General features: G+C 32.6%; 1 protein-coding gene and 1 long non-coding RNA gene across 3 annotated transcripts; both read left to right on the top strand.

Moving 5' to 3' along the window:
• The first annotated feature begins 21,978 nt into the window (after positions 1-21,978).
• LOC102666503 (uncharacterized) lies at positions 21,979-26,703 on the top strand. The gene is made up of 3 exons (XR_419444.3): positions 21,979-22,534; positions 22,990-23,080; positions 23,281-26,703. It is a non-coding gene; the product is annotated as an uncharacterized lncRNA (long non-coding RNA).
• Positions 26,704-54,135: 27,432 nt separating this feature from the next.
• Positions 54,136-57,960, top strand: LOC102666595 (rhamnogalacturonan I rhamnosyltransferase 1). Of its 2 annotated transcripts, XR_003265394.2 has the most exons (11): positions 54,136-54,519; positions 54,617-54,906; positions 55,584-55,614; positions 55,735-55,827; positions 56,115-56,187; positions 56,262-56,285; positions 56,381-56,442; positions 56,785-56,926; positions 57,315-57,348; positions 57,458-57,597; positions 57,666-57,960. XR_003265394.2 is itself a non-coding variant. In XM_026126658.2 (4 exons), the coding sequence occupies exons 1-3, from the start codon at positions 54,475-54,477 to the stop codon at positions 55,591-55,593; spliced, it is 345 nt and encodes a 114-aa protein (XP_025982443.2). In that variant the 5' UTR covers positions 54,142-54,474; the 3' UTR covers positions 55,594-55,614; positions 55,735-56,083. The 2 variants fall into 2 exon arrangements, 1 of the variants encoding a protein (XP_025982443.2); XM_026126658.2 differs by lacking the exons at positions 56,115-56,187; positions 56,262-56,285; positions 56,381-56,442; ... (2 more) ...; positions 57,458-57,597; positions 57,666-57,960 and having other exon boundaries at positions 54,142-54,519; positions 55,735-56,083.
• Positions 57,961-72,089: the final 14,129 nt, after the last annotated feature.

A 72,089-nucleotide genomic window follows, 5' to 3' on the forward strand; every position in this document is an offset into this window, starting at 1 on the left:
ACAAAAGAAAATTGGTTTTAAAAATACAATGGTTCACTCCCACAACTTCATTGTTAACTTTTGGTTCAAAATTCCGAGTTGTCCATCACGGGTTTGTGACTTATGACTTATGACACTATTCTCCTCCTCTTTCTTCACATGTCCTCCAAATCTAAATATGTTAAAAATTATATATCTTTCTTGTTAAAAGGCTGTATAATTCTAATGTCAACAAAAACATATCAAAATTTGTAAGATTGATTTGATAGTTAAAGAAATAAAAAAAATAAAAAAGAAAAAAATTGTGAGTTTAATTATTTCTCACTAACATTTTAATAAAATTAACAATTAATAATAAAAAATTGATAAATTTATAAGGACTAAAATAAAAATTAACAAATTTGTAGAAACTAAAATAAATAAAAATATAGGAACTAAAAACAAAAAAAAAATTATATTTATAAGGATTAGAACAAAAAAATATAAAAACTAGAGTAAAAAAAACACATTTACAAAAAATATATTTAAACATTAAATTAAATTTGATTGATAAATAAAGATAAATCACCGAATAAAGATATTTTTTATCAGAAACCTAGAGTCATCATGTTTTTATTTTTGCTACTTTATAAAGTTCAATTGACACCAATAAACCATATGAAAAATGGCTGCATCAATCATCCTTAGCAATAAAAAAACTTATTCCATTTTTTAGTTGGGTATTAAAACTCAATGTATGCTGCATATCACAAAGCTAACCCTATAGTATGATAGCATTTTTTTAGCATTATCAAAATATCTTTTGCCTTACTCGAGAACAAAGATTACTCTCTGAGTCATTAACTACTAATCATTGGACATTAGTCACCAATTTTTAGTTGTTGAGTATCACTTATGGGATATTTGTCATCAACAACGGGCTATCAACTAATTGTTAGCTTAATGCTCAAATATTTTTTTGCGGGTACGCTATTACTTGTGAAATTCTCAAATGATGAACTACCGAAAAGTATATGTTTCTTGTTGGTATAGGTAGAACAAATTAATTTCTTTAAGTGATCCTCAACAGTATAGTTTCATACATGCATAACCTTTAGATCCCTTTCATTCGGATGTGTATTCAATTCATTAATGTATTCCTCTAGCTTGAAGCCTTCTAGGAAATGCTCCTTGTTCGTGCCTCATCTCTTTTTGCATTGCGGTGATTTGCCCTCGTCAGTGCCTTGGATCTTACAATTTGACCTCTCTCTCTCTCTCTCTCTCTCTCTCTCTCTCTCTCTCACTCTCTCTCTCTCTCTATATATATATATATATATATATATATATATATATTGAAAAATGTTAGCAACACATTATTTAATATTAATTGAAATTTATTGAAAATCACAATATTTTGTAGGTCCTATTACTAATTGAATGAGTTTCTTTCTTAATTTTGTATGTAGTTTTCAATAAATTACAACCAATAATAAAGTGTGTATTATAAGGAGTATGTTGTTAGCACTTTTTATATGTGTATGTAGATACATACATATATAGGTGATATATCACATGAGATTGACTTTCTTTTGCTAGACTGAGAATAATCAGTTTTGATCATTAAATTCAAATAGAATGTCAAGATTGAAAAACTTACTAAAAATTAACTTATTTGGTCACCACCAATGTTGCCAACATTGTTATTATTGTTGTCGTTGTTGCCAACATCATCATTGTCATTACCATCATTACTATCATTATTGTTAACACCACCATCGTTTTCATCAATGTTGTCACCACCACTAAGGATGTTGTCACCATTATTACCACTATCATGTTAGATTCCAACAAAGTAAATAGCGAGGATAAAACGTAATAAAAAGAAGGATTAAGTTACTAAAAAAAACTCTAAAAAAATTACTCTTCATCTTTATCATTCATAACTAATAGTGCAATAACAATAATACACTAACATAGTTGATTATAAGATTCATTTAAGTATATTTTTCTTCTCATAAGTATTTCTCTTCTAAAGGATCATATCTTGTTATTTATGAAAATTGAAGGGACTTTCTATATAGACCAACATAAATGATTATAAGATTCATTTAAGTATATTTTTCTTTTCTTAGGTATGAAAATTGAAGGGACTTTCTATTTATCCAATGACCTATTAACACCTCTTGTGGTTCTTGCATCATAATGGGGTAATTTTTTTAAAAAATTACCATAATGGGTATATTTTAAAAAATTATGAAAAATGTGTAAATCGTGCTTTGAAGTACGATTTCACTATGAAGAAATCATGCTTCAAAGCATGATTTTGTTTTTCAGAAAATTGTTACACTGAAATCATATATGCACATACGATTTCAATTTTTTAATTTTTTTATTATTAAAAGTTAAAATCGTATATGCACATACGATTTCAACATTTTTTAATTATTTTAGAAATCGTGTATTTGAACACAATTTTGTTTTTTTTTAATTACTTAAGAAATCATGCATTTGAACACAATTTTGTTTTTTTAATAGAAATTGTGTTAAGTAGGTAACACTTGTTAACTGTGTTCTGCTTGTGGCTGATCATGCTACAAAAAATTATAAATAATTAGATACAATATTTAAATAATAAATATAAAGTTATATCATATCAAATTGTATACTTACTTCCTCACTAGGTAACAACTCATAGATGATATGTAGCGTATAGTTCTTGATATATATAATTACATATATTGTGAATTTTCACACAAATGTCCCTATCCTTGATACTGCTAACCTTGAACTATATGACTGTGACAATCATTCTACATAACAATCCATTCTTGGTGGTATTGGAGCCAATTATATCTATCGGTTTTTCCTCTCATGTCTTCTTTGTGGAGTTTATATAGATTTAATGGGTCAAGTGGAATATGTTGACGAAAGTCAAATTATCTCATGACCCGGTCTGCTTGATTTAATTTCACAGTGACGACGAATGAGAGGTACAAAAGCACGAGTTATGGGAGAAACCTCAACATCTATTAAACAACTTAGTTCAACTTTGCAATAAAGAATTCATAAAAATTGCAATTAAAATTATATTAGCATATCATAATGATTTGAAAAAATATTACAATAAAGGTCTTATTAATCAAATTACCTCCTTTAAACGAAATCAATCAAACATGTAATGTTTAATATATTATTTTTCTTTTTTAAAAAATCATAAATTTTAACGTAAAATTAAAACCCATTTAATAAAACATAACTGAAATTGTGCACTACAATACGATTTCAATTTTTTAAAAATAAAAATTATAAAAATCCTGCCCTACCATACAATTTTCAGTCGAAAAAAGAAAACAGAAACTAAAATCATATTTTAACATACAACTTTAGTTCTTAGAGAAATATTTTTTTAAAATAAATGAAAAGTGAAATCGGGTTTTGATATACAATTTTTTCATTGTGAAATCGTATATCAAAGTACAATTTACCTATTTTTGTAATTTTAAAAAAAATACCCATTATAATAATTTTTTTTAAATCTGCCTATTTCGGTAATTAACCCCACCTCTTATACATGCGTATAATTATGAAACCAAAATGGGGCTAGACTATTGGTCCAGAATAATATCACAGTTCGAATCAGATTCATATTCTGCTAGGAATAGAATTGTTTTGTGATTGACAACAAACATGTTGCAAATGCCAAATACCAAACGTTTAAAAGAATAAACTTTTCATTCAGTGGCATCGATGGCAAAAATTTGATCACAGAAACAATCTTTAAAACTTGGCACATATGCCTTTTATAAATAGAAGAAATTCTGTATATATATGTGCTTGAAAAGAATTTGGTTTAGGTTTCGATTTGCCCACTTGAACTGGAATATTCTAAACCATTGTATCTTGAACTTCGACGGAGATAAAGGGAACCGTATAAGGTATATTAGTGTCTTCTCACGTGTTTAGCGAAAATTTGACGTTTAAGTAATTATTGTACGCAGTGCTTTTTATTTTTTCTACACTTAGAAAAAATGCTTTCTCTCGTGAATACTAATAAGTATAGTTTCATAATGAAATCTGGAAAGGCAATGACACCTATTCTATGATCATTTGTAAACAGAAACATTTCTTATTTATCATATTTGTGTGGAAACGTTGTACCTATATATGTGCATGTGTCTCATTATGTGCCTAAAATTTAGTCTAGGCCAATAAAGTAAAGGGAAGTACTTATATAATTTGCCTTTTGCTTTTAAGAATCTTATCTATAATAATCTTTTTTTGAAGAGATCTATAATAATCTTGTTAGTGAAGAGAAAAGTTTTCTTTTTCGAAAATACAGCTAAGAGAGTTCATCAAGAGTATTAACTCTTAATTAACATTGTTGCTTTTTCTTAAAAAAAAACATTGTTGGTTTTAGTTTACCATCGTAGAGTTTTTTTTGGGATATATATATATATATATATATATATATATATATATATATATATATATATATATATATATATAAAAGATCAGATTTATTTAAAAAAAATGAGTTTCTTATTTGAACAAGAATGAGCAAAAAATGCAGCAAAAATGATGAACAAAAGAACTTCAAAGAATCGTGATTTGACTAGAGAAAAAAAATCAATTCTAAATTTCCTCACAGCAACCACTTGCATTTAATCTCTGAATAATCTCTCCTCTGGATACAATCTCTCTACTGATCTGGACTATACAGAAAAAAAAAATAAAAGCACTATTTCAAGTCTAGTTAACTTAACCAACTTAAAACTACCTAACTTTTAATTGTTATAACAAAATAACAGAAAACCAGAAAAATAGCTAAGTTGATAAAGTCTAAGAGAGACTAACTAATGGTTGTTAATGAACCAACATACAACAATTATCCACTTTGATTCAATAACAAAACATTAACAAGAACAAAATAGTGGCAGTAGAAACATGATTCAATCACCTTTCAGCTGAATTAAGTCCAAACAATGAAAAAAATTTCTACTTGGAAGAGCCTTTGTGATCATATGAGAAGGATTGTGATCAGTTGAAATCTTCTTGACTATAACTGATCCCTGACCAATAACTTCTCTGACAAAATACAGTTTGATATCAATGTGCTTTGTCCTCTCATGATGCACATAATTTTTGGATAAATCAATGGCACTTTGGCTATCACAGTGTACTGTGATCACTTCATCTTGTATCTTCAACTCCTTTGCAATGCCTTCAAGCCACAAAGATTCTTTCACATCTTTTGTAAGAGCAATATACTCAGTTTCTGTGGTTGATAAAGCCACTACCTTTTGAAGGCTAGCTTTCCAACTAATTGTAGTGCCAAAAGTAGTGAACACAAATCCTGTGAGGGATTTCCTTGAATCTAAACGGCTAGCATAATTAGAATCTACAAAACCTTCAATAGCAGTTATTCTTCTGCTATTCCTAGCTCCACCATAAACCAAAACTCTTCCAAGTGATCCTCTGATATATCTGAGTATCCATTTCATGGCTTGCCAATGTTCTTTGCCTGGATTTGCCATGAACCTACTTACTAGGCTCACTGCATGTGCTATGTCAGGGCGAGTACATACCATAGCATACATTAGTGACCATACATCATTAGCATATGGAATACCTTCCATGTAAATTATATCATCATGTGTCTTAGGTGCTTGACTTGTATTGAACTTAAACTATTGAGACATAGGAGTAGTTACAAGTTTGGAATTTGACATTCCAAACCTTTCAAGAACTTTTCTGAGATATAACTCCTCGGACAGATACAACAATTTCTTTTTTCTGTCCCGTTTGATTTCTATTCCCAATATCCTCTTGGCTGCTCCCAAATCCTTCATTTCAAATTCCCTACTCAGCTCAGATTTCAATTTTTCAACCTTACTCTTGTTATTACTTGCTATCAAAATATCATCAACATATAATAGCAATATCACAAACTCAGCTTTAGAAGGAAATTTGAAGTAAGCACAGTTATCATAGTGACTTCTATGAAACTTTATGTGAGCCATAAATTCATCAAATCTCCTATTCCATTGCCTGGGGGATTGCTTTAAACCATACAGGGATTTGTTTAATTTGCAAACATAATCCTCTTTACCTTTGCCTTCAAACCCCTCAGGTTGTTTCATTAATATCACCTCATCAAGCTTTCCATACAAAAATGTTGTCTTCACATCCATTTGTTCTAACACAAGATAAAATTTTGCCACCATAGCCACAAGTATTCTTATTGACCTGTGTTTCACTACAGGAGAGAAAACTTCATTGAAGTCAATTCCTTCCTTTTGAGTGAATCCTCGAGCAACAAGTCTAGCTTTAAATCTATCTAGTTCAACTCCTTGGATGCCTTCTTTCTTCTTGAAGATCCACTTGCAGTTGACCACTCTAGAACTAGGGGTTTTTTTAATCATTTACCATGTATGGTTGTCATGGAGAGACTTAATCTCTTCATTCATGGAACTTAGCCATTTTTCTTTCTCTTTACTAGCTAAGACAGCTTTAAGAGTTTTGGATCTTCCTCTAAAACTTCACTGGCAGCTACCAGAGCAAATGCTATTAGATCAGCATATCCATACCTCTCAGGTTGTTTGATTTCCCTTCTGCTTCTATCTTGAGCTAGCATATAACCAGCTCCTTCTTGTTGTTTTTCTTCAGATTTCTCTTCATCAAGAGGCCAATTAACAACTTGTGTTTCAGCATGCTTGTCCTCAGTCTCCACCTTAAAATTTAATTTTTCAGAACCGGTTTCCTTACTTTGATGAGTGTTGGACTGAACCATGTTGGGCTTGGTCTTGTAGGCCATCTCAACTTCATTGAAGACAACATCGCGACTCATTAAACACCTCTTAAAACTAGCCTCCAAACACTACATCTTATACCCTTTCGCTCCCTCAGGATATCCTAGAAAGATGCACTTGACAGCTCTAGGTTCCAATTTGTCTTGCCTAATGTGAGCATAGGGAACACAGCCAAATACCTTTTGCTGTTTTAGACTCGGTGGATGGCCAGACCAAATCTCCTCAGGGGTTTTAAAATTCAGAGCTATTGAAGGACACTTGTTGATGAGATATACAACAGTCATTGCTGCTTCAGCCCAAAAAATCTTGGGCAATTCTGCACTCAACAACATACATCTCACTCTCTCCAAAATGGTCTTGTTGAATCTTTCAGCTAAACCATTTTGTTGAGGGGTGCCCGCAACTGTCCTGTGCCTTGCAATGCCATTCTCTTTGCAGAAAGCATTGAAAGGTTCAGAGCAGAACTCAAGACCATTATTAGTATGAAACCTCTTGATCTTTCTGCCTGTTTGGTTTTCCACAAGTGTCTTCCAGCTTTTGAAGTTATCAAAAGCCTCATCTTTTGTTTTCTGAATGTAGATCCACAACTTCCTTGAGTAGTCATCCACAATGCTCAAGAAGTACCTTGCTCAAGAATGAGAGGGGGTCTTGGTTGGTCACCAAAGATCAACATAAACATAATCAAGGGTACCTTTTGTTCTCTGCTATCCAGCATTGAATTTGGCTCTGCAAGCTTTGCCATAGACACTGTAGAAGCAAAGCTTCAAGAAGATTTTGATGATGCCAATAGTCAAGCATATCCAAGACCAACTCAAGAAGATTTTGATTTCAAGAAAGATTTGTCTTCATGGATAATTCAAGTAAACATCAAGCAATCCAAGATATTCAAGTAAGATTGACTAGATAGATTCTTAAGTTAGATTTATAAGTTAGATTTGAAAGCACAAAGAGTTGGCCAAGTTATTTTTCTTTCAAAACAAAGGATTTTAAAGTTTTCTCTCTCGTAATCGATTACCAGAGACTGTAATCAATTACCAGAAGCACAAAAGCTTTCTGAAAATCATTTCAAACTTTTTTCAAAGGTTTTCAAAATGTGTAATCAATTACCAACATATTGTAATTGATTACCAGAGACTCTGAACGTTGGAAATTAAAATTTTAAATTAAGAGTCACAACTGTTCAAGAAAAATAATTGTGTAATTGATGCAATCCTCCCTAGGAAAGGAAAAGTTACCAGAGCCATGAGCAAGAGGCACCAAGAGGATTGGGCTAGAGTTGATAAAGAAGGCCTTAGGGTTCTCATGAACCTTAGGGTAGATTTTTGAGCCCATGGGCCAAGGTTGGGTCCACTCTTCTTTGTAAATAGTAGAATAGGTTGTTTTCTTCTTTTGGGCCTTGTATTTTGGCCATTCTAGTAGTATAGGGTTTTAGCCTTGTATTTCAGGGCATTTTGAGTAGTCTTTGTAGTAGGATTTTTTTTTTTGTATTTTCATGTTTTTTTTTGTCATGGGGGTGAGCTTAGCTATTATAGGGGTGTGTAGCTAAGCTCTAGCTTCTCAAGGAAGCTTCTCAAGGAGGTGAGCTTAGTTTTTAGATGGGTGTTTGTAGCTAAACTCTAGCTTCTCACGGAAGTTTTCTCAAAGAAGCTTCTCAAGGAAGTTTTCTTAAGAAAGCTTCTCAAGGAAGTTTTTTTAAGAAAGCTTCTCAAGGAAGCTACCTAGTCTATAAATAGAAGCATGTGTAACACTTGTTGTAACTTTGATGAATGAAAGTCTTATGAGATACACTTCAAAGTTCCACTTCTTTCCCTCTTTTATTCCTTCAATTTTGTGCTCCCCCCTTCTCTCTTTCTTTTCCTCCATTAAAGCATCCTCTTCAAGCTTCTTATCCAAGGCAATTCTTGGTGGTGAAGCTCCTTATTCCTTGGCTTATTCCCTAGTGGATGGTGTCTCCCCTCTCCTCTTCTCCTTTGCCTTCCGCTGCATCTCCATGGTGAAAAATCACCATTGAAGGACCTCATTGAAGCTCAAAGATCCAGCCTCCATAGAAGCTCCACAAGCAAGCTTCCATCAAGTGGTATCAGAGCACAAGAGCTTCAAGTAGGTGCTCCTTAAACCTCCATTAATTTTTTGCTTTACCTTCTCTTCCATTGTTTTTTTCTTCATTTTTCTCCATGTATCTCCTCACATGTCTTGTTCTAAATGTTTTTAACATGATTCTTTAGAGTTTGCACCGATTAAACTTGCTATAGAAGTTAGATTTGATTTTCTATGGTTCAAATTTCTTGTTCTTGTTCTTGAACCATGAATTGTGTTGAGTTTAGGTTCCTTTGAGTTTTGTCTTGTTATTTTTTGTGGCTGAAACCAAAACCATAAAATTCTTACAAAAATATTAAAGTAGAAGAAAACCTCAAAAATCTAGAGTGACTTGTTCACCTATTGTAGTTTTGTCATAGAAGTCATGTCTAGTCATGAAACCTGTCACATAAGATTTCTTATGTTGTGCTGAATTTTATTTTCTTGTTTCTTTGTCTAACTCATTTGTTCATGAGTGTATGAAATTATTTTAGCCTATTATTTGATTTGAGTCAAATCTTTCATGTTAATTAGTCCTTAACATGTTCATGCAAAATTCTTAGAGAGTCTTTGATTGTGAACCTTTTCTTGAACTTTTAGGTTTCCTTATGATTGTGTCTATTGTGAATTTGAGTTTTGGTGATTGAATTGCTGGCTGAAATGTTGATCCTAAGTGAATATTGAACTCCTAAAACTGTGGTAAACAATCCTAGTGAGTTCAACATACATAGGAAGGTTGAAAGTAAGCCCAAGGCAATCAATATACCATGCTTAAAGAAACAAATCGCTGGTGCTGGCAGCTTGGACATACAAACTTGTAAACATTACTGAGAATTGGTTACTTCGAATTTTGAGCTGAAATTTTTACTGAAGTTTCTAGACATCTGGAAAAAAGTTATAAAAAAAGAAACAAGTGATTTGGATAAAAGGAAAAAAAACTAAAAATCACACAAGTTGGCAGGAAAATCAGTATCCAGAAAAAAAAGGTGAAAGGGAAGGGTGCTTGTTGTTTTGGCTCAAAATTTATTCTATAATTGGAAATTTCAATTCAAAATTAGTGTGAAGACAAGTGCCAAAGCTAGAGTTTTGTTGAGTCTTTTTTTCAGTTTTTTTTACTCTACTCTAGAGCCATTCTAAGTTTCTCTTTGAGTCCTAACTTGCTTCTATGTCCTTTTCATTGCTTTAATTGTTGAATAATCCTTGAAAAATTGTCTTGTTAAAACTCCATTGGTTTAGCTTTCATTTCATTTTTTTTGGTCTTTGGTTATTGCTTGTCTCTTTGTTTCCTTGTTTGTGGGTTGCCATATAGGAAATTGGAAGGAGGATTGGTGCCATCCCTTGAAGAATTTGAGTCCAGAAGCAAGGGGCCAACCACCTTAAGAGCTATTGGACTAAGAAGCACTCCAAATTGAGTGAATCACCAAAGAGAGAACAACCACCAAAATTGAGGACCGTTTTTTAATTTTGTAATTTGCAATTTACTTACCTTCATTTCTTTCAAGTTTTTGTAACAAAAAGGCCTTTCATTGGAAGTGTGTTGGGAGCCTCCAATAGGTTACCAAACTTCCATTTGTGTGTAATAATTTTAGGCAATTTTTACTTAGGATAGTGAGTGTTTTGTTGGGAACCTTGAATGTGGTCATCCAAACACTCTTAGGATTCACCTAGTTTACATTTCTTGCTTACTTTCATAGCTTATTTCTTTTACCTTCCATTGTCAAACCGCCTAGATAGCTTGCATTTTACCAATTAGTTTTTTTTACCTTATCTTTCACACCTCTTTTAGTGTTTATTTTGGCTAGTTTCAACCATAGTTTCTTTTACCTTTTGTTTTCAAACCTCCAACAAGAAAGAACCACAACTTAGAAACCAACATGAGTCATCATTCAACTAGTGTTAATGCTGAGGGTACTAGTCATAAGGACCCTCTATCTAGAATCTTAGATGAGTTGAGTTCTCTCAAGTTATGGAAAGAAAAACAAGAGAGAAAAGAAAAAGGAAAAAAAAAAGAGTGGAAGAAATTAGTCAAGATGAAAGAGAGAAAATAAGAGAGGAAGAAAGAAGAAAAATAATAAAAGAAATGAAAAGAGAAAAACATGCCTCCTATAGTAGTCATGACTCTTGCAAGAGTTTAAGTGAAGAACTTAGCGACTATTATAGAGGGCGCCATAGTTCACATACTAAACATCACTCCCAAAGAAGGGAAAGGGATAGAAGGCCTCAAGAGGTTAACATTAGTCTTCCATATTTCCATGGAAAAGATAATGTTGAGGCCTACTTAGATTGGGAAATGAAGGTTGAACAACTCTTTGCTTGCCATCATATTAGCGAAGAGAGAAAAGTTCCATTGGCTACCCTTAGCTTTCAAGGGTATGCCCTCTATTGGTGGACTTCCCTTGTTAGGGAACGAAGGATTCATGGGGATCCTCTAGTAGAGTATTGGAATGATCTTAAGAGTGCCCTTAGGAAGAGGCACATTCCTCCCTACTATGAAAGGGAGCTTATGGACAAGCTCCAAAGGCTTAAACAAGGGAGTATGAGTGTTGAAGAATACAGACAACAAATGGAACTACTCTTTTTAAGAGATGGACTTAGGGAGGAGGAAAGGACAAGCATAGCGAGGTTCCTTAGTGGGCTTAATATGGAAGTAAGGGACAAGGTTGAACTCCTTCCATATAGGGACCTAGATGAACTAGTCCAACTTTGTATAAGAGTGGAACAACAACTAAAAAGAAAGCCTTCTTCAAAATCTTATGGCTTTCACTCTTATCCAAGGAAGGACCAAGCCCAAGGAATTTTGGGGGCTACACCTTCAAAACCCAAGGAAGAAAAGGGTAAGACCATAGAGAAATACACCCCTAAGACTAGTTCCCAAGAAAGGACTAGCAACATTAAATGCTTCAAATGTCTTGGGAGAGGTCACATTGCCTCTCAATGCCCCACAAAGAAAACCATGATTATGAGGGGTCAAGACATTTATAGTAGTCAAGAGGAAACTACTTCTTGCCCTTCCTCTAGTGGAAGTGAAGATGAAGTAAGGCGTGAAGAGTCTAGTGAGGAAGTCTACCCCCATGAAGAAGGTGACCTCTTAATGGTTAGAAGGCTCCTTAGAGGTCAATCTTGTGATCTATCTCAATCCCAAAGAGAGAACATATTTCATACAAGATGCAAAATTTTAGATAAAACTTGTTCTCTCATTGTGGATAGTGGATCTTGTTGCAATTGTTGTAGCATAAGATTAGTTTCCAAGTTGAACCTCACTATTATTCCCCACCCAAAACCTTATAAACTTCAATGGCTCAATGAGCAAGGGGAAATGATAGTTAACCAACAAGTGAAGGTACCTTTCTCCATTGGGACATATAAGGATGAAGTTAATTGTGATATAGTTCCCATGGAGGCAGGACATATTCTTTTAGGAAGGCCGTGGTAATTTGATAGGAAGATCATTTACAATGGCCTAACTAATGAGATTACCCTCACCCATCTTGGCACTAAATTTGTGTTGCATCCTCAAACACCTTTACAGGTGGCCAGAGATCAACTAACTATGAAAGATAAGAGGGATGAGGAAGAAAAACTAGAAAAACAAAAGAAAAAGAAGGATAGTAAGGCCTTGTCTTCAAAGGCCAAGGGGAAGGAAAAAGAGGAAAAGGATTCCTCCAAGAAGATTGTTAAGAAGGAAAATCATTTTGCAACAAAAGGTGATATTAAAAGAGCACTCCTTCTTAAACAATCTTTCTACCTTCTCCTATCAAGGGAAACATCCCTTAGCACTGCCACAATTCCTACATTTGAGACCTTACCCCCAAAGGTCCAAGAACTCTTACATGAATTTGGTGATATATTTCCCAAAGAAATACCCCCTGGGCTACCTCCTTTAAGGGGAATAGAACACCAAATAGATTTAGTCCCAGGAGCAAGCCTTCCTAATAGGCCAGCCTATAGGACTAATCCTCAGGAGACTAAGGAGATAGAGTCTCAGGTAAAAGAATTGTTGAAGAAGGGCAGGGTCCAAGAGAGCCTAAGCCCATGTGCTGTGCCAGTGTTGTTGGTGCCCAAAAAGGATGGTACGTGGAGAATGTGTATAGATTGCAGGGCCATCAACAACATCACTGTAAAGTATAGGCACCCCATTCCTAGACTTGATGATTTGCTTGATGAGTTGCATGGTGCCAATATCTTTTCAAAAATTGATCTTAAAAGTGGATATCACCAAATCAGGATGAAAAAGGGTGATGAGTGGAAAACCGCTTTCAAGACCAAGTTTGGTTTGTATGAATGGCTAGTGATGCCTTTTGGGCTCACTAATGCACCAAGCACCTTTATGAGGCTTATGCATCATGTCTTAAGGGATTTCATAGGTAGATTTGTAGTTGTTTATTTTGATGATATTTTAGTGTACAGTAGGAGCCTAGATGATCACTTAGGACATCTCAGGCAAGTTCTTTCAGTCCTTAGGAAAAACACCCTCTATGCAAATATAGAGAAGTGTACTTTTTGTGTAGATAATATAGTTTTCTTAGGGTTTGTAGTTGGTAGAAATGGGGTCCAAGTGGACCCTGAGAAAATCAAGGCCATCCAAGAATGGCCCACCCCAAAAAGTGTGGGAGATATTAGGAGCTTCCATGGGTTGGCAAGCTTCTATAGAAGGTTCGTTCCTAATTTCTCTACAATTGCATCACCTCTCAATGAGCTAGTGAAGAAGAATGTGGCATTTACCTGGGGTGAAAAACAAGAGCAAGCCTTTGCTTTGCTCAAAGAAAAGCTTACTAAGGCACCTGTTCTAGCTCTTCCTGACTTTTCTAAAACTTTTGAGCTAGAATGTGATGCCTCTGGAGTGGGAGTTGAAGCTGTTTTGTTGCAAGGTGGGCACCCTATTGCTTATTTTAGTGAAAAACTTCATGGTGCCACCCTTAACTACCCCACCTATGATAAAGAGCTTTATGCCTTAATAAGAGCACTCCGAACTTGGGAACATTACCTTGTTTCCAAGGAATTTGTCATTCATAGTGATCATCAATCACTTAAGTTCATTAGAGGGCAAAGCAAGTTAAACAAAAGGCATGCAAAATGGGTAGAGTACCTAGAGCAATTTCCATATGTTATCAAATACAAAAAGGGAAAAACAAATGTGGTAGCTGATGCCCTCTCTAGGAGACACACATTGTTTTGCTCCCTAGGAGCTCAAATTTTAGGATTTGATAACATTAGGGACTTGTATGCTTTAGATGAACATTTCTCTCCCATTTACAAGAGTTGTGGGAAAAAGGCCCAAGATGGATACTATTTGGCTGAGGGGTATTTGTTCAAAGAGGGAAAGCTTTGCATACCCCAAGGAACCATCAAGAAATTACTTGTGAAGGAGAGCCATGAGGGTGGGCTCATGGGCCACTTTGGGATAGACAAGACCCTTGTCTTACTCAAAGAAAAGTTCTATTGGCCTCATATGAAGAAAGATGTCCATAAGCATTGCACTAGGTGTGTGGCTTGTTTACAAGCCAAGTCTAGGGTGATGCCTCATGGGCTATACACACCCTTACCCATTCCATCTGCACCTTGGGTAGACATTAGTATGGACTTTGTCCTTGGGCTCCCTAGAACCCAAAGAGGTGTAGACTCTATCTTTGTAGTGGTGGATAGGTTTAGCAAGATGGCACACTTTATACCATGCCACAAGGTGGATGATGCTTCCCATATCTCAAAACTCTTTTTTAGGGAAGTTGTGAGACTCCATGGTTTGCCTAGGACCATTGTGTCAGATAGAGATGCTAAGTTCCTTAGCCACTTCTGGAAAACCTTATGGGCTAAGCTAGGAACTAAGCTTCTTTTCTTTACCACTTGTCATCCACAAACTGATGGGCAAACAGAGGTAGTGAATAGGTCTTTATCCACTCTTTTAAGGGCTCTTCTAAAAGGCAACCATAAGTCTTGGGATCAGTATCTTCCTCATGTAGAATTTGCCTACAATAGGGGGGTTCATAGAACCACCAAGCAATCCCCTTTTGAGGTTGTCTATGGGTTCAATCCCTTAACACCCTTAGACCTCATTCCCCTCCCACTTGACACTTCTTTTATACATAAAGAAGGGGAATCTAGGTCAGAGTTTGTAAAGAAGTTGCATGAGAGGATTAAGACCCAAATAGAGAACCAAACAAAGGTGTATTCAACTAAGGGCAATAGAGGAAGAAATAAGCTAGTTCTTAATGAGGGGGACTAGGTTTGGCTCCATCTTAGGAAGGAAAGATTCCCTACAAAAAGGAAATCCAAGCTTAGCCCAAGAGGGGATGGACCTTTTCAGGTCTTGGAAAGGATCAATAATAATGCCTATAGGTTGGACCTCCCAAGAGAGTATGGAGTTAGCACCACTTTTAATATTTCTGATTTAATTCCTTTTACAGGTGGAGCTGATATAGAGGAGGAGGAACCAACAGATTTGAGGTCAAATCCTCTTCAAGGGGGAGGGGATGATGCAATCCTCCCTAGGAAAGGACCAGTTACCAGAGCCATGAGCAAGAGGCTCCAAGACGATTGGGCTAGAGTTGATAAAGAAGGCCTTAGGGTTCTCATGAACCTTAGGGTAGATTTTTGAGCCCATGGGCCAAGGTTGGGTCCACTCTTCTTTGTAAATAGTAGAATATGTTGTTTTCTTCTTTTGGGCCTTGTATTTTGGCCATTCTAGTAGTATAGGGTTTTAGCCTTGTATTTCAGGGCATTTTGAGTAGTCTTTGTAGTAGGATTTTTTTTGTATTTTCATGTTTTTTTTTGTCATGGGGTGAGCTTAGCTATTATAGGGGTGTGTAGCTAAGCTCTAGCTTCTCAAGGAAGCTTCTCAAGGAGGTGAGCTTAGTTTTTAGATGGGTGTGTGTAGCTAAACTCTAGCTTCTCAAGGAAGTTTTCTCAAAGAAGCTTCTCATGGAAGTTTTCTTAAGAAAGCTTCTCAAGGAAGTTTTCTTAAGAAAGCTTCTCAAGGAAGCTACCTAGTCTATAAATAGAAGCATGTGTAACACTTGTTGTAACTTTGATGAATGAAAGTCTTATGAGATACACTTCAAAGTTCCACTTCTTTCCCTCTTTTATTCCTTCAATTTCGTGCTCCCCCCTTCTCTCTTTCTTTTCCTCCATTAAAGCATCCTCTTCAAGCTTTTTATCCAAGGCAATTCTTGGTGGTGAAGCTCCTTATTCCTTGGCTTATTCCCTAGTGGATGGTGCCTCCCCTCTCCTCTTCTCCTTTGCCTTCCGCTGCATCTCTATGGTGAAAAATCACCTTTGAAGGACCTCATTGAAGCTCAAAGATCCAGCCTCCATAGAAGCTCCACAAGCAAGCTTCCATCAGTAATCGATTACACCGAGATTGTAATCCATTACCAGTGAGTAGTTTCGAAAAATATTCCCAACAGTCACAACTTTTCATTTGAATTTTGAAAGGCTGTCAAAGGCCTATAAATTAGTGACTTGGGAACGAAATTGGTTAAGATTTTTGCTTGTTCAAAAAGGTCTTAGCCTCTCAAAAGTTTATGAGAGTTTTGTTTGTCCAAAATGTCTTATCCTCTCAAAGGATGATGAGAGTTTTTCATTGCCCAAAATGTCTTATCCTCTCAAAAGATTAAGAGAGTTTTTGATTGTCCAAAAAGTCTTATCCTCTCAAATGATTAAGAGAGTTTTTCACTGAGTTCAAAGTTCTTATCCTTTCAAAAAATACAAATCATCTTATCTTCAAAAATTCCTTGGCCAAACACTTGTGAGATTCAATAAGGAATTGAGTGCTTCATTGTAAACATCTATCTTTTTCAAGAGAGATTATCTTCTTCTTCCTCTCTTTCTAATCAAAGGGCTAAGAGACTGAGAGTCTCTTATTATAAGGCATCTGAACACAAAGGAAGGGATGTCCTTATGTGTTTCAGAAATTGTAAAGGATTTACAAGATAGTGGAACTCCCAAGCGGGTTTCTTAGGGACTGGACATAGGCAACGGACTTTGCCGAACCAGTATAAAACTGAGTTTGCATTCTCTCTTCCCTCAAACTCTTTTATTTATTGTTGCTTATTATTTCTTTTCAGTAAGTTTAATTTGAATTATTATTTAGAAATTCATTTTAAAAGGAATCTTGGGACTTGGGTTAAAATCTGTATAGAAATTTTAATTGGGGAATAGTTTGTAAAATCTTAATTCAACCCCCCATTCTTAAGATTTCTGAGGCCACTTATTCAATAGACACAATGTTCGTAGAACTTCAATTTCTCCACTTTGTCCCCATATAGCAGCTCCTGTTTTGCCAATTCAATCAACCCTTTCTCACTTATATGGCCCAACCTCATGTGCCATAACTCAATTTTTGATAAAAACTCTTCCTGTTGCAGTGGCTGCAGAGCCAATTACAACTTCGCCATCCACATAATAGAGGCCATTCTTCATAATTCCCCTCATGACAATGATGGAGTCTTTAACTACATTCAATATTCCTTTTTCACCCTTGAACACATACCCTGTTTTATCAAATTCACCAAGAGAGATTAAATTTCTCTTCAGCTCAGGTACATATCTGACGTCTGTGAAAATTCTCTCAGCCCCATCATGAAACTTGAACCTTATAGACCCAATACCTTCAATTTTGCAAGGCTTGTTATCTCCAAGGAGTACCAACCCATCTGCTTGATCAGTTGGTGTCATATGCCATGAACACCCTGAATCCATTATCCATTTAGTTTTTGGATTCTTTTCAGACACCACCAGTGCCTCTGCAAATTCATAACCATCATCTTGAACAATGGCAGCATTCCCTGAGTCCTTCTTCCTATTGTTACTGCCACCATTTTTCTGCCTTTCAAGACAAACTTTCCTTGTATGGCCCTTCTTTTCATAATGATAACATCTGATTTTGAAGATATTTCCTTCACCATTCTTCTGGTTTTCTGGCTTTTGCTTCTTCTTATCAGATTTACTATCTTTCTTAAAGGTCTTGCTTCTTGCTATCAGCCCTTCACCACTTGTAGAGGACTTTTTTTCCTTTCTTTCATTCAATTCCTTTTAATTCAGAGCAGTCTGCACTTCATCAAGAGAAACAAAGTCTTTTCCAAACAGTAAAGTCTCTTTGAAATGAGAGTAACTCTTAGGAGCACAGCAATAGCAAAGCTTGATCCTTATCATCAATGGTGACATCGATATTTTCAAGATCTAGAATCAGTTTATTAAACAAATCCAATTGTTCTCCTACTGATCCATCTTCATGCATTTTAAACAAATACAAAGACTGCTTTAGGTAAAGATGATTAACTAAAGATTTGGTCATGTACAAACCTTCAAGCTTTGACCAAACCCCAGCAAAAATTGTTTCCTTAGAGACTTGCCTCAACACCTTGTCTCCGAGACTGAGGATAATTGCATTGTGTGCCTTCTGCAGTAGTGCTTTCTTATCCCCATCAGCCATCATCTTTTTGAGTTTGGCTTCTCCATCAAGTGCTTCCACTAGGCCCTGCTGAACAAGAAGGGCTCTCATCTTCAATCGCCATAGCCCAAAATCATTTTGCCCTGTGAATTTCTCAACCTCATACTTGGCCGAACCCATTGCTTGAATCGAGCCCAAAATCATCCAAGCTCACCGCACCAGTTTGTTGTGCCAAGATCAAATTTACTCACAAAATTATAAGTTTCTTGTTTGAACAAGAATGAGCAAAAAATGCAGAAAAAAAGCATGAACAAAAGAACTTCAAAGAATCGTGATTTGACTAGAGTAAAAAAATCAACTCTAAATCTCCTCACAACAACTACTTTATTTAAACTTTGAATAATCTCTCCTCTGGGTAGACAATCTCTTTACTGGTCTGGACTATACAGAAAAGAAATAGAAGCACTATTTCAAGCCTAGCTAACTTAACTAATTTAAAACTACCTAATTGTTAACTGTTATTACAGAAAACCAAAAAAATAGCTAAGTTGATAAAGTTTAAAAGAGACTAACACACACACACACACACACATTCAAAACATTATTACACACTGGTGAGGGTTTTACCCAACATAATTTTTTGTTTTAACCTGACTTAAGCTTTTGTTTTTATTGTCATAAGTCAATGACTACCCAGAGATATGTATTTTTAGTTTTAAAGGAGGCAAAATGTCACTAGTTCATATACGCAGGCCAGCTTATTTTGGGTCAAGCATGTAATTTTGAGATTTAGATGCTTATTGATTGGCTGATGCTAGGTGCACCCAACATTATTACTGGTGCACCCAACAGTTAAGCGGAAAATACCTAAATACCCCTGGCTTTTTTTTTAAAAATTTGTACATCTAGCACAAATTTCTTTCGTGCTTGTTACTCTTCTTCTTCCTTCCGCGACCTTAGTGCTTCTTCTTCTTCTTCCTTCTGGGCGTTCTTGCTTCCGCGACCTCGACTGGGCTTTGCGCGTTCTTGCTTCCGGCGGCGTGGTTGTTGCTTCTTCACAATTGTTGGCGACGTGGTGGTGGTGCTCTTCACCTTGTGTGTTCTTCTTCTGGTTGTGCTACTCCATTGATGTTGAGGTAAGCATGTTCTCCCTTCTATATTCGTGCTTCCATTTTTTGTTTTGTAGTGTACTTCGTAGGATAGTATTGATCCGCATAGGGATTTAGGTCTTCCGTAGTTAGTATAGGTTAGGATAAAGATGATACGCAAGTAGTTTTGACCGTGAACTAGGTTACAGATCAAGTTGATCTGCAAGGTTTGATCCGTAAAAGCCTTATGAATCAACTTGATCTGTAAGGATTTTACGAATCAACTTGATCTGTATCAGTAAAAAATAACATATGGATCAACTTGATCCGTACGATTTACGATCCACCAAAACGCTCACCCAGCATAAATGCGTACCTCGTTTGCCGCCGCCGACGAACCAACCACTGCAACAATGAACATCGGCACCTTCACCTTCACCGAACCTAACCTATCGTAAGAAAACGAAGAAAATACGGTGAAGCACTATGCACTGAAGAGATAAAACGAAGGAGAAGATGCACAAAAATGGAGAAAGAAGCATTGTGCCGTTTTTAAAAAATAAAAAAGCTTTTTAAAGGAGAAAGAAGGTGCAGGGGTAGTTTTGGCATTTTTATAAAATGCTGGATGCACCAGCAATAATACTGGGTGCGCCTAGCATCTCCCTTATTGATTTGTTGGACTCACAAATAAACAAAGGTCTATTGGGCTTCATCTGAGCCTACCCTTCATGTTTTAAGTAAACCTCTACTGTGCTTTTGGAAATATAAACTATATTTACTTTAATTTTGATTTATAAAAAGTTTTATTTTAGTCGGGGAAAATCATTTCTGCAGCGACTTTGCTCACGTTTATAGTTACTTGACCACCGACTCTAATCCTAATCCTAAGTTTGAATTGGGTTGGGTGATTTAGGTGAGTAAAATGAAAGAGATTGATCCATTCAAGTAAATGGAGGAAAATTTTCTACTTTTTTCCTACCTATCTTCATCCATCCAAATATCACATATTTTATACTATATTTTTTCCTATTTCCTTCTTCTTTATTTCATTTCTAACTCAAATAAAGCATAATTGCTTTTCTAGAAAAAATTTCAAATATAACAAAAAGTCGCAAATATCCCTAATTAACGTCCTCAAATTTTGCCTCATCTGTTGTTAAATCAAATCAAATTTGTATTTGGTTTATGACAGACTCCATCTCAATTCATCTCTGCAAATTCATCAAAAATTCTGATACATTTCAAAAATTCATCTCAATTTTTTTTTTTTTTGTGAATGGCCAGTTCAAATTGATTATAATTTTGGTTCCTTTTTCCATGATTTTTTTTTTGTTTTGCTGTTGCTCTATTGAGTTGGGCCGGCCCGGTTTTACCGAATTCTGATATTTTTTAGGTGGGTCCTGCGTCCTATAATATCATAATAGCATAAAACCAATTAATCTTTTTTTTTTTACTGCAAACCAATTGATCTAATAACTATTAGATTCATCTAATTAAAATGTTTCGGTAGGCGATGATTAGTTTTTTTTTTATACGTAAGTAGGTGATGATTAGTAGAAACTCAAACAAATTAATTAATTTCTAACATAATTTAAGGCCTCTTTTGTTCAATTATTTATGAATTGTTAATGTAAATTTATTTATTAAATGAATAAATTGATAACTTAGATTGGATGTTAGTAATGATGATTAGATATTAAATAATTTATTCTGATATATTTTTTATGCTTCAAAATTATAAAAGAAAAGACAAACAAACAACAAATCATTAGTTCAAGTACTGTTGACTCAATTCCCTTAAATAAAAAGAATGTGATTAGAAAGAGAAACCTAATTAGTCAGGTTCCAAAATAAAAACAAACAAAAAATTGAGAAAAAAACTTGCATATTTATCAATCCCTTGTCTATTTTATTTATTCAATGATAGTATAACATCAATTACATTTTGTTTTTGTTTTTGAAAGGAGTATAACATCAGCTGTCTTTCTAATGTGTGTATCATTGTATACAGCAAGAGTAATTAATTATTCAATTTTATATAATTTATCATGTTTCTTTTAAATTTAATTATATCTTTTCATTATTTCTAAATAAGGACAGCATAATAATTAAATTGAAAGAAATATTACACGGGTTTGTTATATGACCAGGTTACAAAAAATATATTTATATACAATGAATGTGTTATATGACCAGGTTACAAAAAATATATTTATATACAATGAAAGTATAATTTTTTAGTGAAGTTTCAATTTCATATATTTTTAAAATTTTTAATTTAAATCATTTTAAGAATGATAAGTGATAAATATTGAAATATATTTCTTAAGATAATTTTTTACATATATTTATTTAAGATGTGGATCATGTTACCACACTATTAGAAAAAGTTGTTTCTACGACACCAAAACAAAGACAGTTCCTTAAGAACTATCTTAGTATATCAAACGGTGACATTTTTGTAAATAAATATAGTCATTCCACGACGATTTTACAAAAACCGACTTAGAAGACGGTTATTTTAAGACGATTTTGTAAAAATCATCTTAGAAGATTTTTACTTATTTTAATCCCTCTACTCTCTCACACTCTTATATTGTCACTCTCCCTCTCACTCTTCGACTCCCTTCTAGGATTCGAAGCCACAACTACAACTATTGTTGCTCCCACTCTTTGACTCCCTCTCACTCTTTATGGCCACTTTGCTTCTTCTTCTTCTTCTCCCGTGTGGCAATGGTTCAATCCATGTTTGCGTCTTCTTCTTCCTCTTTGTGCCTTCCTGAGCCACCTTCGTTTCGCTACAATCTCGAATCGTAGTATCCAATCTTGATTCCATCTAATCCACCTCTTCAGGTACCTCGTTTTTTTTTTATTTTTGTTAATTTCTATGTGTTGAGGTTGTTTTGTGCTATGTGTTTGTTTGTCCCTCTCAATGTGGGCCTAAGCATTGGTCCACGTCAACAACCACTGGCAACAGTCTTCGTTAGGGTTAAGGTTGTTTTAGACGTTAAAAGAAACCCTCACACTTGTCGTTATCGTGCTCCCATTTCTATTTCTTCTCCTTCCCTCACTCTTTTCTGCTTCTGGTTCGTTTTCTCTCTCTGTCTCTCTTTTCATTCCCTCTAAGTTTCTTTCAATTCTTATTTTTTGCGCAAACAAATTCACCGAACGTTGTGATTTAAGAACCACAATCCATTTCTATTTCTATGGCGTATGTTGTAAGTTCACTCAACTTCTTTCATCTCCAATTTGCAATTGTCGATTTTCTTTTTTTGTTGTTGTAATTTTTTCCTATTCCAGTGGTCAATTTCTTCTTGATATAATGAGGAGGAAAAAAGACGTTGGGAAAACCAATTCATTTCACTTTGAAGAAAAAACTTTGGAGAAAACACGATTCTAAAAAATCTTACAAGTTTGAAAAACAAAAGTTTTGGACGGAGCTTCATATCTTTCAGCTTTTTATTTTAATTAATTTTTATTTTTTAAACTAGTTCATGGTGAGTTTATGGTAATGTTGTGAGTCTAGCTATGATTTGTCCATGGTCACGATTTTCCTTTTCGTTTAGGTACTCTGCATTGTGCAAGCACATGTCATCACGACTTATACATGTGATATTCTTTTTTCTTTAACGTTTAACATGAATTACTTATTTTGTTGTGGTTAATTTCATAGCTTACATGATCGACATCTCGGGTACAGAAAAATTCGTGCTATTCCCCGATTTGGTTTCTTATACCATAGGTATAGTAGCACAAATGCATAGGTATTTTTCTACCTGATTCATTTTCTTAAGATGTTTGGATAACTTGATGTATTTGTTATATAAGTCTCCAGAGTCTAGAGTATTATATTGAGTGGATGATCCAAAAAATCTTGACTGAATGACTCTGTCGTAGGTTCTTTGTCCATGAGGAACTCACAAATTTTTATTTTTCTTTGGCTATATTATTGGTTGGATTTTAGGTAGAGGTCTTGAGTAGGGTAAGACATCCAAACCTGTTAACACTAATGGGAAGCTGTGTAGAGTCTCAATCACTTGTGTATGAGTACATAAACAATGGCAGCCTTGAAAGCCATCTTGCCCACATAGAAAAGAATCCACTTCCATGGAAAATTTGAATATCCATTGCTACTGACATATGCTCTGCTCTAATCTTCCTTCACTCCAGTGATCCTTGTATTATCCATGGGAATTCGAAACCTAGTAAGGTTCTCCTTGATGCCAACTTTGCTACCAAACTCAATGACTTGGGCATTCCTAGTTTAGTTCAGCAAAGTTTAGATTCAACTGGCATAAGCACAATATGTAATAACCCAAATGAACGTTTGGAATATATGGATCCAGAGTATTTTGTCACTGGCAAGCTTACACCAGAATCGGATGTATATTCTTTTGTGGTCATATTGTTACAACTTCTAACTAGAAGACCCCTTTTGGGGCTAGTTAGAGGTACCTCGTTGATATAAGGATAGAACACCATTTGGTTGGTTGAAGGTAAATTTATAGGAATGTTTGTGACTAAAATATTTCTATTGTTAAACATCAATCATTTGTGCTAGTTGTTGATTTTGCTTGTGTGTGAAATTCATGGACAAACTAGATGGTGATTCTAATAAAATTAACCCCTAGGTAAGTGAGATACTTGTGCTCATTAATGGATTTAGATTGATATTGTGAATTTATATTTAATTATTATAGGTGGGAATGTGTTATAATTTAAAATTGGTTGGCTGTAGGTACTAGTAGATCTCGTTATTGATCACCCATTTCAGGTTGATGCAACAAGATTGGAAAATACTGTATAGGCTAACAATATTTGAGATGTGTTGCTCTTCATGGGTGCGGTTGATATGTTTTGAGGGTAACAACAGTCTATTTTTAACCTATAAACAAATGTTTTAAGCAAATAGAACAAGGTGTCTATGCATGATTAACAAATAGTTTGAAGTTTTTTTGCACATTGTACACATGAGAAGGAAAAAGGACATAATTGAGTATACAAAACCACGCGTAGCAAAATAGACTGCAGACAAAAGGAGATTAGAGATGGTGTTGTGACTCTTGTGAGTCATCCAAGGAAATGTGAATATAAAAAAAGATGAGGGGGCACTATGAGGATGGGTGTGCACTTTTTAGGAAAAGGTTTGGGGTGTGGATGATGCCACTAGGGCAAAGGAGCTTTCTTCTCTAACATCTTTTTTTCTGAATTTCCTTTCTATGGTATTTTTTTTTTTCAAATCTCGTATTATCAGTTCTGATTCTATATTTTCTATAATTCTCTAGTATATATCTAAGTTCCTATCAAGTATCCTTTCACTACCAAATAAACAATTCCCCTAAAAGACTGGGAGGAATATGTTTCTGAAATTGTAACTGACATTGAAAGAACAGAGCCCAAAAAGGTTTGCTTTTGATATAGTTTGCTCTATGTTTGAGTCCAGTTTGTGAAATACCTTTGGGTAAATTGTGGTTTCAAAATTTATTATTGCATGAGCTTAGTCTGATAGATTCTTTTTTAATAGCTAGAAGATTAAAATATGACAAGTAAATGTTTCCGGGACATCTACTTTAGGTGCTACTGGTGTATTCTTGATAAGACTGTTTATGTAGTTTGTTGTGAATAATAATAATGATGCTTGTAATATTCAGAAAATGAACTAAGGAAAGAATTACTAATAGAGGATCGGAATCCATGAAAATTATTGTTAGAAAAGTTTTATTATGTCTGTTCAGTCTTTACAACTGACTTTTGTTGTATCTAGTAGTACTTGTTTACAGTAGTCTAGGGACTCTATTGTACTCCTTTTCTGTAAACTTCTTATATTAAAATCTGCTTAGTGTGAGAGATACTCAAGCTTTTTTGTGCCTAAACTGATAACATCAACTATTCTGAATATTCTTTAAACTTAACCAAATTTGTTTTTCTTTGTTCCATTCTAGTTCATATGGAAGTTATGGTATAAAAAAGCTTAAATTACTTGTGTGATAGAAAAGCTTTTGACCTCTTTTGTGATGGAGTTTGGGAATTGAACTATTCAATATCCATTGAATATAAAACTCATACATTGTGGTAATATTTAATTGCAAAAGGGGTGGCTAGTTTAGGACTCTGAACAATGTCAAGAAGAAAGCTGGCTAGAGGAGTACAATAGTAGAGTCGTCAAGATGGGTTTCGGTCAGTGGGTCAGCCCGGCCCACTACGAGCCAGAGGTGGGTCAGGATCAATTTTTTTAAAAATAATCGATACCGTCAAATTTTCAGCCCGACCCACTTAGCTCGTGGGTTAGGTGGGCTCAACCCGTCAACCCACCATATTTAAATAATATATTATTTTATTTTATTATTATTATAAATTTATAATTATTTATAATTGTTAGGAAGTTAAGTTTTTATTTTGTAGCAAGTTAGCAACCAAATTCAATAATGGACCAATTCCTATTTCCTAGCCCAAACTTAAGACAAATAGACAAGCCCAATTGACAATTGTTATAACGCTTCGCAACACGAGCCTGCACCTTGCAACCTAAAACGCATAACATAAAGTGATAACCGTTAAAACATAAATACTAAATAGGCAAGGCATTAACTAAAGCAATACATAACGCATAAAGAAGAAAACCTAAATGGCAACAAAAGTTTCGAAACCTAAATCTCTAATAGTGCAAAATTGATCTGGTGGCACCTCCACAACACGAGCCACCGACGGTGATGGTGACCTCTGAGCGCTCGTTTTCCCGTCACCGCGATGCCGACCTTCCTCTTCCACCTCGTTTGTGTCGTCGTTGTGGTTGACCTCCAAAACAGTAATTTCTCTCCTTTTTCATGCTTTTAATTTCTTTCCTTTTCTTTGTTAAATGTTAATTATTCTTGATGTATTGAATATGAGTTGAATGGATTCTAATTGTGAACCGAGTTGAATTCGAGTTTAATTTTTTTCCTTTTCTATGTTAACTACAAGTGCATTAGATTGATGGAAATGGCTTCCGAAACTGTAAATCAAGTTGAATCTGTTGATGATATTGAGTTTATGGAAGATGAGGAAGAAGCCAGGGTTTAACTACAAGGTTTGCACTTTTATAGCTTGGAAATATTTTACTAAAATTGGTGTGGTAGATGGTAAAGAGCAGGCATAATGTAATGCATGTGGGCAACAATATGTAATTGGTGGGAGTAAAGTAGGTACTTCACATTTATTGCGTCATGTTAAGCTTTTGTGTAAAAAGAAAGCTAAATTTCATGATGTGGGTGGAATGATAATTGGTGTGGTAGATGGTAAAGAAAAGGTAGAATGTAATGCATGTGGGCAACAATATGTAATTGGTGGGAGTAAAGTAGGTACCTCACATTTATTGCGTCATGTTAAGCTTTTGTGTAAAAAAAAGAAGCTAAATTTATCACGAATAGTGAAACTTGCAAAAGCACGATGATACCTAAGAGCACTCTCAAGCATGACATAAGTAGAATTCCACCGAGTAGGCACATCCAACCTCAAGCCCACTTTAGTATCAATACCTCTCACTTGAGCAATACATTCGGTAAATATTATTTTTCTTGACTCTGATGCTCTCACATATTTAATGCTATCTCTAATTTTTTGTAAAGCAACTTCAGCCACTTTTAATCCATCTTGAACTATAAGATTCAACACATGGGCACAACACCTCACATGCTAAAATTCACCATCACACAACAAGCTATTTTGAAATCTTAATTGCTCACCCAAAAGTTCTTGCATATGATCATTAGCACTAGCATTGTCTAAAGTAATGGAAAATATTTTTCTATCAATTTTCCATTCAGTCAAGACTTCAAACACTTTGTTTGCCAAATCTTCCCCGGTGTGAGGAGGCTCCAATTTACAAAAAGCAAGAATCTTACTATTCAATTTCCAATTATTATCAACAAAATGTGTTGTTAAACATATATACCCCTCTTGAGTACAAGCAGTCCAACAATCAGATGTCAAACAAATTCTATTATGACATTTATGAATTGCATATTTTAATTTTTCTTTCATCTCACATGAAGTTTCAGCAAACTAGACACCAATGTGTTCCTACTCACATGCTTAACATCAGAATTTATTTATGAAAGTAATTCCCTAACCCATTTATATTCAACAAAGTTGAATGGCAAACCATGTCAAACAATACACATTGTTAGAAGCTCAGAACACATTTTTGGTCAATTTCCCTAGATCTTAACTTTCCAGCATGATCAATTATCATTCCACCCACATCATGAAATTTAGCTTTCTTTTTACACAAAAGCTTAACATGACGCAATAAATGTGAAGTACCTACTTTACTCCCGCCAATTACATATTGTTGCCCACATGCATTACATTCTGCATGCTCTTTACCATCTACCACACCAATTTTAGTAAAAGATTTCCAAGCTATAGAAGTGCAAACCTTAACTTTTTTACTCTCTTTTTCATCATTGTCACTTTTGTTCTCGAGGAGCCTAAAAACCATCAAACATGGTAGATGAAGTATTATCTATTACCTCCACATTCAGTTTGAACCTCACAGGAAGTAAATAATTGTTATATATTACAAATATAAACATCATCTTATGTTAAAAGTAAAAAAACTACCTACTTGGAAACAACAACAGCCCTTTTGCAGATTTCACAGTAAAGCTTTGATCTCAAATAAGTTACTTTTTTCTACACTCATGGCATCCTTGATAAGTCCAATTATCTTCGGATTCCATCTCAATTACTCTATAGCCAAAACTAAAAAATATATACGAACCAAATGTAAGTTTAAAATAATTATGTTATAAGTTTACTTCTTTTGACTCAATAAATCTGGTATAAACATTGCTGGAATTTACATCAAGTCGTCATTTATGGAGAGGACTATAATTCCGGTAATTTGGGTTACAACTTGTGATAGTTCCTAAGAAAAATTGTGATAGTCGAAGATGACTTAATTTCATTCATACTAAAATTATGGATAAAACCAATAAATTTGGGGCATCAAAATTTTTAACGATTAAAAACATAAGATAATTAAATTAATATTTTAAATACATGAAAAAGTGTTTTTACTTCTTTTATATTCTTCCACAACGTTTAAGTGAGAGTTGAATATCAATTTGTCCCAAAAAAGTGTTAGAAATATCCATAACACTTGTACACAAAATAATCCATCAAAATTAAAATAAGTTTTATCACTAGGAAATAAGATTTTAACATCGGTTATTAAGAACTTTCAAAACCGATGTTGAAAGTATCAATGTTGAAAGTAATATCATTAATATCAGTCTTCCAAAACCGATATTAACATAAAATGACAACATCAGTCATTTAAATAACCGATTTTATATAGTAAGAGTTATAAAAAAAAGTCATATATTTGCATATTAACATCGGTTTTTTTTACCAAAAACCGATGTTAATATATATAAACAACATTTGTTTTTAAACATCGATTTTTTCAAAAATCGATGTTAATATATAAATACAACATCGGTTTTTAGGAATAACTGATGTTGTTTTTTGGATTTTTTTTATTGTGTTGTCTATTTTTTTAATAACCCCAAATTAACCTGCAAATTTGAACACAAAACTACAATAGATAATTTTCATTCTGTTTTCAAACCGTTTTTACCATAAATTTCATAAAAAGTTAATTATTTACTATGAATTAAAAGAATATTTAATGTGCATATAACATGAATTGTAAAAAATATAAATTAACTAAACTACAATTTCAAAATTGTTCAAACACTAATTGTTTCATTTTGAACTTTTAAATAATAGGTTTCCCACTGGATGCGAAACGCCTTCAATCTCTCTGGTTCCAATGGTCTAGCATCATTTAAATATTGCATGATATAATAAAACATAAGTCAATAATATATAATACCAATTATAACAAAATTAAATACGTTTGAATTAAACAATTACCGTTTTTCAATTATTCTTGAAATTTCCTAAGATTATAGTTGACATCTAGTGCATGACGTAATACCCACTCTCAGTGCTTCCTTTTTGTCTATTACACTAAATACATTATGAAATTTAGATATTCAATGTTAAGTACAAATTAGTCTACACATTATTAAAATATAATTAGAAGCATTGTTTAAATGTTTACTTACACCTAGCAGCAGCCTTGGATTTACTTTGTGGAGTATCGTCAAATCCTTTCAAAGCACTGATCAATACAAACATGGATGCGTATTATAGAATTAAAATATTGATGTTTTCGACTAATGCAAATGTATTGAAAAATAGAACTGACCTGTTAATAATTCCTTTAAGGTAATTATCTGACCTATTATGCAACGAACAAAACTAGAAGACAATATTTTCCTTAGGCAAAATGATGACCATTTGCCAGTATGCACTGCAGTGGAGATGGTCAATGTCATTAGATTAACTTACCCATTCAAGTAGCATCCTACATAACCTGCAACGACTTAAGAAAAAGTTATGGGATGGTCAATGTCATCAGATATAGGGGATCACCGACATGATGATTCAGCCTATGTACAGGTTTCGCTAGTCCCACAGCTCTCTGTTTATCCAACACAGTTAATTAACATAATATATATACAGTGAACACTTTAATTGAAAAAAAAAACATTTAATGGCAGTGAAATACCTGTTCTAATAAATGCTCAACAAGATGTGCCTTTTTGTTCATATGAAAGAATGTGATCCTGACTTCCATTGTCAACCAGACACACGCTCACTCTCATTTGTATTTTGAATTTAAAAGCCTTTTTCGTCCAATGATATTACACACCCTAGTGGCAGCACACAAGAGACCTTGTTCTGGTCACTATCATCACCATCAAAAAATAATAAAGTTGGTGCATATATGCAAGAGAATAAAGAACAAAAAACTAATAAACACAGTTAAAAAAGAAAATTCAAATGCCACATTATAAATCTCTTCCAACTACTCTAGAAACAGTGTCATGCACTCCTCCATTCGATACTAATCTTAGTTTCTTGAAAATGGTATGCCACCAAATTATTGTTTAGGTAAATAAATAGAGGAATTGAGTATAAGGATGAAATTTTTCAGAAGACACGTGCTATATAACGAAACATTGGCTCAATGATGACCATTCTAGACCATAAGCAGTAGGCTGCTGATGGTTTTTTATACTGCCTACAATATAAACAAAATCCATTTAAAATGTGATACTTGAACTACATTATTCAAACAACAATAATCAAAATATACATCTTGCTATTCAAAATCCAAGAACATACATGTTACCCTGCAATAGAAAAGGCAACTTTTCACAAGTCTAAAAGGGTCAAGTTACCAGTACTGATGCACTATCAAGAACCAATCAGGTAACCAATGAACAAAATTTCACACTACTAGAAAATGCAGTTTCAACATCGGTGGAAAACCACATTTTACATCGGTGATCAACCGATGTTGAATAGAATGTTGTTGAAAGTTTAAAGTTTCAACATCGGTCCCTATATCACCGTTGTAGAAAATTTCAACATCGGTGCTCAGTTAAGAAATGATGTAGAAATTACACCTTTCGCATCGTTTTTATCTTAGTGAACGTTGTAAAATAGCGCTTTTCAACATCGGTGCTCAGTTAAGAAATGATGTAGAAATTACACCTTCTACATTGTTTTTATCTTAGTGAACGTTGTAAAATAGCGCTTTTCAACATTGGTGCTCAGTTAAGAAATGATGAGAAATTACAACTTCTACATCGTTTTTATCTTAGTGAACGTTGTTAAATAGCGCTTTTCAACATCGGTGCTAAGTTAAGAAACGATGTTAAATATTTAATAATCTACAATTAAAAATTTGTTAATTAATGATCATTTTTTATATTTTTAATATTATCAATATTGCTAATAATCAATAAATCAGTATTTATAATATGAAAACCAGTATTTTAATTAAATATGATAATATTGTAATTAAAATGCTGGTTTTAGTATTATTTATATTTAATCTATCATTTAAATATTGAATATTAATTACAATTAATAGAATTTCATGTCATTCACCAGATACCAATTGATATATTATCAGTAAATTGGTAGCTACTTACTTGAAAATATTAATGTACTCTCACAGCTTTAAATGAAAAGAAAAAGATTAGTAATTAGGTAAAAGTAAAACTATCTAGTATAGCAAATTCAGAGTTCAAGTAAACCTATCTAAGTAAATAACACGAACTTTTAAAGAAGCCAAGCAAATGTCAGAAGAGTACACTATTCTATGTTGTTTATCACATTTAAAGAAGCTAAGCTAACAAAATTCTATGTTGTTTTCTACTTAAAACTGATCAAAGCAGTTTACATTCACATTAAAGTGCATGTATTTGTCAATATACCTCTGGAGCCATCCAATGGTAAGTTCCTGTTTCAGCAGTCATGATCTCAGTTAATGACTTTTTTCTTGCTAAACCAAAATCTGCTAGCTTGACTGTTTTCTGGTCTTCAGTCAATAGCAAGTTATCTATATAGAGGAAAATAAAAGGATCTTCATATTCATTATGTAGATGTTCGACACTTGGGCAAGTTATACAAAGGAGAAAAAGAAGCTTAAGTTAACAACTAGTAGCAGAACGTGAATAAAAATAGAGTTCAGAAACTGGGACAAAAGGTTAATAATATTGTTCCTCTTTCATTGCCTTGTTCACAGTTCACACCTACCTTTTGCAATTAAACCAGAAAAAATTAGTTTGATCCAAATGGTCTTTACAATAGCATAAAGTGCCTTCCAAAGGAGATTTCTCTAACATGTCCATAATCATAGAGCGCAAAAGCATTCAAAGCTATCATCTTTTTCCTTCACGTGAATTACTAAGCTACTATAGATTTAGCGTATTACTAAATACTAACAAGGTAGATACATACTTTAGCAACCTTGATTGAATTTTGAGTGGCACCTGCCAGCACACAAACAAAAAGAAAATTGTAGAAGCTGTCATTATGAAATATGCACTTCCATTGCTGATTTTATTAAGTTTGCTTATGATATTTAAATATTAAAGCAATTATCTGAAATCCAATACTCTAGATCTAGTTCAATACCTCCAGCAATGTACTTCACATTATATTTGTCAGCCAATTCTTGATACCTGAAATGATTTGGCGGAGAGTGGAGGAACCATTGGAAGGTACAGGAAATAATAATAAGAATGGATATGCTGACATGAAACAGAGATGCTATTTTATCCAAAAGAAGTCCACATGGTGGAAGGAGATTAGTATCTCATAGTTTTATTTTTAAAAAAAGAATTAAGAAAAAAGTGTTGCGGGCTGAGGTTGAGTTCACAACATTTTCAACATCATTGTCACCAAGGTGGCCCATATAAACTACAAATTGTTGCTTGCTAATATGCTGCAGAGGTTGAAGAGAGCTAGCTGTAATGTAGCATTTAAAATAACAGGAGATTGGATAAAAATATAGAAAAGAAAGGACTACTAAACACTACTAAATACATTGATAAATCATATGAACAACTCCATTGGTCCAGAAATACTACTAAACACTTAACTATAATGTAGTTATAGTTTCAAGGAGCAGGCAAGAAGGACCACCACATCCAAGCATAAGTGGTTACATCGAAGTGAAATTACACTAACTAAAACTGATTTGACATCAACGACAACCACCATCGAGTACACATACCCTTGAGTTGATGAATAGATTCAAAAATGCTAGTTCGTGTTATTATTATGATTATGTGATTGGCAATTTGGCATAGTAGTAGGGGTAGGCACAATTCAACCGTTTAATTAAACTCATAGGACACCCCTTTAATTAGTCTATTCCAACTAATTTGGTTGGACAAAAATTTATTCATGGACCCCTGTACCTTGCTAATTAAAGCCCATTAATCTTTTTGAATAAGAGACAAAGACTGTGAACCTCACTACCATTGTTTTGAATAAGAGACAAAGTTCAATTTCGTAAATGATTCTTTCAAATGAACAATAATTTTGACTTGATTATTCTTCTCTGTTTCTTTTTGAATGATACTAGGGTCTAATCATAGAGGTAACTTTGGATAATTCATCATAATACCATATATGGATATGTGAGATCACATAATAAAGCCAAACACTAATTCTGCCGCCTTAAGCTGGCAAAGTGGCAAATTTAATTGATTTGAAATATATATCATGAAGTTAATGAAAGAGAATAATCAAGTACACAGACATCTCAATATAAACCTCTATTTTATAGCCTTATATCTTTTTACTATCTTGTTGGAATATCTTCTTACTAATTCTTCTTGTAAATTCTTTTACTCACTTATTGACACGTCATTTCTTTAACTTCTAAAAGCATTTAATACTTTTGATTCTCTTTAATTTCTATGTAGAATTGATCAATCCTAATCCCAGTCAATTAATTGTTAGTGAACTTCAACACATTTTATTGGAAGAACTATGGAACGGTTTGGTTTAAAGATTAACAGAAGATTAATCGTGCGAATGAACCTCTAATCAGATTAATTGTTTTAATCACTCTCTATGTGCTTTATCATTTCCTCTAATTTGCATGAATCCTACATGAACAACTAGGAATTAAATTTAGTAAAAGATTACTAAGAGATTATGGTCAATATATATTAATGAAATTGAGACAGATGATTAGTAAATGAAAATTAATTCAAAGCAAAATAAGAATAAGAATTTGGGGATAATTGCTAATACCATTGAAATCACAAGCCCAGCCAGGTCTTCCCTGCTTGTTAATTTCATGAATTATTGCTTGCTTGTTCTTTCAAATTATTGTACACAACAATGGAACCTTGCTTCAGCAGCTAAGAGTAACATATCAGCACAAGCGTTAAATTCTGCATAAATGCAAATTATTCTTACTATCCAAGCAAGCTTTAATAAATTTCTATAGAAAAGATAAGATTATGATCATCTAATGATGTGGTAGTTTTTATATCTTTTAATAAACTATTGTTTAGCTGAAGCTGATGGGATTTTTGTTTTATTTTTAGAGTTACAAGGAACCTTATATCCCGTTCATATTTTGAATTAGTTTGTTAGACTTATATCACATTAGGCGGTTTCAACTTAAGTTTAAACAACAAAACCAATTCATAATTAAAAGACCGAAATTTATTGATTCAGTTATAAATTAATATGAATTTTTGAAACAATCATTGTAAGCATTGAGGATAAAACTCTGTTTACATAGTCCAATCACAATAGTCGTTGTAAAGTACTAATAGTATATTCAATACCTATACATCCTTTAATTTCTTCAAACAACTTTCGAGATTGATTTACTTAGACTGTCAGTAAAGTTTAATGGTTACAGAATCCATTAACAATAATCTCTAGGATGCAATATCAAGACTTAAAGTTCATTATTTGAGGGCCCTAGTGACTCCCAAATGGTTAGAGGGGACTAGGAGGATAAGGAATAGGACCTATGGGTAATAGCTAATATGAGTTGAAATTTTATGAAGTAGAATCCGTGTTTGATATTTGAGTTGCCTAACCAGTGGTTTCTAGTGTACATTTGTTATGGTTATAGTGTGTGATATGATGATACTGATTGTTTGCTAAATAGCTCTATATGAGGTCCCCCTCCAATCCCTTTTCCACTATAGGTATCAACCAAAATAAAAACACAATCCTTGTCTCTCCTCTATCTCTCTATATACCCTCATATTCATATTAATTTTAAGCAAACCCCATAAACCATCATCATCATTATTTACCATTCCCGCCCCATGAAGTGTTTTCTTTGTCCCTCAAAACCATGACTCACCTATATAGTTGTATCATACATACGGTGTTACCTCAAAGTGTACATGCAACTCCAATTAAAAAAACTATTTTCACTTTCGAACACAGTCCTTACCATAGCACCCAATAAATTAAGGACAAGCTGGGTTAATTGTAATGTTGTTATATTTTCATGTTGCTTATGCAGAACTTAGTCCAACAGACCCTAGAGTTCGAGCTCAACTCTAATACCAAGCCTAATAATGCCAGAGAATAAGAAACTGGTAAATGACGAAAACTAACAAGTAATTAAAAAAGTTTACTTACCTCACAAAAGTTGGACAAAACCTAGCCCAGGCAAGTTACCGGCACCGACGAAACGCAGAAGCACACGAGGAAGGGCACCACAGAGGTTTGCTATGAAGGAGGTTGCTAGCTAGGGCGTGCTCACGACAGATAGGAAAGGCAAAGAGTTAAAAGGTAATGGCACGATACTATTTTTCTAAAATTTTATTTTAATTTGAAAAACTGCAACAAGGACGGTGATTTCTTAAAAAACGTCATTTATTCATTGGCATGCTATGAAATACGAAGACGTTTTTCACTCAAACGTAGTCATTTGTTGAACTGCTCAAATACGACATCGGGCAGCACCAAAAACGTTGTTGCTAATGTCGGGGTATTTACCAAAATACCACCGCTACAGATTCAACAACGTTTGCATAACACCAATGTTATATTGATGTCGTGGAAATGCTTTTTTATAGTAGTGCCACCAAGGGTAACTAGGATGGTTCAGAACTTGCATTGCAGCAACCAGATATTCACTTCACTTACTCAATCCCAAACCTCAATCATGGGAAAATTAGATTCAGTTTGCATCTTGAACTATTTTTGTTCTTAAGACCATTTTCAAACCTAAACAAGCATCTATTAACCTTTATTGCAATTTCAGAAAAATCCTAGCTGGTAGACTATTCTAGATTACCTAATTCTTGTTAAGAAATTTCAAAAGAACCAAATTTAAAGTTTCTAAAGGTGACATGCAATCAAATCATGCATACAATCACATCACAAATGCTATCAAGTTTAGAATTGGCATATGCTAAAATGACATGGAGAAGAAACCTTCAATAGTCCTCCTATTTTGTAAACACTGTTTACTAACAATAAGATCCAACAAGTCTAGAGTTATTTATGTCATTGTTCTGGTAAAATCCATGAAGTAGCCAAACAATCACATAAAAAATTGTTGATAAATATTTTTGTTTTAATTTAAAATTTATAAATATATTAATTCTATTTTATAAAATAAAATATTCATTTTAGATTTTCTTAAGATTTTGTTTTAATGAGTCAACTAGTTTGTTATGTTTGTTGTGACAACTGTAGGTTGGTTTTCTAACGGTCATATTTTCCAACGGTCATATTATTCTGTTGTTGCATAAATGCTTATATATATCTTTCTTCCTCTCTAGAGAGAGAATACCGACAGAGCTACAATCTCATCCCTTTCTCCCAAAATTTTCTATTTCTTCTCTTATAAAATAATTTATTTCTTGAGGGTAAGAGCATTGGTGTTCATAAGGTTCAGGGATTCTTTCGTTGCACACGATCGGAACCAACGGGTTGTCATATCTTGGGAGAGGAGTGCAATCAAATTTTCCTACCAGTGCAGTGGGGCGTTTTCTGTCTAAGGATAGCGTTTACGCGCTTCAACCCAGGTTATATCTTTCTTTCCTTAATTTATTTTTTCCTTGTGCTTATTGTATGTTATAATGTATTATTCATGTGTTGTCAATTAAATTTATTTTGCTACTGTTATTTTGTTATTTAATTCAAGATTGTGCATCTTCTTCGTATTTATTTTCTTTCATTTTTTTATATTATTTTTCCAACAGTCTTAGAGAGAAAAATGTTTTATACTTTCGTCTTACATAGTCTTTTCTGCAGTAGCATGATGTTGTATCAAAATATCTATAATGGATATGATTAAGTTCCTTTCTAGTAAGCATGAAAAATTAATGGATGAAAACACAATGCATGATGTTCCATTAAAAATGTATTTATTATATTATGTATTTCCTGAAATTTTACATTAGTATGAGATTGTTGAAAAATATTTTCTTTGTCAATTGTATTTTTGTTTAAGATAAAATGCTTTTAGAATTAGTTTGTGTGAAAAAAAAAACTAAAAGCATCTCACTACTTTCATTCCTGCCTTAGGAAGTTATCTTTTACTTGATCAAATGATCATGTGAACACAAGTCTTTAAAATCAGGACATTTGTTGTTAGGTTTTTTAATTTCTATTGTTTAACGTTATTATTATTACTGCAAATATTTTGTTGCTACATGTTGACTGATTGTCTCTTTATATATAACTTATTGATAAAACATAAAAACAATAAAATAAACACTTTGGTGAAGCTTTATATTTTGTTTGTCGTATTCTTAATAGAGTACCTTATAAAAAAAATTAAAAAAAAATCTTTATGAGCTATGGAGAAAAAGAGAACCAAATCTGAAATATCTTAAAGTGTGGGGGTGTCTAGTAAAGGTTAATATCCCTATTAATAAGAAAAGGAAAATTGAAAAAAAATGTTAATTGTATTTTGTTGGATATTTTTTACATAATACTACTTATAGATTCTTAGTTGTTAATTCAGAAGTGACTAAAATTTATAATGTTACTATTATGCAATCTAGAGATGTCACTTTCTTTGAAAATCTTTTTCCTTAAAAAATAAATTGTTAAATCTTTGTATGGTTTGAAACAAGTTCCAAAGCATTGACACAAAAGTTTGATTAAGTTATTCTTTTGTATGATTTTCAAATTAATGTTAGTGATAAATGTGTGTATGTGAAACAATTTGATGATAATGGATGCGTCATTTTATGTTTGTATCTGGATGACATATTGATATTTGGTAGTAATATGCATTTCATAAATGATGTGAAGTTCTTATTGTTTAGAAACTTTGACATAAAAGACCTTGGTCAAGTAGATGTGATTTTGGGAATTAAGCTTATAAAGAAAAATGATGGCTTGACTTTTACCCAATCTTATTTTGTTGAAAAGCTATTGAAGAAGTTTAATTATTTTGATGTGAAACATGCTTTTACTCCTTATGACTCTTATCCATCAAGTTAAAGAAAATTTGAGTAAAGGAATTTCTTCACATAAATATTCTCAAAGTATCGGTTCTTTGTTGCATTTGACAAACTTCTCTAGCCCTGTCTGATATTGCACATGCAGTTAGTAGATTGGAAAGTAATTGAGGAATTTAGTGATACAAAATTGTAGCTCTGATTTTGATGAAATAAAATTGACAAGTGATTATGTCTTTGCTTTAGTTGGTTGTGCAGTATCATGAAATTTTACTAGACAAATTATTATTTCACATGAAAGCAAAAATTATTGCTTTAAATACTGCTACTAGTGAGACTAAATTTCTTTAAAATGTATTATGCAATGTATACCTCCAATGCCAATGCACTGTGATAGTCAAATTGTTATATCTAAAGTGACTAGCAAAATTTTAATGAAAAAAGAAGACACTTAAGAGTGTGACATAAATCTATAAGAAATTTGATTTCTCATGTTGTCATTTCTCTTGACTTTGTCAGGTCAGAAAATAATATTGCGGATCCGCTTACAAAAAGGTTGACATGTCAACAAGTATTTAAGTCGTCGAGGGGAATGAGATCAAAGCTCATTATTTAGTTACAACAATGGACACCCGTCTCTGTGTGATTGGTGATCCCATGAATGGAGTTCAACGGGTAACAACGAAATTGTTTGTTGACTAAAGTACACCAAAATGAAATTTGGCGGAGCTGTTCCGTTTCTCATTCCTATGACGAGGTGTATTATAAATTGTGGCAATATTAAGGTTGAGGTATTTATATATGTGTATTTTTGGTGGAAAAAAAAATACCTCTTAATGAATCCGATGACAATTATTGTAGGGGTGGGGGTCACAACTCACTCTTTGAGGATTCACCTAGTGAGTGTGGTGGTGGGGCCGCCACTATGAGATATGGACTAATCTCTAAGTGACACTCACGAAATAAGATACAAGCGCAAGGTCGTGTAACGCGCTACCACTGATTAGAACCTAATTGAACGCCAATATTGTAGGGATTGTGTACTAAAGTCCGGTTAAAGAATATGTAGTTCAAGACAATCAAGTCACTACATTTTTCTCGGATGGAAGTTCATAAACACTAGGTATAAGGCTCAAACCCGGAAGGTTCCTTATACCGAAATACAATATCACATGCTCTTTCTCTTATGTTTTTATACAAATTATCTTTTAGAAAATATATTTTAAAATTTTAAATTATGTGGGGGAATGTTGATAAATATTTGTGTTTTAATTTAAAATTTATAAATATATTAATTCTATTTTATAAAATAAAATATTCATTTTAGATTTTCTTAAGATTTTGTTTTAATGAGTCAACTAGTTTGTTATATTTGTTGTGACAACTGTAGGTTGGTTTTCTAACGGTCATATTTTCCAACGGTCATATTATTCTATTGTTGCATAAATGCTTATATATATCTTTCTTCCTCTCTAGAGAGAGAATATCGACAGAGCTACAGTCTCATCCCTTTCTCCCAAAATTTTCTATTTCTTCTCTTATAAAATAATTTATTTCTTGAGGGTAAGAGCATTGGTGTTCATAAGGTTCGGGGATCCTTTCGCTGCACACGATCGGAACCAACGGATTGTCGTATCTTGGGAGAGGAGTGCAATCAAATTTTCCTACCAGTGCAGTGGGGCGTTTTCTCTCTAAGGATAGCGTTTACGCGCTTCAACCCAGGCTATATCTTTCTTTCCTTAATTTATTTTTTCCTTGTGCTTATTGTATGTTATAATGTATTATTCATGTGTTGTCAATTAAATTTATTTTGCTACTGTTATTTTGTTATTTAATTCAAGATTGTGCATCTTCTTTGTATTTATTTTCTTTCATTTTTATTTTATTTTTCTAACAAAAATGAATTTTAAGAATCAAATTTGCATGTTATAATGAGATGGAGTAAAAACCTTCAATAAAATCTCCTCTTTGGCATAAGTTGTTTTATACTAGCCTAGAATAATTCAGGTTAGGTACAATAGACAAGTTTGTGATATAATATAAACATACCTGTTTAGTTTTCTACTTTAATGGTTTCCACATAGAAGGGTAATATTACCTGGGTATCTATGAAGTTATACAAAAATAAATGGAAGCATAAGTGAAAAAGAAAAGTATTTATAAAATCAAAATGATTCTAATTCCAATTTCTAACATTAGAGAGCCAAACATGATCACTAAATTAATTACAACCACGAGGAAGAAAAAAAACCCTTCTTAAACATCAAGATATAACTCTGAAGGAACCATAGTAGGTGAGGATGTGATTGATCAGCTTTCAAAATTTAATATGATTATACCATATGGTAATGGTAAATGTCCTATTGTGACTAAGTTTAAAATTAATCCAGGAATCATGAACTTAGCACCATAACAAATAGCATTGACAACAAGCCTTTTATAGCTAGTCAGAAGAATCTCCATGGGCATAACAACCCTCCTCAAATAAGTCTCATCCCTATAATTATCATAAACCCATTGAGCATCCATGACATCATGCATGGTGACCATGTTATCCTTCTCCCCCATGATCCCAAACTTGACTCTCCTAAGCTCCTGCATGTGGCTACCCACACCAAGAAGCCAGCCTAAGTGCACACACATAGTCCGAACATAGGTTCCAGCCTCACAGGAAATCCAGAAAACAACCAAGTGCCTATAAGGGTTTATGTGAAATATTAGACTTATTTAACGAAGTATGAAACTAGCACAAGAAATCCAGAAAACACTCAAGGAGCTTACTTTCGTAGATGGTCCGAATCCGGAGCTGGCGCTTGATGGCAGAAATCAAGGGGGGACGCTGGAAGGTGGCGCCGGTGAGGGTTTCGAGGGCATGGGCTACCTTGGAGACATCAGGGACGATGACGAGGTGTCACAGTGGCGAGCTGTCACGGTGGCTGCAAAGGGAAATAGAGTCACGAAGACGAAGCTTAGACAGAGAAGAAGAGAGTGCGAGGAAAATAGGACTTGCATTTTAATATTTTTAAATGTAGCTTCTACATCGATTTTCAGTACAAAATCGATGTTAACCAAACGATGTAAACGTTAACATCGGTTTTATTGAAAAAATTGATGTTAACGTTTGATAAGTTAACATTGGTTTTGCAGAAAACCAATGTTAACGAACTTACGTTAACATCGGTTTTATAAAAACCAATATTAACGAAGTCTTATTAACATCGGTTTTTTAAAAACCGATATTAACGTAACATAAGTTCGTTAACATCGATTTTCTGTAAATCCGATGTCAACTAATGCACATTATTTATAATTATGCCACCGTGTTTATGTTAGCATCGATTTTATCAAAAATCGATGTTAAACTGACGATGTTAAATCTATATTTTCTAGTAATGTTTAATGAGAAGTCAAATTAATTATTAATTTGAATTTAAGAAATATATACCCCGATATTTCTTCAACTTGCGAAGTTGTATTATTACAACCAAATGAGAGTTGAATCATGTTTTCAATTTCTAGTTTCATTTGGTCAACAAATTTCCCTCATAAAGTACAACTTATATCGTTGTTCCTATTATTCAATAAACATAAAATATGTGGTATCAAATAGAAACATTTAAAAATGTGAATTCAATGGATATATATATATATATATATATATATATATATATATATATATATATATATATATATATATATATATATTCAGCATTATTTATATGTGATTTTAAGGAGGAAATTTGTATAATAAATAATCTTACTCTAAATGTTGGAGAACAATGCCAATGAGTTTACTCCTCTGACCATTTTTGTCAATTTCCTTATTATCATCTTTATTTGATGCATGACCAATAACATTTGTTTCAAACATGATAAACATGTTAAAAAATAAACTATTATACGAATAAATATTATAATTACAGAATACAAATTATAAAATTAGAATAAATAAAGAATTTTAAGTCTAAAATAAAAATAACTAATCAAGCAATAAATCTTCATTGGTTTGAGTAACAATATCTGAGAATGGCATAAAATCAAAATCTAACATGGTTATTTCATCTGTAGATCATTTTTAATTACCAACAGGATTTTGAATAGACATGGCAAGAAAACCTGTACCCATGGGTACCCGCCCGAATCCGTCCCGACTTTGACGGGTAATATCCGAGTTGACCGGGTATGGGTACGGGTTCGGGTTTTCCCCGATAACCAAAAGTCGGGTACGGGTACGGGTATGGGATTACTAGACTCGTCTCGACCCCGAACCCGAACCCGCCCCGCCACTTAAAATCTTTAGAATTTTTGCATAATTTAATCAAAAGGCATATAATTTTTATTACTAGTTAATTTTATTTTAAAATTTTTACATAATTTAATATTATTTTCTTAACTATTTATGTAGACACACGCGTTATAATAAATTTATTGATATATAAGTAGTTAAAAATAAATGTTTAACAATCAATTTATTTTTTTCTAAAATCAAATTTTTAATATTTTTTTACAAAAATTTTTTTTTTTCTAAATGGTGTGTGGAACGGGGTTGGGGATACCCGATACCCGACGGGTACGGGTATGGGACAATAAACTCAAACCCGTCGGGTATCGGGTACGGGTATGGGGATATGTTGAGGAGTCGGGGTAAGGGATTGGGGAGACAATACCCATACCCGCCCCGCCCCATTGTCATGTCTAATTTTAAACAAATAAATATATCATTCATGAAACATATCCTTGAAAATCTTAATATAAGATTTTCTAATTGACACATGAATCTTTCCATCCAAAAAATAACAGAGGCATTTAGATATTATGAAATTATCTTTTCATCCTTAAATAATCATAGTTTAGTTTAAATATTATGAAATTATCTTTTCATCAATTAGTAACATCTCAACACTGCTAATTTCATTTAGATTTTTAAACTCAGGGATAAACCACAAACACATGACTCGTGCGTTGAGCCTCCATTAAACCATTTCAGGGAGGATATTGAAAATCAAAGTAAAGCTGAATGTTATTGATTGAATCATTGCAATGAATATGAGTGATTGGATCAAATAATGAGTGAAAAGAAAAAGATTTTTTTTAAAAAAAACATATAATATAACAAAAATCAAATGATTTTATGTCTGGAAGAGACCGATTAATTTGTTCTGATACAATTGGTATACTTATAGTCTTATAAGGTGACTATGGTATTAAGGAGTGTTTTAGGTGATTCAAATTCTTTCGATTAGGATGACATAATTTTACCATTAATCAAGGAGTTTTTATGATTAAAATTCGTCATCAGCACGTAAGAATTTCGAAACATCCATTGGATACCAAAACAATAATTCATATAGCAATAAAGGAAATTAATATTAAGATTATTATTAGAAGAAAATTTAATATATCATTGTTAATCATGAAAATTATACTTATTCTTCGAAAAGAATATATTATTATAATAATTAAATAATTTTTATTAAATAATTTTATTAATAAATAAATATTTAAAGGAGAGACATATAATTCATTTTCTATTGTAAGTTCTTTTTAATCAAACAAGTAAGTTTATAATTTTTAACTTATCAAAGAATTGTCTAACACTTAATACATATAATAATAACAATAATTTTAATAAAGATTTTCATAGATAATTATAATAATAATATCGTATCATGGTTTCTAAGATGATTTGTAAATAAATTTTATAATAGTGCTTTTTATTTTAAAGTTAATTGCAATAATGATTATCCTTTGATAGTAGTTTCAATAGTCATTAGAAGTAAAGATTGGAAAAGTAAAGGTTTCAAGAAGAAATAGAGATTGAAATAAATTCCTGTTTGGTCAGAGATTAATCTGATAATCTCATGTCTTCAAAGTTAATTGCAATAATGATTATCCTTTGATAGTAGTTTCAATAGTCATTAGAAGTAAAGATTGGAAAAGTAAAGGTTTCAAGAAGAAATAGAGATTGAAATAAATTCCTGTTTGGTCAGAGATTAATCTATTAATCTCTGACCAAACAGGACGACAACTCCTAAATACGAACAGAAGATATGTACACTTAGGACTAATCGCCATAGGTGTCAGGTCCCTAACAAGATCTTTCGTAGGAGCTAAAGCCTTCGTAGTGCTCTTTGATCAAAGGTTTAGAGACAACAATTCTCAAGCCATAATAGGGATGATCGAAATAGACCTAAACCAAACGGTCTCTTTGATCTATATTGCCCCTAATTACACAATGAACCTTACTGATTTTATACAAAATATAAACTTAGAAGTCCAAACAATAGGATTTGGAAGAAATTTTGAGGGACATAACTTGCACTTAGATATCACTTTTATCGGTAGAATAAGTGATCAAATATCCCCTAGATATAGAATAAACACAAATCCTCTGATAACAACACTATCATCTGGAGGAATTCAATTTTTGCCGCCAGAAATATTTGATTCTTTCATAAACCAAAATAATCAATGCCAAACACATATTGATGTTGGATCCTCTAGGAGTGCAATAACCACTCCTGCTTCTGCCATAATAACAAACAGGCGAAACAGTCTCTCAGTAAGATTTGCTGACTATGAAGACATACAAAATCCCCCAGAAGAAGAAATAGAACCCTCTAGAATGTCCATGATGAACTTATGGCATTGTTCATATTTCGAGTCATACATCCCTTACGAGGAACACAAACAAACCGAAAAAACTTTTCTAGAAGAAACTCACCTTTCCCAAAAGCTTCTTAGAGCAGTTAAAAAATGGGAAGAAGATAAAAGGTGTCCAGGACAAAGTTTTGTAAATAATGAAACGGATTCAGATGACATTGATGAAGAAAATGAATATGTTTTCAGACAAAAACTATTTTCATCAATAGATAAAGAAAATTCTGATGAAGATAAGATTGAAGTTTACTGACAAAGATTGATTTAAATTTTTTTTATGAAAATGAAATCAACTTTAAACAAATGTTTAATATAAATTCTGAAGTTAGTGAAACAGAATCATTAATGTCATTTCCTGAAACTCACAGGGGACTTATGAATGAAGCTTCTAGCTCAAATTTCAACCCCCCAATTCGATTATATTACAGAAGATTATAATATGGGATTCCCCCCTCGTGAAAAAGTCATTACTCCAATAGATTTAACTCTAGGAGAAAACATAAAATCAAAGGGAAAAAGGATGCCCATAGAACCAACATTCAATATGCCATCTCTTTTACTAAATATAGGAAGTATTGACCCACAACTACTTCCAAATTACATAGAACAATGGACTTCTGCTGTAATAAGAGACTATAAGGTAAACCATGAAAATCATGTAGCCAATAGTCAAGACATGATAGCAAGAGCCGAAACATATCTAGGAGACATAGCTAGAGCTTGCTGGGAATCTTTTAAACAAACCTTCCCAAAACAAATCAAAACAAACCTAATAGACCCTGGTCCAAATATCCATAATTTTTGTAGTCTAATACAAAGAATTTTCACAGCCCAATTGGTAAATGATGGAAATACCATCAGACAAAAAATTTATATGGGCAACTTAGAAAGACTCTCTATAAGCTATTTTGGCAAGATAAAAGAATTTACCCAAGATTACCTAATGTATGCCTCCATAGCAGGAGGATTTACAGATAGATCTTTAGGAGAAAAACTATTTTTAAAACTCCCGGGTAAATTAGGACAAAAAATTAGAGACAGTTGGAATGACGACCAAGTTGACCCAGTTATGAACAATTTAACTGTCAGGATCCAACACATAATGAAGGTGATGGAAGAAACATGTACAAATATAACCATTAATAAACAAATAAAAATGGCTGATTTAGAAATCTGTAAACAAATATATACTCCTCAACAATACCACAAAGAAATTAGGAGGAAAAGACCCCAGTATAAACCTCCAAGTAAACAACCATTCAAAAGAAAGAACCTAACCAGACGGTATTCAATTAGAGCCTCTAACTCTAGGAAACCCACTCTCAACAAAGAGAGACATGTTAGAAAACTTAGAGATAATAAAACATATACAAAGCAATTAGAGTGTTATGCTTGTCACCAACCAGGACATTATTCAAGGGAATGTCCAAATAAAACCAATTTGTTCACAAGAGAAGCGGAACTGATAAAAAGCTGTAGGATGAATCTTATCCCCATAGATGAAACAGTTTCTACAGATTCAAAAATATATTCAATAGTTAGTTGGTCTGACTATACATCTGGAGAAGAAGAGCTTAACAAAGATTATAAAATTTTGAACGAATTCACAAAAAATGAATATACAAATCTATACCCAGTAGATGATAAATACAATCAGTATGGAGAAATCCTTGATGATTTGAGATACAGTTTAATGTTCAAAACAGAATTAAATGATTGTGAACATGAAATACAATTCCACATAGGACCAGATCATAAAGAATGCTATTTCTGTAAAAGATATCCCCATAAAACGTTAAGGGCTCACTGTAGTCTATGCTACAAAAACTTCTGCAAAACTTGCGTACAAACTATCTTGAAAATAGAATTTCCCGATTCAAAGAAAGAAAATGATTTTGGAAATAAAATTATGAATAACCGGATCTCCACTCTAGAGACCAGGTTAAACCAAATAGAAAAGACGGTAGATTTTCTTTACGAAAATTTCGGAAAAGAAAAAAATCCAAACTTTTCTGAAGAACATACTAGTGGGCTTATGGCATTACAAAATAAAGATTGCATCCCTAGAATTTGTAATAAAGAGAAAAACAAAAGCCTACATATTTTAGTTAAAATAAATTTTCCCAAAATAAATAAATTTAAGCAAACCGAAATAATTCTGCAAGCCTTGGTAGATACTGGTTGTTCTTTTACTTCTATATGCCAAAGTGTTGTACCTCAGCAAAATTGTTTTAAAAGCAACATAATAACCAAAACTAGAACAATGTCTGGAGACATAATAACAAATGATACAGAAACACGAAATTTCACTATTCAATTATCCATAAATTGTGAAATTTTCGGTAATAAAATTTTTATAAATAAAGCAGATGTGGTGGACTTACGACCTGCTAAAGAAAAAATGATTTTAGGACTTGATTTTATTATACATAATAATAGATCAATTACTATTACAAAAGATTACATATTAATCTCTACAAACTCACAAATGTCACCTATAATAGATGAAATCACATCAGAGTTACGAACAAAGCGTGGTGATGCCCCCACCAATAATAAACAATGTCCTTGTGATACACCCGGTAGTTGTAAAATAAAAGAATAAAAAAATCATAGCAATATAGAAACATGCGACACATCCCATGATTCTTACTATGAAAGTATTTTAAATGAAACAAGGCTACAATACGAGTTATCTGTAGCAGAATCTAATTACAAATCCGTCAAAATTAATAAAATTATAACCTTTGATAATATACAACAAATTATAGATGGATTAAATAAAACTAGCATAATAGGAGAAGACCCTACAAAATATTGGGAAAAAGATCCAGTTATATGCAAACTAGAAATCATAAACCCAGATCTAATAATTAAAACTAAAGATATTCAGTATGGGAATTTCGAACAAGAGGAATGCAAAAGCCACATAAAAATCCTATTAGATCTAAAAGTTATAGCACCCAACACTAGTCCTCATAGAAGCCCTACTTTTATTGTTAATAAACACTCAGAACAAAAAAGAGGAAAGACTAGAATGGTCTATAATTACAAAAGGCTTAACGATAACACTCACATAGATGGATATACTATCCCCTCTAAAGATGTGTTAATAAATAGGATACATAAAGCTAAATGGTTTTCAAAATTTGATTTAAAATCAGGATTTCACCAAGTAAAAATGCATCCTAATTCAATAAAATGAGCATTTTCTTGTTCAGAAGGATTATTTGAATGGAAAGTAATGTCGTTTGGACTAAAAAATGCGCCACAAATTTTTCAACGAAAAATGGATAATATTTTTGGAAATTATAAAGAATTCACTTGTACGTATATAGATGACGTACTTGTCTTTTCAAAACTAAAGAAGAACACTATTTGCATCTCAAACAAGTTCTTCATTTATTTGAAAAATTTGGGTTGATTATTTCAAAATCAAAAATGGAAATTTGTAAACCCATATTTCCTTTTTAGGAACAAAAATAGGAAATGGAAAAATAAGTCTACAACCTCATATATCTCAAAAAATCCTTAGTTTCCCAGACAAAATGGAAGACATAAAAAACTTAAGAGCTTTTCTAGGCCTGCTTAATTATGCAAGAAATTTCATCAAAGACCTGGGAAAATATACAGCCCCTCTTTATAACAAAACATCTTTGACTGGACAAAGAAAATTCAATACTGAGGATATAAAGTTAGTTCAAAAGATCAAAGAAATGGTCAATAACTTGCCATATCTATCTTTACCATTAGATTCTGACTATTTAGTTATAGAATGTGATGGTTGTGAACAAGGATGGGGAGCCATCCTAAAGAAAAAGAAAAATAAATATGAAAAGATTCATGATGAAGAAATTTGCAGATATGCCTCGGGAAAATATCATACAAAACCTCAAGTATACTCAACATCTACAGACTATGAAGTAAATGCTGTAATAAATGCTTTAGAAGGATTCAAACTCTTCTTAATCAATAAAAGCGAAATCACCATAAGAACGGATTATGAAGAAATAGTAGCTTATGGTAGTCAACAAATAAATACTGATAAAAAACCCCACAAAAGATGGCTTTTATTCCTAGAATATGTATATCATAATGGAATAAAAATAAATTTTGAACACGTAAAAGGAGTAAAAATTGTTGTGGCTGATATTCTTTCTCGTTTTGCAGGAATACAACAAAATGAAACCTTGTAAGGTTTCCTACCAAAACATAAAGCAGAAGATGAAGTTCGGTAATCAAGAGTTGCTGGTACTTACAAATGAGTTTCACTACCCTGGTAGAGAAGCTGTTAATGATAAATTCAATTGTCTCATTGATAATATTTGGAATATTCCAAAAAATACAAATAATAATGAGCAATTTGTTTGTTCAGTAAAAAAGGGTATCATCTGTGCTCTATACAATTTCTGCATTGCAGATGACCAAGGAGTTCCTCTTCTTACAAAAGCCTCTCCTTCTGGAAAAGGCTATACAGCTTTTGTCCTGTTATCAGGACCGCATAAAGGTGTTTATACCAATTTCAAAGACCTTTGCCTTGCAAAGGAGGGTATTCAAAGCCCAATCTACAAAGGTTTCTATTCAAGGGAAGAAGCAGAAAAAGCCCTAGAATTAAATACCACAGATATTAACAAAATAAAAAGGTCTCTTGAACCAGAAAACCCCAACCATAATCATAAATGTTGGCCAAACCAAGACCAGCCAAAAGACCTACAAAGACACAGTCAGCCCAAATGCCCCAGGCTCAACAAATGACCTAAACTTAGACAATTTTAAGAAAATACAGAGTTTATTGTTTAAGGTACATAATAATCAAACCCAAATTCCAGGACTATATATAGGTGTACATGCTTATTTTAACCAAAAATTTGTATGTATCAATAAAACCCCATACTGCCAAGACAAAACCAATTGTCCTTGTAAAGTAAAATTCCTCTTTAGGAAAGCCAAGCTAGACATGGACCAGTTTAAATCTTTCGGATATGAAGACTTAGCAATTACTGCAAAATGTCTATTGGACTACGGATGTTTGGAATCAATCCTGATTCCTTCATCTGATAGATTCGAAGGATTTAATCCGTCAATCAATGAGGCCATAAACTTAATCCAGGCAGAAATGATGGACTACATTGCCATCAAGATAACTACCTGCCCGAGCAACTTCACTGCTCAGAATTATCCTTGCCATGTTATGAAACTCTTACCAGAGGATCATAGAGATTATCCCTGCCTATTCAATGATGAGTATGAGAGCTGGGATGTACAAGGCAATACACAATACCAGTACAACCTTATGAGGGCACAAATTCAGGGCTATCAATGGTTCTTCTCAGAAGAAGACAAACGTGAGTTTGATCTGATAAAAGAAACTCATGACACAAAACTCTTCTTGCCCTTATACAATGGAAAATTTTTCATTCCCTTTCCGGTGGATCTCAACAACAAATTAGTTCAGTTTTCCAGAAAGAGAAAAAAGACAAGGAGATTTATGAAGCCAGTGGGTGCCATGGACAACAAACTCCTCATTTCCCTTCTATTGATCTTTCAATGGAAGATTCATCTGACATTTTCTGTTCTGGAAATATCCAAGATGAAGAAGATGTTACGATTACAAAGGCAAGCAAGAGTTTAAGACCAATGTATCCTGCCTAAAGAAAAGCTAAAATCCAAGGCAGGAATCTTTACTATTGCATAAAATAGAAATTGAGCTTATCTGTAATAAAGGTATTTGTAAAGGACAGTCCTGTGACAGAGTAAAGGAACAATAATTTTACTGTTCTTGACTGAAGGGGTTTTGTCTTGTTGTGTAATCTTTCTCTATATAAAGGGTGTTGAGGTTCAGTTGAAAAAACAGGCTAAACGATATCATACCCAATATTGAGAGAGAGAGAGAGAGAAACTTAGAAAGAGAAGCTTGTAATAGTTGTCTGTACAATAATACCAAGTTCTTTTCTGCATCTTTCCCCTATACCCCAAAAGTTTTCTCAGATAAACTGTAAGTATGAATCTCACTATGTCTGGCTAATTCTTGTGAAGGCACCCTCAAGGGGCCTTAGTTATCTTCATTTGGAAAATGCGAATGTGATTTAGAACCCAACTGCTTGTAAATAGTATTTTTTTTTCTTTTCTTTTGCTTGTTTTCGAAAACCTGGGATTGGTAAGCCTGCAAAGGTGTGCCCTTGATAACTGTTTTTGAAAAACTATGAAAGTCCTTTTTGGTTAGGCTGGTGCTTGGAGGAAAATAAGATCTACATAAGACCCAAAAGTAAGTGTGGGCAGTTTGCGATCTTCAGTACTCAGCTTAATATCCAAAAAACTGATAAGGACGTTGTTGTAATTTTTTTTAAAAAAAAAAGAGTTACAGGTTCATCATATTTTATATTTTTCCAAATGAGATAACTTATAGTGTCCACTTGAGGATTGCCCTCTATCCATCTAATCTGATCCTTTCCTTCTCCATATCGCTTACTCTTAACTTTGAAATATAATATAAATCTAACTAGGAGGCTCTGCCACCTTTCCTGATCTATATTATATTTTTATACTTTTCCCTAGCTTTACTTTATTATTTTATTTATTTTCTCAAATTTTATTTCATATATCGATCATTTTTAATGCACTCTTTTGTTTCTCTCGAGATAAGTTCATCGAAACTATGTATAAGTTGCATAACTTAGACAAATTTTAAATAACAAACTTAAACAATGATTGTTTCAAAATAAATCAATTTAAAGCATAATAATATGTGGCCGTTTCAAAATTAAATAAAATTAAATCAAATAATTAAAACAACATTTAATTGGATTTTATGTGGGAAAACTTCTTTATCTTCTCGTTATATATTAAAATAAGATTAAGTAGAATTGAGTAATTAATTACTCTTATTATATGTGATATTGCACACATTTGAAAAACCATTTAACTAATGATTAAGTTAATAACATGAAAATACGTGTTTTTATAAAAGAGTTTGTTCAAACGATTTTTGTACATTAATTTAGCATTCCTTATTTATGGGTTTGTGTAACTAGTATAGGGAAATACCAACCAATCGTTGGTTCGAGTAGTACCGGACTCAATTTTCTTAAGTAAAGTTTTGGGTTTAAGTCTTGTGGATAAAAAAAATGTAATTGACAGAAAAAATTCTCACTAAAGATGATCAACCATGTTTCTCAGCAGATATTAATCATAAATAAGATTGTTGGATATTCTATACTAATAACATGATAATAAAAAAAAATACAGTGAAATATTTAAAGTAATCCATCAGTGTTAATAATTACTCTCTTTATTCTAATGTTATCTTTGTTATTTTAGACAAATATAATAAATAGATGAAAAAGAATGATAATTTTAGAAAACTAACATTAATAGCATTAATCAATATCTATATACTAAAACTGAAGTATGTGGAAAATACTAAAATACCTATGGCTGAGAGCTTGACATCTGTCCAATTTTTTGGTTTTTTGGTCAAAATACCCATAGCTAAGAGCTTGACACCTGTCTATTTTTTTTTTGTTTTTTGGTCATTTTATAGCCCTCCAGCTTTGCTTTGGTTTTGTGACACCTTGCTGCCATGTGTCTTCCTATGAACTTTTTTTTTCTGCTGCCAACTTCACGTATCATCCTCCGTTTATCTCTTTCTATTTTTTTTTTCGAAAACTGAAATTTCCCCGGAATGCTGAAGCCAACCGCTTTTTGCAATGCATTCTTTGTTCTTCTTCTTCTTCATTTGTTGCTCGCTTTGGTCTCTGCTCGAGGATCTCACAGAACCACTTAGAACATTCTCACCAGTTCGTGTTGTTTCCTTTCACTCTTCTTTCTATTCCTTTTGTGTTTTTTTCACTTCTTCACGTTTTGCTTAGAAAATGCACCCCAGAAAAAGAAAAAGCAAAAAATTAACAGGTTTTATTTTTGGAACAGGCTACAGTAACAACAACGGCTTTGGCAAAGAAGTTGTCGGAGAAATTAAGAGGAAGATAGAGGTTCTTTTATTTTGATTTTATTAAAATGGTGTTTATGTTTTTTTTGTCTGATTTTTTGTGGTTTTTTTGGATGCTTCGTTGTTATTTTTTCCTTAAACTCATATTTCTGATATTGTTCAGAGTTTTACGGGATAATCTACGAGGTAAGCTATAATTTTTATGTATTTTCCTTAGTGTTTAATTATCTGGATTTGCATGCAAGGGTGTCTATGGCTCAGTGGTATTTTTAGTGCTCATAGTTATGCATTTTCTGATCATGTTCATTAGGCCATTTATTGGTTGCAGGTTATGTGTTTGATCAAATGTCAATATGATATTTTTAGGTATGTTTTCTTATTTCTTATTTTAATTTTAAATTTGTGGAACTTTTAAAATTATTTATTTGTGATGCATTAGTACAGTTTAGAACTTTTAATTGCTCAGCTCTTGCTGTTTGAAAGAGTGAGTTTTTCTTTTTCTGAAATTAGAGGCTCTGTGCCTTGGATTAGGAGTAGACATCTCTATAGCTTGGAGTTGAAGCTCATAATCATGATCTTACAACCTCCTATTGATCTGATTGGAACAAATATCTAATTCTCTATTATCTTAGGTTTTTTGGTTTGTTATCAAGATGCATGTGTGCCCCTGATGATAAATCCTCTTTTGACATATCTCTTCCCATTGTCTGCAGGATTATTTTTAGTGCTCACAGTTATGCATTTTATGATCATGTTCATTAGGACATTTATTGGTTGCAGGTTATGTGTTTGATCAAATATCAAGATGATATTTTTGGGTATGTTTTCTTATTTCTTATTTTAATTTTAAATTTGTGGCACTTTAAAAATTATTTATTTTTCACATGGGATATATTTTCATTCCAGCATTTTAATAGATTTGTATTTAGAATTGTATATTTATATGTGTATAGTTTCTTTTTTTAAATAACACTGATATTCGAGCACTATGAATTTATATATGAAATCCTCTTTTGACATGTCAATTCCCATTGTCTGCAGGATTATTTTTAGTGCTCACAGTTATCCATTTTATGATCATGTTCATTAGGACATTTGTTGGTTGCAAGTTATGCATTTGTTGATCATGTTCATTAGAACATTTATTGGTTGCAGGTTATGTGTTTGATCAAATGTCAAGATGATATTTTTGGGTATGTTTTCATATTTCTTATTTTAATTTTAAGTGTCACTTTTAAAATTATTTATTTTTCACATGGGATATATTTTCATTCCAGCATTTTAATAGATTTGTATTTATAATTGTATATTTATATGTGTATAGTTTCTTTCTTAAGTGCGTGTGTGCGTGTGTGCGTGTGTGTGTGTGTGTGTGTGTGTGTGTGTGTGTGTTTACTAGCAATGTCATGTAATGCAAGAGATGAGCTTCGATTTGTGTTTACCATTTTCGAAAATGCAGGAAGAGCAGTGAGCATAAGGTATTGTTTTCTAGGTAGAGAATCTCATATTCTTATAGTCTATGTTTCTATTATGTTTTTGTTTTGTTTGGTATGTTTAAAAATAATTGAAATATCTTCATTTCTTTGATATCATGTCTCCTTGATGTGGCAGTGACTTCAAAGATATATTTGATGTAGATCATTTCATTACCTCCTTGAGAGACGAGGTTCGAATAATAAAGATACTGCCACCTAAGGTCAAGAAAAGAGTTGAACTAGGATTATTATACTCAATGCCACCCATTAGCTGGTCTAATATCTCATACTATGAAAATCAGGTATTTTGCTTGGTTCACATTATCTTTGCACTTATCAGATTTTGACTTAGTTCTTTATTCGAAGTTAGCAACTAATTGTCCTTAACTACTTAAACAGGTCCTTCCTCTATTGCTGAAACACAAGGTCATACAGCTAAATAGAACAGATGCTAGACTTGCAAATAATGGATTACCTGGTGAGATTCAAAAGCTACGATGCCGAGTAAACTTCAATGCTCTGAGGTTTACTACTCAGATAGAAGAACTTGGCAGAATGATAGTCAAGGTTTTGAGGGAAAAGCGGCCTTTCCTTGCACTTCATCTTAGATATGAGATGGACATGTTGGCCTTCTCTGGCTGTGCTCATGATTGTTACAGCAAAGAGGAGGAGGAACTCACAAGAATGAGGTAATATGAATCTTGCATCTTTTGAAATCAGCATTGTTCAATATATATATAAATTGCCCCGCAGCAAGACTTCTTTTTTTTCCACTTTTTCCTTTTGTTTTTTTTTCTCACTTTAAATTTTTTAAAAATTGTGCAAAGCACAGGTCCCACACCTAATTTTTTATTATAAAGTTAACAAAAATAGAAATAACGATATTTTCTTATACGTATATTTTTGGATTCTAATGATATTGTGTATTTGATTATATACATAAAATAAAGAAGGCATGTACAATTCTTTTAATGTAATAGGAATTACTGATTTATCAAGTCTATTTTTGTTATGTTTAGTCTGTTAACAATTACCATAAGCAATTACTGATTTTACTCCTTATGATATTGTGTGTATATGTAAATTTGTTTGGGCCCCTTGGGTGGAGTATCCTCAGGTATAGGGTATTTTGTTTTTCTGAATTATGATGGAAAAAACGCTGACTTGACTGATGGATAAGGTTGTGTTTGCAAAAATTGATTGTTCAAGTGCTTGCGGTGTGAAGAATCCATGATTCACTTGGGGAGGATATCACATTTTTTTGTTAATTCCTCACAATTTATTTGATTGTGCAAGTAGAAGATTCGCTTTTATATTAACTACAATTTTCTTTAATATCACATTCTTTTTCTTTATTTTCTTTTAGGTGGATTTGACATAATGCATGCTGCAGCAAGGTAATTTGAATTTCGTGATTAGGTGTTTTTGGTTTTGTTTAAGCGTAAGAAATATTTCGTACTATTATTATTATTATTATTATTATTATTATTATTATTATTATTATTATTTTGTTTCAGGGCTTATGATCGAGCTGTGATCAAGTTCCGTGGCATTGATGCGGATATCAAAAGGAAATCGACCTTTCTAAAATGTCAATGACGATTCAACAGGTCTCTGAATCATTTGTAAATTAGTTAGTAATTTAACCTATTATTGTAAGATAAAATAAAATTATTGTATCATTTAATCATTTTAAAAATTCACAAATATTTATTGTTTAAGAAGTTTCATTCTTTTTTTTTTTTTTTACGATTTTGGTTTGGCTTTGAGGATGGGTTGGGTAGCCATGTTTTATCTCGCCGTCGTTCCTGCCCTCAACCGAGTTTCCCTTTTTGTGCTTGGCTTTAGACTATAAATTTAGCCTCTAAGTTTAATTTGGGGTTTGGTTTGGTTTCAGCGATTATCTGAACAAGCTTCTCCTAATCGGCGACTCTTCCGTTGGAAAATCCTGCTTGCTTCTCAGATTTGTTGTGAGTTATCACTTTATTTGCTTCTTCTAATCTCTCTTTTTGTTCACTTCCTTTGTTTCTTCGTTTCGTTTCAGGATGACTCCTAGGTCGACAGCTACGTAAGTACTATTGGAGTTGATTTCGTAATTATCACTCTTATTCTCTTTTGTTATTTCTATTTATGGCCCAACACTCATTTTTATTTTATTTTCAGGAAATCAGAACCGTGGACATGGAAGGGAAAACCGTCAAGCTGCAGATTGTGAGTATTCTCAGGTAGTGGCGTTGTCAACGATCATATAGCAGTGTTAGGACTTTCCAAATGTTATCCCTCCCATGATTTGATTTATTATTATATTCAATCCCAGTAATTTACTATTATATAATTATTTCCGTGCCCTTTTTGGCCATGAAGTCATGAACATCCAAATTGAACCGATAAATAGCGCCTTATTTTACATTTTACCGGAAGTATATAATACAAGGTTTATAAGTCTGTAATTGATTGTTTATGATTACTTTATTGTGTTGAAATTGAATTGCATTTGATTTTTTTATGTTTCATAATAATAATCATAACTGTTTGTTATGGCTGAAATAAATAAAATTTGTTGGCAGGAAGTCCGAGATTCCGTCCATGTCTCACTTGAGACTCTCAATGAACGAAAGTAGCAAGCCTTCATTTAAATGGCGAAGGGTTTTGCTCAAAGTTAGCGGAGAAGCACTTGCTGGAAACCACTCTCAGAACATTGACCCTAAGGTTACATACCCTGCTTTGCTTTCCCACTCTATTTCTCTATTCAATTCTTCTTTTTTTAATAACTTCTCACTTGCAGGAGCTGCACATTTTTCTACTATTTTATTGTGCATTACTGCCTTCATTATTTAAAATTAGTTTTCTAATTGTTAATTACAAGTTTATATAGATATAACACTGGCAATAGATCTTTGCTATAGCTTGATTACTTAAAGGGACATACATTTTAGGGAAATGAGAAAACAAGTTAATTAGAGTAGAGTGACAATACATAATTCCTGAAAACATAATAATTGAAATGAAATGAAATATTTTGATTCGTGTTGTTCTCGACATCATTTCTGAAATTATTGTTTTATGGTTGGATACTGATAACCATGGCCATTGCAAGGGAGGTGGCAGCAGTGACTCGCCTTGGCATTGAGGTGACTACAATGGATTCTTTTATTCTAATACTTTTTTTGTTTCTTTTCATATTCATGATTATGGCCACATGCATGCCAAGCTTGGAGTCATTTGTTGTGTTTTGTTTAGTGGGATGGAGCTGGACAGGAGCGATTCAGGACTATAACAAGCAGTTATTATAGAGGAGGGGATGCCAAAGATACCAGTAGATCATCAAAGAAAAATTCAATTGAAGAAGAGATTGAAACTTAAACTACTGAAGCACAAACGTAAGTTTATTATGCATATAATTTCAGTACCATTTTTGTTATATGATTTTGGTTCTTGGGTATGGCAGATTTTCTAGCAAAAAATGGGGAAGAAGAGAAAGCAGTGAGACAACTCATGACGAGGCACAACCTCAAAAGGAACAACTCATGATGAGGCATAACCGGAAAATAAATTTCTTTGGCTTGCTTTATTTTGCCCTTTTTTTCTAAATCATGCACACATCTTGGTTTGATTCGTGCCTTAGCTGTATGGACAATTGCATGTGTTTATTTTGTTATCAATTTATAAAGCTTTAAAGTGAATTGTGGTCATATCAAAACAATCTCTTCTTAACATTAATCATTAGAAGACCGGTTGATGTTTTTTTAAATAGGTTTAATTGATATAATGCTCCTAATTAATTATGCATTGCGATGTTTGGTTACTTTAATACTTATTGTACTTGGTAGTCAATCTCAATGTTCTTTCTTTCTTGGTAATGCATCACTATTCTATTGCTTACAGAATCTCTAATTTTTTGGCAGCAACAATGTCAAAAATTATTAAAGAGATGTTACCCCCAGATGTACGTGTTGCAAGAGATGCCCAAGATCTATTGATTGAGTGTTGTGTAGGTCAGAATTTTGTTTCCATTATATTTGATTTGTTGCCTTAATTGTTATATTTGAAGCTATATTTAGGGTCTAAATTCAAGTGTGCATCTTAGTTGTGCACAAAATTGATGATTTTGCTATTGTTATTTTTCTGATGTCTGTTAAGGTTAATTGCCAAGTTTGTGGCGTGGATTATAAGCAGAGCTGGCTATAGTGGTGCTACACCGCTGTGTTGCGGCTATGGGCCCCTCCATTGAAGCCCATCCATTGCCTGGAGTGCTGTGGATTGCGGCCACATTGACGGCTATTTGCTTTGTGGTATCAGCGGGCACAACTTTGACTATTGATTGAAAACCGTTGTTTACTCCCACAATACTGCATTGTTTAAGATTTATTTTGGGGTCCATTTTGGTGATTTTAATGTTAAAAGCCTCACCAAAATACTACCAAAAACATTCTCAACTAAATACAGTGACTAAATATGAAGCAGCCATGGCGGTTATTGGTTTCTATGCTGTTATTTGGGGGAAAAGCCAAGAGCAAGCAAAGGAAGAGTGTGAAGTTTATGATGACTCGGAATCATACTCGCCCGTTGTCCCTCTTTTGGAGAACAAGAGAATGGAGGAATAGAATCATAGCAATCATTTAATTTCTCTAGCTTTAATATAAATGTCTCATGTAATATTTTGAAAACAGATTGCATTGATAAAAAAATTAGTCATACTTCGATTGGTTTGAAATCTTAGTCTAATTTTCTAACAAGATAATAAAAAATGAACAGCTTGAAACACACAACCAGTTTATAGTTTGATCAATAAAAAATAATGGATTGGGAAGAAAGTAAGAATTTTATCAGACATGCTATTTTTCCTGCATTTCACATTCACAATGCAGTATTTAATATCTATTTGGCTTAATGTCAGAGAATAAGAATTGGCCGTTTTTCTAGCCACTTTACAATATCCTATTGTTGTCTATATATATTCTTTTCTCTAACAACCTTTCATTTTGTTTTATTTCATTAATTAACGGTGCTTCTTTTCTTTCATTTCTTTCTTTAAGAATAATTATCCAATCTGTTGGGTAGGTATAAATGTATTGACAAGGGAAAATTTTGTGGCTGTGGAGAAGACTCTAAGACATGTAAAATCTATATCTATATCTATTTATATGATTGATATAATATAATATATGTAGCTTCGAGACATTGACAAAATAGAAACATCATCTCTCGCTCCTAAGTTGTACATTTTTTTTGTTACATAATTAGTACGATACAATTCAATAAAAAATTAAAATTGATTTGTTACACGATTCAATGATTAATTCGTAATTATCAATAATGCAGGTTTGATAACTTGCTGTCTACCGTGCGTCACCTTTGGCCAAATTGCAGAAATTGTGGACGAAGGGTGTAGTAGTTAGATTAGCGAAATAAGAAATAAACAAAATATTATATATAATTGCTATTTTACAATATATATATTGTATTGATCATATATAAGTTAGTTTGATTTGTGAGAGTGAAAGAGAGTTTCATATTGCAATGTAGTTTTTCGTTTTCCGGATGAAAATTAAATCATCAAGAGGGTGTCTGTGTCAGTTGATTACGATACTTAATGAGTTGTAATTAAATTGAAAACCCATGTTTTGGTTAACTGGATGTATAAAATAGGATATGTCAAGCAGTTTTTTTTTTCTGGTGGGGTTTGAAAATTTTTATATAAAAAGAATAAAGGGTTAGTCACCTTTTTCTTTTTCAGTTAATTAATAATGTTTTTATTTTCATCTTGCTGATTTTAGTTATTTCTCTTTATATCTATGGGTGAAAACAAATTATACTTTGAATTTCTTATTTATTGTAATTGAAAAATACCCTATCAACTTTAATGCTAAGATTCACACGGGAGACAAATAATGTCGGTAGTGCAATGAAAATTAGAAATTTTCCTTACTTCCTCTTTTTGTATTTAATTAATTAATTATTATTATTATTATTATTATTATTATTATTATTGTTGTTGAGATTCACACCGGAGACAAATCACGTCAGTGCAATGAAAATTAGAAATTTTTCTTACTTTCTCTTTTTGTATTTAATTAATTAATTAATTTTATTATTATTATTATTATTATTATTATTATTATTATTATTATTATGTATTGTTGATTTAACTTTAGCAAGTGTGTTTATTTTTTTATCTGATTAATTTTTCAACATATTATATATCTTTTTTGATGTTTTATTTTTTAAATCACCTTTTTCTTTTTCAGTTAATTAATAATGTTTCTATTTTTATGTTGCTGATTGCTTTCTGCATTTTTATTTACGTAATATATTTCTGATTTTCTGTGTATTTTAGTTATTTCTCTTTATATTTATGGGTGGAAACAAATTATACTCTGAATTTCTTATTTATTGTAATTGAAAATACTCTACCAACTTTAATGCTGAGATTCACACGGGAGACAAATCACGCCGGTAGTGCAATGAAAAGTAGCAATTTTACTTACTTTCTCTTTTTGTATTTAATTAATTAATTAATTTCATTTTTATTTTTATTATTATTATTATTATTATTATGTGTTATTGATTTAACTTTAGCAAGTGTGTTTATTTTTTATCTTATTAACTTTTCAACTTATTATATATCCTTTTTGATGTTTTATTTTTTAAATCAAACATATACAATAGTGAGTAATTATATAAAAAATTATCTATTTGACACTTTAAAAATTAATAGTGAGTAATTTTAAATTTTTGGCACTTTAAAAAAATTTTATTTTTCACATGGGATATATTTTCATTTCAGCATTTTAATAGATTTGTATTTAGAATTGTTTATTTATATGTGTATAGTTTCTTCTTTAAATGCAGTTAATAGAACATGAACATGGATTTGAAATTGATAATTTTTTTCTCTTATTTCAGGTAATTAGATAAAATAGTGTGGTCACTGTTGAGGTGCTTGAAATTCAAATGTTTAACTGTAAATTAACAATTGTTATGTGATTTGACAAATGTAAATATGGAGTAATTTATATTATAATTGACATGCTGTGATATATTTATAAAAAAAAAAACTATTTGACTTATTTGAAATTTCAATTCTCAATTTAATTACACTTTCTTTTTACTTTTTAACCCTTTTAGTTTTAAACACTTATTTTGTTTATTATGTTTGAGCCTTATGAGATTCATCTTAATATAATTTGTTAATTTTGTGATCTGAAACAATTGTTTTGCATGAACATCAAGTTTTCTTAATTAAGTAATCTATGTGTATGCACAGATTTTAAATTCGCATAAAGATCAATCTTTGAAGTCTCTAAATCAAGTGATTCATACGTATGCACGGATTTCAAATTCACATGAACATCAACCTTTGAAAGTTTGGTTAATCGAGTGACCCGTGCATACGCACGAGTTACTGACTAGTATTACATTAAAAGCTAAAGTGATATTTATTAGGAAATTAATGAAAAAATAATTAATTTTACATTAAAAAATTAATATGATTCTCGGAAGAGAACGATGATCCGACCAAATTGTTTGTATTGTCAAAGTTTAATCTTCTATGATGAAATCTGTTTTCTGTCCACTGGAGTGTCCACTTGTGGCTAGTAATGTATCGTTCTGTTTAGTTAATTGATTAGATAGTCCAGTTAACAAGTTCCGTTTTGTAACTGTTTTTTGTTATTTTTGTTTCAGTACTCCTATATAGGGAAGGATTAAGTTAGTTGAGAGTGCTAAACCTAGACACTTTGTAATTTCATTCTTCTAGTCTGAATAACAATGAAACCCTTTTTCTCGCGGGTTACGATAATCTGTTTCCATTTTTCATATCTGAATTAGTCTTCCTCGATCTTAAACTCAACAATGACATTTATTTGGAGACATTTTTTTTCTTCCAAATGCCATACTTATTTTTGAATGGAGGAAGTAATTATCTTTTCATATTTCTTGTATCTACTGTTACATACTAATGTCTACAAAATTAACTTAAAGACTTTAAATAAGTGTACGTGCAACAGTTTATATTTTATATATACATGTATAAATAGTATTCATATATAATTATTTAAATTTCGATAATGTCAACACATAACAGAAGTTTTGAAACTAATTTTTTGGAGCAGGTCGGTACATATTTAAGCATATGATACCATTTCGATACTGGGGGATAAATATAAAATCCTAAGAATGGAAATTGAAAATATCTGTGACGCCAAGCAATAGTTTATGGATACCATTAACAAATTGCAACTGCAACTGTAAAGATGTCTCAACTTGCATTCAAGTGGCTCAAATTAAGTTCAAGTGGCTCAACACTCGCTCTCGGGGAATAAATTGAGAGAAGGTAGTTTTACAGTCACTCAAAATTAATAAAACAATGATTATTTTAGCTTTTGGGTGATGCATGTTGTGCCTATATGACAAACAATCGATTCTCTGTTTACTAAGCAAGCAACATGTGTAGACTTATATTTCCTTTTATATTCTAATCATGCATTTTTTTTTTCTGAAACCAAAGTATTTTCACCGTCAGAAAAACAGAATATAAGTTAAGCGACAACTTCTTTGCTCAGAAATAGTATTCTATTCACATAGATAGAAATTAAATCTTTGGCATATGCTTAAATGGTCCAAACTATTAGCCACTTATGCTAAACTTTGTGGATTATCATGCATTTTTTTAAAATCAATCACATATGTTTATAATCTGTAATCTTTTTCATTATACAAATTAAGCACACTTAGAAAACGAAATTGGACTCCGTTTATTGTGGGAGAAAATCAAACGGGCATGCTCATACTAGTATATATTAATAATTATGGTTCAAAATGAATGCAGAAGTCGCATCAAGCGACGGCTTAGCTATTAGGGAACATGAATGACGTGAGGTTAAGTGGGTCCTTTATGTGCTCTATCTTCTTGTACCTCGGTGTTATAGGGGGAGCAAGAAAACTGAAGCTTCACAAGGGGCAGCAACTAGTACCTGCGTCTTCTTGTAACCTCAATTATTTCGATCAAGCTTGCTCATGAGTTTCTAGCTAGTGGAGCATTTGATACTTTTCGTGAAAGAGACCATTATGAGAGTGCCCGGCAAAATATTTGAACTGCATGCACTTATTATCAACTTGAGTTCGTATTCACAAGAGATAACGAAAGATCGATTAATTGGTTGAGAAGGATTGAATTAATGAAACGAGCAACAAGGGCAGGAAATTTATTTTTCCCTTTTAGGGCTGTAAAGAATGGAATCATGAATTGTATTTTTTTTAATAGCGTTACTTATGCAAGGGTATAATTGCAATATATTGAGCCTTTGAGTCTAATAGTGATTCAAATTGCTGTATCTATAACTTAAAAAAAAAGAAGCAATACCATCTCTTTCTTTCATCTAATTGTTTAAATAACCATCTAGGAAATTTAACGGGTGTGTCTCAACTGACAACGCACGATAAACTTACAATGATAAATTTGATTTCAATTTAAAACATGTTTTATTAGGGAGAAGTATTAAACTTTAAATATGATTAAATTTTAAACAAAAAATTAATCTCATAAATAATCTAAAAGATCTAAGTTTGTAAAGATAGATATCTATCATCTATCAATTATTAGAAAACTAAAGATCTTAACTAGCATGGTGATGGTGGTTAAAAAAAATTAATAATTGAGAAAGGATTTGACATTCTCAAATCATTAATCCAGTAACTACTAACAAGATGGGGCGGCTAGAATTTCACACTTAACACATGAAAGAATTCGTAGAGGGGTGACATGTATGAACATGGGACTCCTAAAGGCATATGATGGGGACATCTTTTAGTCATTTCTGCTAATGTTTTTGAACTACCAAGGTTCAAAACTGTCTCCATGCGTGTCGAGAGTAATTCATTTCTTTGGTTCTACTTCTTGACAAAACATAACACGTGCTACCCATCGTTAACCAAACCAAACAATTTTCCCCCGCTTGGTACACTTTTTATATTTTGTCCTCATTGGCTTGTTTGTGATGCTAATTTCAGGGAAATAGAATGAGAATATAGTAATATGGTTGAACTAATTAATAATATTTCGGATACACTCGTCATCATAGCTAATTGTCTAACTTCTATATTTAATAATTAAATAAATTTATACTAAAAAAAAATAAGCCTTCCGATCATATACAATCTTCTTGCTTACCACTTCTAAATGTACAATAGCCTTTTACAACCTCTACTAGAGTTGAGTTCATGTTTGGCATTTTTTAAAATTTATTACTCAATGGCATTTGGTTCATTTGACATTTTTTTTTATGGACTACTAGCTTTTGGCATCAACGTTGTCGTTGAATTTCATTGGATGTTACTGAGTTATGGCTAACATGATATGATTGAACGAAAAATAATAAAGGGTTAACTAAGTTTTCAGTATTTGAATTTTTTTTAAATTTGGGTTTTGATTTTTGAACAAATATTTCATTGATCAAAATCTTTCATCTTTTCTTCCGTTAACACTTTTGGTCCCTATCGTTAAGTTACACTGTTAAATGATACCGTGACAATAATTTTATATTTTTATTTGTGGCGCTTTATTTTATGGCATTTTTTAAACACAAGAAATTACTTTACTACGTACTTTTAAAATATATTAAAAATTTTCTAATGATTTATAACCGTCAGAAATTGTTTCTATAAGTCTCAAAATCAAAACGCGAGGAGGAACCAAAATTCTAGAAATGGATACTTGTTTTTCAAAATTGGTTGAGGTCTTTTGTACATCCACTAATTTCGAATAAAACACATCGAAGAACACAAATTTTTTGGGGTTGTTTGCAAAAACGTGTTTTATTTTTTTCCCGATTTCTTCTCCATTCGTAAGTGTTTTGTGAAATTGATTAAGGGTTTTTGTAGATCAATAAATTTCAACCAGAGCCCAAGCTAAAAACATGAATTTTTGTTCATAAATGAGAGAGAGAATTTGTAGAAACATGATTCGGAAAATTGTTTGCCAAATGTGATTAGCCCCTATGCATTCTTTCTCGATTTTTCTTTGGTTTTTAAATGAAATCTAAAATTGATTGAGGGGTTTTGTTTTCTTCTATATATGAATTAAACACTTCCTCGTTAATTTTTTGTTGGCTGGTTTGGAAGAACAAAATAGATCTTGTAGCGAGTCGAACACAACCCATTTTTAGCCTGTTAGGCAAAGGAGAATCACATTAAATAATTAAAAAATGACATGCCGTGATCACAAAGGTTGTTACATCATTATTTATCTATGCACACTAACAACAAAGACTAAAAGTTATGATGGAGAAAAAGTTAAAAGACTCAGTCAAACTAAAGTTTAAAAACTGAATCCTTAATAAAAAAATAAATAAAGACATGAAAGAAACTAACAAGATTTTAACTGATAGTTTCTCTACTTCGCAACCCCCATTCAGGCAACTTTAGTTCAACCTTTTTGATAATTTTTATATATAGTTACGTTTCTAATTTCCCTCAATTTTATGATTGTAAGGGAAAAATCAATTACGTTACTTATTTTTAATCAACAAAAGAAATAAATTACACTAAGAGCTTAAAGAGTTCTTAAATTCAGTACAAAGATATGAGAAACATCAATCTAAACCTCCTAAGATTAACAATAATGATTTGTTTATTCTTCACTTTTCACCCTCTATTTTTTCCCTTTTTGTGTTACTTTCTTAAATTGTTTTAAATAAAGTGGTAAGAAACGCTCTAATACTTACAAGTAGTTCATTTTATGATTATTGTATGTAACTTCATGCAATGCAAAGTGGATTGTCTTCAAATTTGAACCCATGACTAACCGATCGCCAAAGTAAACACAACTTTACTATTGTATTAGGACTCATCCTCACTTTTGAAATTTTATGGAGGCTGTAGATAATTATTTTTAATTTAAGAGACAAAAAAATCCAAATTTAAAAGACCAACAGTTGGAATTTAAGTGTGAAAACAAAATCTTTGAATAGAAAGTTAACAACACATGAGTAGAAAGACTCCCAATCCTTATGCACAACATATTTATATTTTTTTTATTTTTTCTCTTTTCTTTTCAATTTTTCTCCTCACCCTTTACATTTTAAGGGTGCCAAGCCAACTTTACCACCATAACAAGTCTGACCCAATAAAGCAAAAAAAAAAAAAAACAACAACAACAGCAAATGACCATCAATTTACCTATTCAACCAACAAGGAAGAGTACCCTCAAAGCAAGAGTACCCCAATGGGAAACCGTAAAACAGACAAATGACCCAATGTAACTCGTTGGCTTAGTACCATCATTCAGAAAAGCAGCCCACCCTAACAGGGGTTTACTACTGCTCCGTAGCAAACAAGAGTTGGCACCACAACCACATTCTGTACAAAATAACCCATCTTGTCACAAAGCAACGGAACCACCCCTGACCCCTTAACATCAATACCAGCAACACCATTTCTAATCAAGCTAGAATAAAACAAGAAATCTTTGAGCTTATTGTAAACATTATCGAAGAAATAGCAGGTTAAATTTTGTCTGTACAAGCCAATGAAGCCATTCAGCCAAATAATCATTACTACTAAGCCCACTACATTAAAAGAAGTACCATCAATCGTCCTGTGGATAACACATCACGTCAATAGAAACCCTTTCACAAACAGCTCATGACTTTCATCAATGCTTCAATCTGAATACAGTACACGAGTAGATATTTTCCCCTAAGTTTTGCTTAGAACGGATTTTAAGCTGAGTTATGATTTTTTTTTGGACACCCACAAATATAAAACACTTACATGATCCTTTTATTTTATTTTTTTTATTCTTATTTTCATATCAAATTATATCACCTATCATATCTATATTTATTTCTCTTCTTACTCTCTCAACGTATTAAATTGCATGGGATATCAAAGAATATTTTTTCTTTTAAATAGGTCCAAAACTCATACAAGATCAAATCAAATAGAATAAGAGTGTTGTTATGTGCATCCAACATTCTAAAAAAATGGTAAAATTGTCCTTACTTGTTTTTCCTCTTACGGATCAAGTTGATCCGTACGTTGATCAACTTGATCCGTAAGCATCTTACGGATCAACTTGATCCGTAAGAGACAAAATAATAATTTATTAATTATACATTTAAAGATATTTATTTTATTAATTATAATATAATTAAATATATTTATTTATTTTATTAATTATAATATATTTATAAATATTGATTTATTACAAATAATTAATTTTTTAGTATATTTTTTAGAATAAATTTGTTTAGAAGATGATATTAAAATACTTACTCAGTCCCATATAATTATTGTTTAGAAGATGATATTCCGTGTATATATAGATATTGTACATGAACCCATTTGATTAGTATTGTTGGTTTTATTTATTTTCATTAGTAATGTTACTTTTATTTATTTCCATTGATTGTATATTCCATTTGTGTCTATATACACGCGTGTTATTAAAATGGTCTAATTAACTTAGTTTACCAACTAATAAAAAGTAATTTTAAATATAACTTTAAATATAATTGAAATAAAGAAGTTCAAAAGAATTTTGTTCTATCAAATTAAAAAAAAAAATTTTAAAAAAAATTATATATAGTAATCTATTTTTTTAGTTGAGATTCTTCTAATTGAAGATGATTATGCAATACATGAATTCAAACAGTACATTAAATAACAACATCAATATGAATGCCAATGCCAATGCTAATGCATAATTCTTTATGCCCTAAACCCTAAAACCAAACCGTAAACCCTAAACCCTAAAAATAAATTCGTGTTTTTTAGTGCAAGCATGCAAACCGGATAATTGGCTGGTTTGGTTGCAAAGTTTGAAAGTGAAAGGTCGAAGACAAAGAGATTCTTGTAATCTATTTTTTTAGTTTAGATTCTTGTAATTGAAAACGATTATGCAATACATGAATTCAAACAGTACATTAACTTCAATATAGTCGAACGAAATTAAATTCGCATCAAATACTACAACTAACTCATGCTAATTTTGCGACAAGGACAACTCGTCTTCCATTTGCGGTATAGGTTTACTGAAAACAACTAAAATTTCTATCGGCCCAATCTTTTTCCAGTAGTTAGACTCAATGAGTACCTTCATCAAGTCCTCGTTGGTTTTGAGTTCAATTATTTCAAATTTTATAACTTTTTCCTATATAAGGTTTTTTGGAACACATGTCCAACGACATGTGTACTTGTTTCAAATGATGCTTTAATCTCTGTGTGCTGCAACGTAATCATGTTGTTCATGGCATCCCACTCACTGCATAAGTCTCCAATGCTATTTTGTAACAGTCTTTTTAAAGACGAGTGAGCAGATTCAACCCTACATTTTAAATACACAAATAAAAATAAACATATACAATAATGCAATTCCATAAATTTTTCAACGTTAATAGAAATAGTTGAACAGTTTCATACTTGTTTGTTGTTGTGTTTCCTAAGTTCATCACCTTATTAGTCCAGGCGGAAACAAATTTTTCCTTGTGTGGTATTATCCATGTTTCCTTGACATAGTCAACAAACATTGGACAAGGTGCGCAAGCTATTTCGAACTTCTTCAGGCATTCATCAAACTGCTGTTATGAAGGACAATCAGTCAGAGATCCCCAGCAATCCATGACATAATCCCAAGCATTTTTTTGCGCAATTAGTGATTTACATTTGGCCTTCACATTCTTGTTTATGTGAAAGTTGCACAACAAATTTGTGCATTCAGGGAATACATCCTTCACTGCATTCATCAATGCTTGGTCTTTGTCAGTGAAAATAACTCCAGGGAGGGCACCACGCTTTAAAAAAAGGCCTCGGAAGCGTTGTAAAGCCCATACCAAATTATTAACGCGTTCACCCTCCACATATGCAAAACCGGCAGAGAATGTCATCCCATTCGGTGTCACCCCAACAAAATCGAGCAATGAGAGTCTGTACCGATTTATTTTGTAGGTGCTGTCTATCAAAAACACCAAATTACATGCATTGACTAACTTCACTGAATTAGGGTGACACCAAAAGATATCACGAACCACGTCTTCATCCTTTATTCTGTGCCAATGAATATATTGATCACGTTCAAGAAGCTTCATCAGATGTTGCATTTCAAGATCACTTCCTCTTATGGAAGAATGGAATGCACTTCTTGCATTGTATATATGTTTAATGGTCGTATAGCTATTGGCATTGTGTTCCTTCAGAGTTAGCAAAATGTTTCTTGGCTTCACCATGGACTTCGTCGTATCAGCAATAAGTGTTTTTTCAGCCTTAGTCAATCACCCCGCATATGGATGTCCAACTAATGACTTGGCCAATTCATGATTATGCACTCCACAAATCAACTTCACCATCCAACCTTCTCCTCCAACCACTAGCTTGCAACGAAGCTTGAAGGGACACCCACATTTCCTAGTCCCAGTGTCTCTTCTGATAAATTCTTTTTTCCTACACCTATACTCGCCACTCCTTTCACAACCAATTAACACAAACGTAGTCCTTCCTCTACTACCTATGTTTGTGTCCGACCTTAAAATCACCGCCACAAATCCGTTTTCATGAGCCACGGATCGAGCCCACCGCAAAACATCCTCTCGGCACTCAAACACCTATAAAATTCACATAATTTAAGTTTTCTACCAGTATTCATTTTATTAAATATGTGACAAACATTAACATTATAACCTGAGAAGTCTTGAACGCATCCGAACAATCAACATGTGGTTCATTCGCACCACATGATTTTGTATTTTCATAATCCATATCCACTCGTTTAGACATTATTTCATACATCCACTCATCTTCGTCCATCTAACCAAATCAAACAAAAAATGGCCATACAAAAAAATTAGTAATTTAAAAGAAAAAAAGGAAAATAAATGCAAAAACAACAAATACAAAAAATAATACACTTACGGATCACTTGATCCATAAGTTATCCGTACGTCCGCGACAGTCAAACCACCATCTGCGTACCTCGTTTGTCGCCACCGACCACCGCAACGCTCGACGCCGGTACCTTCACCTTCACCGCCGCACTCAACGCTGCTACCCCCACGAACCATAGGCAATGTCTCACGAAAAAGGGAAAACGAGAAGCACAGCGTTTCTGAAAATGGAGGTAAAGAACTTTTCTGGAAAAAAGTTACATTTTTAAGGAAGAAAGAAGCTAGGGGCAATTTTGACATTTAAAAGCTTTGCTGGGTGCACCAGCAAAAATGCTGGGTGCACCTAGCAACACTCATAGAATAATGTTACAAGAACATCCAATATGGGTTGAATTTTGTCTATTTTTTAACCCAATTTATTGAATTGAATTGGATTGGGTTTATCTTTTTTGTTTTGCCTACCCAATCCAATCCAATTCAATTCAATTTAACTTTATTTGGATTGGATTGAGTTGGTTATTGGGTTAGATAATTAAAAAAAAATCATCTCTTTAAGTTTTAAGAAAAAAATTAAAAAAATCTTCAAACTCAAAAATAGTAAGAATATTTTTTGACCGAATAGTAAGGACTTTTAAAAAATAAGTATTTATAAAACATTGTACTATTTATATAATGAACAAAAAAAATTAAAACATAAATATATACTCATAGTACCATTCCTAAAACAATGTTATCTCCTTAAAATAAATAGAGAATAATAAACTAAAAAAATAATGTATTTAATGTATGATATAGGTGGATGGACCACAACATGAGTCTTCTAATCTAGTTCTTTGATCTGTCTTCTGTATTGATCTCTACTTAACTACTCTGGCGGAGCGCGTCTAGTGAAGCATTCAGTTTGATTAGTTAGTTTGTTAGATGGTTCATTTACATTGTTATGTGATGTAACTATTTTAACCATTGTAACTATTTTTGGTTATTCCGTTAGCTGTCCACTCCTATAAAAGGAGTTTGTTAGTGAGGTTCAATAAGCAAGCAAGAGAGAGCTTCTTAACCCAATCTTAATTGTACTGTTAATTTTGTTTAATGTAATTACTTCTATTTGTGTTATCTTTCTTCTCCTTCTATCATCTGCTTCCTTATCTATTTTTGTGTTTTTCAATCTTAAACACAACAAATTGGTATCTAGAGCTTTAGTTTCACATTTGTTTCATGGTAGGTCTAGGTCATCACAGATCAACCATTCTATTTGTTTTGTTCGTGCTACGTCTTCAAGATTTGATCAAGAAGATGGTCAACACAATCAAGATTAAGAAATTCATAGGAAAGAATTGCTTCAATCTTTGGCACATCAAAATGCATGCCTTGTTGAAAGAACATAGAATATGGGCACCTCTCTTCGGTCAACCATGGAAGGTTGATAAGTTAGTGCTTGAGTTGAGAGATAAAAACACCCAGTCGTTGATTCTCTTGTCATTGTCTGATGAAGTTCTTTATGAATTTTCTGAAGAGAAAATCGTTATTGCATTATGGATAAAGCTGGAGAAACTTTTCATGACAAAATTAATTTGCAACAAGTTGCTTTTGAAATGACATTTGTTTGGCCTCTGAATGAGAGAAGGTATGCCACTAAAACAACATCTTGGTGAGTTAAACTCTATTCTAATGGAGCTTCATGACATTGATGTCAAGATAGAAGATGAAAATCTGACAATGATTTTGTTAGCTAATAATTGTCGTTTTAATTTCATTTGAACGATTATTTTGGAGGAAATTATTTTAATATTTCAATTCTTAGACTCTTTTTATTGCTTTTTTTTTTATAGTTTAGTTGTAAATAAATAAAATTTTCATAGGCTAGTTGTTTTAATCAAGTTTATGCTATTTTAGGTTGAATTTGGATTTCAGGATCATGATGAAGTGATGATAGATGAAGAAGCATGAAGGAAAGGGACAAAAAGGTCAAGATTTCAACATTTGGCTATGGAGAA

Source organism: Glycine max, chromosome 18 (genome assembly GCF_000004515.6).
Source record: "Glycine max cultivar Williams 82 chromosome 18, Glycine_max_v4.0, whole genome shotgun sequence".
Classification (NCBI taxonomy): Eukaryota; Viridiplantae; Streptophyta; class Magnoliopsida; order Fabales; family Fabaceae; genus Glycine; species Glycine max.

What these genes read in the sequence shown, in the direction of transcription:
- LOC102666595 (XM_026126658.2), top strand. Translation starts at nt 54,475, where the DNA reads ATGCCACCCATTAGCTGGTCTAATATCTCATACTATGAAAATCAG. An exon ending in TCTCATACTATGAAAATCAG is followed by an intron (nt 54,520 to 54,616) that starts GTATTTTGCTTG and finishes CTACTTAAACAG; the next exon opens with GTCCTTCCTCTATTGCTGAA.